We start from the raw sequence: 69,902 nt of genomic DNA on the forward strand, positions 1-69,902 counted from the left end.
TTTATAAAAGGCTGCACTCAAACATTCCGGCCCAGGCGACTTTCCTGGGTTCAGGTTATCAATGGCACGTTCAACCTCGTCCTCGGAAACCGGCTGCTGTAACTTTTCTTTTGTGGTGGCATCCAGTCGTGGCAAGGAGGAAAAAAACACCCGCTTAAACGTCTCCAACTTCATGTCCCGAAAAGCAAACAGCTCCTTATAATAGTCGAAGAACGCACGTGCAATGTTGTTCTTATCTGTCACGAGGCTTCCGTTCCATTTTACTTCGGTTATGTCATTTCGATGAGCCTGTGCTTTTTCAAGACCCAGAGCCCGCTTAGTCGGCGTCTCGCCGGCGACCCGTCTTTCGGCCCTGGCGCGAACGAGCGCTCCTCGTCTAATAATTCTATTTTCTTTTTTATCTTTCTGGTGTCCTCTTTCTAAACCCCCGGCTTCTTACACTCCTGTGCTATTAACTTCTTTAATGTTGACCTTAGGCTTGCTTCTTCTCGCTTTTCGTTATGGCGAGTACAGCTGGCTCTTTCTATCGCTTTCATTTTAATTTCTTGCTTGCACAGTTCCCATTGCTCCCCAATGCTGCTGTTAGGTCGTTTATTTATTTCATTTAGCTTCTGTACAATAATTTCGATTAAGCTATCGTCTTCCAAAAGTTTGGAATTTAGCTTCCAAAGGTCCCACACAAATCTTTTGCTTGGGCTTCTAGCTCCTATAGTGCATTTTACCAGACAATGATCGGAGAAGGACATTGGGATAACAGAATATTTTTTACACTTCGGTATCACATCCAACGATAAATAAATTCGGTCAAGTCGAGCATGACCAGAACTCTGAAAATGGGTGTATTGCACGCTGCATGCTCCCTCCAAGCACTCAGCAACATCCTCTAATGAAAACTCTGCAATCATCTGTGCCAAACAATCGGGGCTTGCATCTTTAAAGGGGCGGTTAGAGGTTTTGTCTCGGGCGCTTAAAACACAGTTGAAGTCATCCATGATTATCAGCTGCCTTGTTGAATCTAAATATCGTTCGATGTTTTTAAAGAAAATGAGCCTGTCTTCAGCTGCATTTGGTGCATAAACGCAGAGAATGCGCCATTCACTGTTATGCAAGACCATGTCACAAACAATCAACCTTTCGCACCTAGACGAAATCACGGCCTGCGCTATTAGTCCTGGCAACCGTTTGACAAGAAGAAGGCACCCAGCCGACGTGCCCACTGCGTGACTAACAGCCACTTCGTACCGCGACGTGAAACGCTGCGCCATGCTCCCTGTCTCCTCCTCTCCACTTTAGTTTCCTGAACTGCTAGCACGTCTATGTCTTGCTCTGTTAAAAGGCGAAGTACTTGGCTTTGCTTCCTTCTACCAGCCAACCCTCGGACGTTGAGCGATGCAACGTTCAGACACTGATCCATCGCCATAATCATGCATTAGAAGGAGGCCGGGAGCATGACGCTTACCTTTCAGGTTTAGCATGGCACTAGACGTTTCCAGAATGCCCACCTCCATCATCTTTTACGGGCTCGACTTGCTGCGCGGGTGGCTTTTCCTAGGCCCTCCTGCCCGCCGCGATGTTGGGCCGTGGCTTGAAAAAGGTCGCATTTTCAGGGTCGCTTTCATAAGAGGCTCTTCGTCGTTCTTAAGGGTCTGCTGTTCGCTCCCGTCTCCTGCCTTGGTATGCGGGCGTTTAGGTGCGCCGCCGGCGCTCATTGACCGAACGCCGTTTCCGCAGGCTCCAAAGAACCTGCGTCTTGAAAGGGTGCGTTCTCGTTCGCAGACGCCGCTGGCACCCCGGTTGCCGACTCTTGTTGTTTTCCTGTGCCATCACCCGCCTCTTTGCCGGTGATGGTCGGTGCTTCCACGTTGACGGATGCCGCAGAGGTTCCCACGACTTCGCTTCCCTTTGCTGCTTCCTCGGCATCGACAACATCCATTACATCTTCAGGCGTCTCCCCTCTGAGAGCGGGCACTGTTGCCGCAGCGTAGGTGCGGACACAGTCGACTTCCGTGTGTCCAAAGCGTCGGCAGCGAGAACAACGCGATACTTTGCACTCGCGTCGTACATGGCCACAACCATGGCAACGTAGGCACTGCATAGGCCTCCCGGGAACGACGACGAGGGCCAGATCACCTGCTACCCTTATTTGATAGGGCAGGTCGTCCGCCTTCATCCCGGCCTTCAACTTGAGAAGTACTGACCTCGTTGCCGAGCCTTTCTCGCTGACGCCCTGGACGCGGCACCGTTCTCGAGAGACCTCCGTCACATTCCCGAATGCGGCGAACGCCGTGCGAATGTCCTCATCTGCGACACCGTGTATCATCCAGTGTAGTTTGAGTCGGACTTGCTGGTCTTGAGGGTCGATAATAACACACCGTCGGCCCTTCACTTTCAGCTCTTTCAAAGCCACAATACGCTTCGTGGCTTCAGCAGTCTTAAAGGTGACAGCCCACACGTGATTAACCTGATACGCCCCCAAGGCTACAACCTCGGCGAGCGCATCCCGAAAGTCTTCTACGCGGTAGGGCCTAGCTCGAACGTCACCGTGCAAAAAAACCGTGTTTAAAGAAACACGTCCTGTGGGCAGCTGCGGCAAAACAATCAGATAATCACTATCTTCACTTACATTGGACCTGTTACCGCGGCCAGCCTGGGCCGCTAACGCTGCTCCGGTGAAGCCCATGATCCTGTGTCCGAACACGCCGGTGGCCGGAAGTAGAATGGCCCTAGACCAACGCGCCGGATGGAGGCGCTGTTGTTTTCCGTACTTAACCGCCCAATAGAGAAAGATTAACGATCTGAAGTGAATTCTGTGCACCGCGCAGCGTGCAGTTCTACGCGTTTATATTTTACGTAACTAATTCCCTATTGCAAAAACCAGCGTCTCCAGTGAGAAACCAGTAAGATTTTCGCGCTGGTTTTGCACTGGATCTGCTGGGCAAGCTGGAGGTCTGCGATATTCACTGGAGCAGTAACGGGAAGACACTGGCTGCACTGGTGCGATGGGAGAAAAACGCTGGGATTAGTCTTTTGACGCTGGGTGTGTCGCTGGCATCCGCGATGCACTGGGAGAAGCGCTGTATGTGCGCTGGGCCGCACTGGTCCCAGTGCCCCAGTATAGACGGTGCGGCGTGCGGCGTCAGCCGGAGTAGCATCCCTCAGGGGCCAACAGGGCAACAGTGTACTTTCAATCGACCATCGGGGGCATATGAAAAATATGGTTCAAGCAAGCGCTTTTTGCTGCGAAGTCGTTGCGCATTTGTAAGAAAACAAAGGCAGTATCTTTTTTCTAGAGTTTCCATGTTTCGATAGGTCGTTTCGAGCGTTTCGAGAGCGACAACGATCGCCGCGCCTCGATCTCATGACAGACTGACTACTAACGCACTACTAAAGCTGGAATTGAATAATGTGGGCTACCATGCATAACCAACTTCACAGCTGATCTTAAGGGCACTCTAACACAATGATTACTGCCAAAATGTTCAATGCGGGCTCAATCGCAGGCGAGCGTAGCCTGCACCACGGCCCAGTATAAACAGCAGAAAGAAAAACTAAAACGAGGAAGAGAGTAGTTTACCGAGCGATGGGTCCATGAGAGAAAAAGCAACAACATACAGCGCTTGTAATACATAATATTTGGCGTGTTTCTCAAGCTTTTGCGCTCCTTCTTACTCTGCGTATCAAGCAGCCGAGCCCTCGGTCATCGCAACGCTTCCCGCAATGTTTACATACAAATAAGGTTTAGTTACACGCAATTAGGGTCATCGCTGCGGCGCTTGCCGGTATTGAAGCTTGGTCGCACGTTTTTCATTGAAGGCTTCTACTAAAGCTCCGTGTTCAGCGAAAATTACGCCCATGGTAGCAGAGCACCACCCAAGAGCCGGCGTTGGTAAATTTGCCAGCGATGTCAAACTACACATGTTAAAAATGATTCCAGTGCACAAAATAGCGCGCATAGGCACCCAGAACATTAGTTGCAAGTCGTGAGAGCAGACAGCAAGCTAAAATGGTCAAGAAGTTGCAATTGTTAGAACGGTAGCAATGGCCTGTAGACTGCAAAACATGAAGTCCCAACCTTATAAATGCGGGTCATGACATAAAATGCAAAAATGTTTATAGAAAATCTAGTTCTCGGCGTGGCCGAGTGGTTAGCGTGCTGAGCTAGTAATTGGTATGTGCCGAGGGACTTAGTTCGAGGCACGCTTGGTGCACTAATTTTTTTTTATTTTTTTTTACTTTTTTTTAGGTTTTTTTTATGTACCTAACTTGTTTCGTTACTTTTTACTTTTTAATTTTTATCCCACGCCTTTTTTTTCCGGGCGAACAGTGCCGCCAGCGCGAAGCGTCCCAGTATGCCGCGTCCCAGTATGCCGCGTCCCAGTATGCCGCGTACCAGTGCGCCCAGTGTCCAGCGTCATACTGGGACCATAATCAGGTATGGCGCTGGGGCGCTGGCTCCCAGTGGCACTGGTTTTTGCAATAGGGATTGGTGAAATAATGCTGTTCACTAATGTGTAGGAGGAAAAAAAACGTTTTTTGAGACATACTATTAAACGTAGAAAATGTCCTAAGCCAGAGATACTGAGGCCATCTAGTGCGGCAGCTGGTTCAAGGTAGCCAAACCCGCAACGTTAGGCATAGCGTATGGAAGATATAAACCTTTACGGAAAAAAGAAAGCGGCATAAAGGAGGGCCCGTCCGAGATTTGAACCCGGGACCTCTCGCATTCAAAGCGAGAATCATACCCCTAGACCAACGGGCCGGACGGAGGTTTTTTTTTTTTTTCTTTCTTTTTTTTTTTTTTTTTTTTCTTTATTGCCTGGCTTTGACACAAATACACCTCATTGGAACTCAAAACATCATGAACAAAGGAATAATATATGTACACTAAGGTAGTTAGCGTTGCCTAACACCCACTGAGGGGCAGGCATTGTCATGTTAAAATTCCTTGAGCACCGTCAAAGGTTCCAGCTTTGACAGCCACTCAGGAGCACATGGTTGCAATTTAAGCACGTCGAGCCATCGCTGCACACTTTCACGGAAATACATGCGGGCTGGCCGTGCATCTGGATCGCAGTGATAACCAGCCATTCGTGCGCGCCATATACTGTGGAGGCACATTAACATAACCTGGTCTAACGGCATATCATCGTGGTTATCCAATGGCAAATACCTAATGCCATGGGAATCAAGTGGCAACTGTTTTTTTATTGTCCTTTGCAGAACATCCCACAAATATACCCCCTCCCAGCAATGCAAAAACACGTGATCTATTGTCTCTGGCTGTTTGCAGATGAGACATTGGGCCCCCCACGGTAGGAACATACCCTTTTCCTCCATAAATGATTTTACACTCAAAGTACCGGTATGTAGCATAAAGAAAAACGTTTTAGCTCCCGGAACAACTTGCATTTTCTTTACGCGTTTTAATACATTACTTCCTGTGCCTCCATAGTATAATGCTCGGTACAAGGGCACCGGGAAGACCACTTCACAAACATCCTTGTATAATGTTCTCCTGTTAACATTACTTAAATACTCTTTCGAAAACCGTGCGCTTAAGAATTTTGCGCTCAAAACAATTTCCCTAAAGAATCCAAAAAGAGAACCCGACATACTTTGAGTATAAACTACGAAATCAGGCAAAGCTCGACCAAGTCTTTGTTGACACACTGTGCGCAGGAATGGATCGCTGGCATCCCTAAAAAACATAAACCTGTTGACAATCTGTCGCACAAACAAATGACCCAGACCAAGCCCCCCATGCTTCACCTGCCGGAACAAATTTGTCCGACTGCACCTCTCCCAACTCGAGGCCCAAATAAACACCGCAAAAACTCGATGCAATTTTTGCACATTTACACGGGAGCAATGCAACACTTGCATAACATACCATAGCTTACTAATTAAAAACAGGTTGCAAACTGCGGCTCTTGCAAATATTGATAATTGAGCGCTTTTCCATTTCTCCGCTTTTTCACGGGTTTCTTTGACCTGCTCTAGCCAGTATGGCTCGCTTTCCTTGTAAAATTTCAAGGGCACACCCAAGTACTTTGCAGGCGTTGTAACCCACGATACATTAGCGAAAGTGTCGGGGGTCAGCTGCCATTCTCCGTGCCAAAATCCCAGGCACTTACCCCAGTTAACTTTACTCCCTGTGACTTTGCTAAAATGTTTTACCACATCCACTGTCCTCTTTATACTCTCTTTATTCACACAAAATACCGCAACGTCATCTGCGTAAGCCAGCAATTTGACTTCTGACTCCTGCAGTCGAAAACCATCAATGTCATTGTTTTGTAGGATGCTTAAACACAAACTTTCAATATAAATGCCGAACAAAAGAGGGCTGAGGGGGCAACCTTGGCGCACTGAACGTCGTACGTTGATGGGGGCCCCCAGTGACTTATTGACAATTAATCTCGTAGTGCAGTTACGGTACGCCAAGGCCACTCCCTCTCGAATAACAGAGCCGACATTAACATAGTCTAATATACTGAACAGAATAGTATGCGCCACACAATCAAAAGCTTTCTCCAAGTCCAACTGCAGTAACGCAACACATGCATGAGTTGCATCGCAGCATTCGAGCACACTTCTCGCTTTGTGAATGTTCTGAAAGATAGATCGCCCTTTGATACCGCACGTTTGGTGAGGGCCCACTAGTTCGCATATAACCGTTTGTAGTCTGCCAGCAAGCACCTTCATATAAATCTTGTAATCAACGTTTGTCAGAGCAATGGGCCTGTAAGACGACAACTGCCTAAGCTTATCTGGTTGGTCAGTTTTCGGAATAAGTACTGTGTGCGACGATCCGAAAGACGCAGGCAGTGCCTTCAGTTCATACGCTTCATTAAATAAGGCACACAACAATGGAGATAGCTGTTCCTTGAACGCTTTATAAAAAGCCGCACTCAGGCCATCAGGCCCGGGTGATTTCCCTGGGTTTAAATTTTCTATTGCCTGCTGCACTTCTTTTTCGCTTATTGGCCGCTCCAGTCTTTCTTTTTGTTCCTCGTCAATTTTTGGCATCACGTCAAGAAAGGATTCTTTAAAACGGCCCAAATAAACCTCTCGGGAAGAAAATAGATCTTCATAATACTCCCGGAAAGCTTTCGCGATTCCTTCGTTATCGGTTTCTGTGCGTCCTGCCCAATCTACCTCTGCCACGTGATTTCGCCTTGCATTTGCTTTTTCTATTCCCAACGATCTTTTTGTCGGCGTCACATCCATGGCCAATTTTTCCGCTCTTGCACGCACTAACGCTCCTTGGTATCTGTCTTCTTCTATCAAGTTAATCTGTTCTTTTATTTTTCGAATATCCTCTATCCATCTGCCGGGTGCCTTACATTCCTGTTCGTGTAATTTTGCAAGCAAAGCCTTAAGCTGGGTTTCTGTAATTTTCTTCTCGTACACCAGGCAACTTGATCTGTCAATGGCTTTAATTTTAATCTGTTCCTTGCACAACTCCCACTGTTTCCAGATTTCGAGCAAAGTCCCTGGCCTCACTTTAATCAATTCATTCAATACCACGCGTCTAAAGGCATCATCATTAAGCAATTTATTGTTAAATTTCCATAACTCCCAGCTAAATGCATTGCTTCGTTTTTTGGTGCCGAATAAGCATTGCACCAAACAGTGATCCGTGAATGTCATAGGCACAACTCGGTATTCATTGCATGAAGGAATCAAATCCAGCGACGCGTAAATTCTGTCCAGACGCGCGTGGCTAGAACCTTGGAAGTGCGTGTACTGAACGGCACGCGGTCCTTCCAAGCAATCAGCCACATCCTCCATATTCCATTCGCTTGTTAACTGGCATAACATTTCAGTGCTCTTGTCTCTGAATCCGCGTGTGCTGGTTTTGTCTCGAGCATTCAGTACACAGTTAAAATCGCCCAGCAATACTACCTGCCTTTCCGTACTTAACTGCTGCATAACATTCTCAAAAAACACTGTTCTTTCCTCCACACAGTTAGGAGCGTACACACAAATAATGCGCCACTCAACACCGCTGTATACACAATCAGCCACTACACACCGTCCAGAAGAGCATGAGGAGTAGCCCTTTACAACCAGACCAGGCAGCTTTTTGACAAACAATACACACCCGGCCGATGTCCCAACTGCGTGGCTAACAATGGCGTAAAATCTAGCCGTGAAACGTCGCACCATGCTCCCGGTCTCTTCCTCCCCGTCAACCTTAGTTTCTTGCACGGCAAGCACGTCAATATCGTGGTCAATTAAGAGCCGATGCATCTGGCTCTGCTTCTTTTTGCCTGCCAATCCCCTGACATTTAACGTGGCTACTCTTAAGGTGGTTTCGGGCGCCATTTTCATCAAGGGTGAAGAGACCGAAAGCATGGTGCTTACCTTTCCCGTCTAGCGCGTTGCTAGACGCCGTCGTTTGATCCATCCCCGTCCGGTGCGAGCGGCTGACCCGGCAGCGGGGGCACTTTATCTGCTACCCGTCTCTCTGATGAAATGTTTGGCCGCGGACGTAGCGTGGACCGCCGGGATTGCCCCGTTTTTGCTGGTGGCTCGTCGACGCTGGGGGCTGACGCCTGGATACCTTCGGGTTCGGACTGTGTGTGGGATCGCTTGGCTGGGGCTGGGACGCCTGGCTTACGAACACCGCTGGTGTCTGAGTGCTCCTCCCCATTATCCTGTTCCATGCCGTTTGAAGGCTCAAGTGACGGGCCTTCCTCATTGCTAGGGAGCTGAGGTGCAGAGTCCGCTCTCCCAACATCCCTCGCAGCATTGCCGCTTTCTGCCGAGTCCACCGACGAATCCGTCTCCCGTGTCTGCGTTCGCACCTCTCCGGCACCCTTCGCCGCCTCCTCCGCCTCGACCACGTCCATGGTGAGCTCCGCCGACCGTTCCGCAGTTCCATGTCCCGCTGCCGAAGCGTACGAAAGCACACAGGCTGCCTCGTCATGACCGTAGCGTCTACACTTTGGACAACGCGGCACCTTACATTCTCGTCGAACGTGACCGGTACCACGGCAGCGCAGGCACTGCATCGCTCGCCCAGGCACCACGACAAGGGCCAGCTCTCCGGCCACTCGCAGCTGGTGAGGTAAGTCATCGACCTTAATCCCGGGTTTCAATTTCAGGAGCACAGTCCTCGTGGTGGACCCCTTCTCCCTGACGCCTTGAACTCTCCACCTCTCCCGGGTCACCTCGGCCACCTTCCCAAAAGCCGCAAAAGCCGTCCGTATGTCGTCGTCTGCCACACCGTACAACATCCAGTGAAGTCGCAGCTTCACCTGTTGGTCCTCGGGATCGATAATGAGGCAACGGCGTCCCTTAACTTCGAGCTTCTTGAAAGCCGCCAGTTTCTTCGTTGCTTCTGTGCTGCTTAACGTGACCGCCCAAACATGGTTGATCTGATACGCCCCCAACGCCACAACGTCGGGGAGCGCACCAGCGTTGGCAAGGGCGTCGCGGAAATCCTCGACCCTGTATGGCCTGACTCGCACATCGCCGTGCAAAAACAGCGTGTTAAAAACAACGCGTCCGGTGGGCAAAGTTGGCAGAATAATCTGATATTCGCTATCATCCATGTCCTCAAGCCTGTTTCCGCGGCTGGAAATGGCCGCTATCGCCGCTCCGCTGGAGCACATGATTCTGCCACCGTTCACTACGGTATCCGGAAGTAGAATCCGGGCCGGACGGAGGTGCTGTTGTTTACCGCACTTAACCGCCCAATATAAAGAGATTAACGATGTTAAGGGAATACTGTGCACCGCGCAGCGTGCAGTTCTGCGCGTTTATATTTTAGGTAACTAATTGGTGACATAATGCTGTTGACTAATGTGTAGGAGGAAAAAAAATCGTTTTGAGACATACTATTAAACGTAGAAAATGTCCTAAGCCAGAGATACTGAGGCCATCTAGTGCGGCAGCTGGTTTGAGGGTAGCCAAACCCGCAACGTTAGGCATAGCGTATAGAAGATATAAACCTTTACGGAAAAAAGAAAGCGGCATGAAAGAGGGCCCGTCCGGGATTTGAACCCGGGACCTCTCGCACCCAAAGCGAGAATCATACCCCTAGATTTTTTTTTATTGCCTGCTTAGACATACATCGCTACACAACAAAAGCGAAAGAACACTTGAGAAGAATGTACATAGCGTCGGTATGGGCTAAAACTTCCAGCCAAACCTTGACTGATGTAAAGGGGCTAAAAACTCTTCATGTGCATAAGGGGCTCAATTCTCGATACCCATTCGGGCACCGGGCACACATTCTTGTGGGTTGCCACGAACGCCGCAACGGATTCGCAGAAGTGCCGGCCTTGCATCAATGTCGGCGTGTCGCGCTGCCATGCAGGCCTTCCATATACAGTGCAATCCCATCAGCATTACTGCGTCGAAAGGGACGCCTTCATCATTTTCCACAGCTAGGAAACGAATTCCTCGGGGGTCTAGTGGCAGGTCTTTTTGCAGTGTTCTTTGCAGTATGTCCCAAAAGAACACGCCACCCAAACACTCCAAGAAAACGTGCTCGACGGTTTCGGGCTTTCTGCATAAAAAACAATGCACACCCCAGGGAACGTACAGTCCCTTTTCCTCCATCCAGGTTGTTACCTCTAAGGTTCCGGTGTGGAGCCTAAAGAAAAAGGACTTTGCGCCTGGAGCCACATGCATTCTCTTTACGCGCTTTAAGGCGGGGGTCCCACTCCGGCAGCGCGAATGGGCCATTTTAGGCAATGTTTGCGTGAGCATTCTGCGCGTTGTTCTTTTTCGAACATCACAATGTAGGCATCATTCGAAAGCTTAATATACTCTCTGTCAAATGATGTGCGCTGCTTTAGTGTGTCAACGTTATCAACTGCATGAGAGGTGGTTTTGCAGATGACAAATTCGCTAGCGTCGTTGATATACCCTACTTCGGATTAGTTCGCTGAAGAAACTGCTGCACTTAGAACAGTTTCCTTTGGCCTACACATAGAATGGGTACTTATATTATGAAACCTGAAGCGTAATTAGTTTTAATTTAATCAGTCTTTGATCGGCAGCCTATTAAACATGGTAAAGTTTGGCTATTTTGGGCACGAATATCTGCGCTTTATCAACGTGCACAGCAGTAAAACTTTTACCACTTCGGGCGCACATTATAATAGTTGAGTGTACGAAGTTTCATCGAAATTTATTCGCTAGTTCGTTTTTAATTACCTTTCCAATTTGAAGATTTCCGTAATACTGCCTCACATCGCATAGCTTGACCAGAAAAACCGCTCATTCTACAGCCTAGGAATCATGCATGGCGAAACTAGAATAGTCGTTATTTGTGAACCCTGATCGCAAATTGCGCTTTATACAATTAGCACGATTACACTGAGCCTTCAAATATAATCAATTTTTCGTACACGACATTCAATGGAGAAGGCCGTCATACTCAACAACGTGAGCCTTGTTTGAGTTGGCTTTTTTTTAATATTGTATTACTGTAAAATAAAGTTAAAATAAGAAGCACGAACCATGGTGATAATTAGTATTTGCACCTGTATTCGGTCATTAAAGGTTTTTCACTGCTAGCGCCATCTAGGTAAAAGCAGCAAAAGTGTGAGTTCATTCAATTGCCAGGAGAGGCGCGCGTGACTACACTCCTTCAAAGTACTGAAGCTAGTCAAGAAACCTAGAAGTCAGCTTCTCTGCAGTGCAAAAACCCCTTCACCATGGCGGCCAAACCTGTTTTGGGGGCACAAAACAGGTGCAGTGCAGGAGACGTCTATTGTGGTAATAATGGCCACGTACATTTCCTGCACCCCTCTTCTTCTTGTCGCAATTATGGGATTAAGAACCCCTCCGTTTGTGAGTGCCATTCATAACACCTCCCCTGCCCCTACCTCCTCCAGGCTCTCAATAGTGAAGGAATTCTGCTCAACACGTTCGCGCATGACATCAGGCTGGACATAAAAGTATTCTGCGCTGCACCCAACTTCTGCCCTCAAAACAGATTTGGCTGCCATGGTGAAGGGGTTTTGCTCTGCTGACTTCTAGGTTTCAGCAACCCACCTATACTACTTTTGTGCTGTGAAGTGTTTTGCTTGTTGCTATTTGCATTGCTGTTTGTGAGGTGAGTGTCACACTTTTCAAAAATTCATTGCCTGTCGAAACAACTTCTTTCTGCAGCAGATCCGGTTTCAAACATCCCATAGAGGAAGAATTTCGACAACTCTCTCACCTGATGCAGAGGCTACAATTCATGATATAGAGGAAAGCAGGGAGTGTCAGTGGAGTGAAAGGAATGAATGGATACCTGGAGGCACCACTCGATTGAGAACGTGGTGCGAGACACCGCTGGTTCTTAGCACAAGGAGACGCATCTACTCAAAGTGGAAACACAAACAGTTCATTAGGGAAGGACCGCGGAGTGAAAGTCTTTTTTTAGGTGACAAGACATGACACGCACACTACGTGAGTGCGCATGTTTTGCGCGCATACACTGTGGTTTATGCGGGGGCTATTCGCTCGCACGAAGAACCTGCACATGGTCACCGCATCACCCTTCGCACCCCTGCATTGTGTGCGAACAGTGGACGCTCGCCTGCAGTGCTAAGCCGCTAACATTCACGCCCAATCGCTGAGGGGCTTTGCGCTATTTGGTGCTTTTCTGAATATGCTTCTGGCCCTGTACTTTTTCCCTCACGCATTCGTATTTCGCCAGGCGCTTAAGGCTCGGATAGCAAGTGACACGGCTAGCAAAATCCAAACAGAATGCGCAGAATCTTCCGGTAAGTTTTGCTTTTCGGCTGGCGACAAAAGTGCAAATTTATCAAAATTAAGACATGCCTTGACAGATTGCAGGTTGCTTGGACGAGGTTCTTCATCCGTGCGCGCAGTTGGTCCAGTGGTATTTCTCGCAAAATGTAGACATTATGTGTTTGACAGCGAGTGCTACGGATATCGCCACGTTATGCTGCATGGTGGGCTGGCAAAATGCTCGCACGTGACATCACGATACGCCAGCTGGCATACCACGCGTATGATCCACCGTTTAGATGCTATGTGCGTCATGCGACTCTCAAATATTGGTCGAAAAAGGAATAGGACAGTAGACCAAAAGAAATAGTTTCGGCCGGCGGTATCGAGTGGTTGCCTCCTTCACATCTCCGTTGGTGCGTGCTCTGTTCCCTAGAGCTTTCAGTGGCACACGTGTGCTTAGGTGCAGCTGTCCTCTCGGAAAGCACCGTTTTGAATGTAGCTTCGCAGCCGCTACAAGTAATACAACTGCAAAAGGACGACGTTGCATACGGAGTACAGATGAAAAAAAAAAGAAACGAAGGAATTCGACGCTGCTGAACCGAATGTCGAGCGTTAGCTGAAATGAGAATGTACACTGTTTTGGTTCAGTGCTTTTCATGCTTATAAACATTACAAATATGTGCTCATAGATAATCAAAAACCAGACGTCATCACCGATAATCACCGTAATGAAACGTAACAGCCGTTGTACGTCTGTCTAATTGTATTTGGTCACTTACGAAGCGTGTATGGACATCTTCGCAAAGGTGGGACAGTTCACCACACTACGCTGCGTGGAAAGAGAGAAGTTTCGACTGCAGACAGCGTAACATAAACAAAGTGACAGCGAGAGGGCAGCTGGGCGCATTTCACTGTGACAAGAGAAAAGTGCTTGCCTACATGTAAACCGAATTACCGGATTCCTTCGGCGCACACGCAGTGGCATTAGTGGGGCCAAGTAGGGCTAATGCGCGTGCACAGCCGGCACTCTCTACTTCTCTGTGCGTCTACGCTATGCTCAAAATAGTAAGCCTCGAAGCCGTGGATTCATGTTTCAAGGCCAGGGGTCTGTTTTAATATTATTATTATTTTTATTGTTATTATTATTATTATTATTATTATTATTATTATTATTATTATTATTATTATTATTATTATTATTATTATTATTATTATTATTATTATTATTATTATTATTATTATTATTATTATTATTATTATTATTATTATTATTATGCAATGCACCGTAAACGCTTTCGCGGACATTTAGTGCATGTGGTGGGTTGACGGAATGAAGCGCGTGTCTGTATCGGGCGGTGGTGCAGAACAGAGTACTGATATCCATCGCGGCACACGCACATCGCCACTGTTTTTAGACTGCCGCAATGAAAAAAATCGAACGTAGTTATTAGCACAATGACAGCCTCCCTTTACAAGCGCACATGGTCATCCCCGATTAGTCATCGCAGTGAAATTCCAAGCTTTTTGGGTGTTTCTTGCACCTCATTCCGGTTTTGTACCGGAAAAAAAAAAGTAAATAAACGTCGCGTTTGGTTTTGACATAGGACATCGTTTTCTTCACACCTTCGAACACGTCAGTTAGTTTTAGTAAAGTAAGTAGAGGAGGCTCAGAATTTTTGCCTCCGAATGGCTGAATATCGATTGACACCACCGAAATGAAATATGCGATGATGTGTGGAGCGGAAATCACATGACAGTTTGATTTGGCGCGCAGTTTTGACGTCGAGGTCACCAGCGGCATTTTTCTTTTTTTACTGAAAGCATTTCCGATAACAAACATGCAAAGCAGTAAAAGAAAATAAAACGAAAGACTAACGCTAGTTGTAATCCTTACTGCTTAGCATCAAGGAGCCACGTGGTCTTACTCAAAAAGATTCAGAAATATAAGCATAGTAGCACAGCTAGCAGTGCGAAAGCAATTCCAAGCAAACACGCAGAAGACACGCGGCAATATCTACCAAGGCAGCAGTTGTTGCTTCCCTCAGGAGATAGGAGCCTGAGTCTTGCACGAAGGTGCATTCACGAACTGGGCTGAACCTGTTCAATCCGTTTCGAAATGATTTTTGATAACAATACCAAGTCAATTCGATGTAGACAGCTGTATGTCGAGACCTTGCGGTGAAACCCACAGTTGACCGCGCCGAGTTATCGCTATAGCTTCGTTCCCACGTGTAGCGAACATCACCCATTTTTGCTGTGCACAGATAACAAATGGCGACCACGCCTTGCAGACAACTTTTTTTTTTTTTAGTGATAGGAAAACAAATTTCCACTCCTTTGCAATGATAAAATCGGAAATAAATGGGAGGGAATGGAAACATAATGTCCAAAAAACAAAATGACTTGAAACAGCATCGCCGCAGAAGAAACTGCATAAATATTCGCAGCATCTGCCATTTTCTTGGTTTAGAGAAATTGCTTCAAGGGTCTATCAACTTGCATCTTGAGCATTCGCGAGCATACTTCAGCCGACTGATTGGAAAGTCATTCTAAGGAGTTCTTGTGTGGACAAAAAAAGGAGGATAAGGGTTAGGTGCAACAAGGGGCCCTGAACCAGCTCTGCCATTGTTCAACTCTAATCCTGCTGAAACGCTGCATGGCATAGTGAAACAACAAAACATTGGGGTGAGGTCAACGAACTGCCACCATGATTTATCTCATGATAGAGGAAGAGAGAAGGACAGGGACTGGTCATTTTGGGCAAGGGCTAAAAATATACAGGCACGAGGGACAGGCAAAGCGCTTTGTCCCATGTCTCTCGACCATCCCTGCCTCTTTTTTGCGCTTTGTCAAAATGAGCAAACTCCACCAACTAGCCCAAGAAACAGCATTGCAGAGAGACAGTGTGCCTAAAGCTCATAGCCGCTTTTTGTAAGCCTACAAAAGCTAGTAAATTCAGACTAGATTGACCAAAATTGACCAAAATAATCTGGGCATGCACTGGGAAAATGTTTTGTATAACATGAAAATGAATACATTCCGATGCCTGTGCTGCTTAGCATTCGTCAAGTTTTTTCTCTCAGTGTGGCTATTGAAGAAAGTATAAAGGCATACCACTTCCCCAAGGTACATCCAAAATTGCGTCATGTTGGGGGTAGAAGTGGCATGGGGTGAAGGGAACTACTGGAATACATAAGCCCCGACTCCAAACACACATGCGTCATGCACTGCCGCGCTAACGTCGTCGCACGCGTCAGCCAAAGCCGGTCTGCGCATGCGTGCATCGCGAGCTCTGATGCTGTGATCTGTCCCTGCCAGATATCTGGCGCGTGCTACACGCGTCGAAAACTAGCGAGGGGTTGGGACCGCGCGGCTGTCCCCTACTCCGTTCTTCTCGTCCTGAAGTCCACTTAGCTCCCCCTGCTTCTTTTCTTCACAGAATACTTTTCTTCACGGTTTTCAAATTTTCTCAGTCCGCGCGAGAGGGTGAGCGAGCCAGCACCACGAACATGCAGGTGCATTCCCCTTTTGCGACGCCTGCCGTGACGGCGGCGTTGACGTCGCGGCGCATGGAAAGTGCTTTGGAGTACCCGCTTTATTTATGGCAGTTACGAGGGTTTACCTACAGAAGGAATGTGAGGATTGACAGCCATGTTTGTCAGTTCTTCGATTTTCCGTACTGTTTCCTCGGGCTGTTTTTCTTTTTTCCATCAATGATGAAACAAACCCTTCACACATTCGTGGGGACAATGTTTGCAAACGGTGTAGGTTCGCCAGTACTTGTCTAAATGGGGCGATCCCCCCCCCCCCCCCCCTTCTTCATTGGAACCGCAGACGAACCAAAAAGGGCATCTTATTGTACGATCCCCAGACATGTCAAAAGAATTCCGGGGCTGGCAAATTTCAAATTATGAAATCATTGTCAAGAAACACATGTGCTAGTTGCAAAGCGGCGCATATTTAGATAACTGCTCGTGATGTCGCTCTTTTCTGGTCGTCTTATTGCTCAGAATATGTTTATTTATTTATTTTATTTACATTACCCCTCAGGGAGGCATTACATATATTTTGAATATATTTCAGAAATATGTTGCACTCACGCTCTCGAGTGCTGCTAGTATGGCAGTCCGCTTTCTCAACGCACCTTATAGCTAAAAATGTCGCAACAAGAGCGCAGACTGACTTGAAACTAGAGCTCGCGGTAGTTATTGTAGCTAGAGTACCATTACCAATGTACGCTTACTACCAGCGCTGGTGCATTCGCCTTCAGCCCACCTGCTCATGTTGCTGTATATAGCACAAGGAGCTCAATCTAAAACATCAATCTATTCGTTGTGTCGTCTTCTGACCTTGTGCTCCCGTCCACGTTCCGCGCTGTCACCTCAAGATGCATAAGCAACACGCCCAAGCTGCTATTCTAAATAAAAACAAAAAATGGAGGAGGGGGAGGGGCGGTTAGCTTACCGTCAACACTATATAGCCTCGTGTGTTTCAATGGAAATGCCTCCACCCCCCCCCCACCCCCACCAGGGAAAAAAGAAAGCGGTCAGCGCGTTATGAAAAGGAAAGTACGCACACCCACATATATCAGCGCGCGCGTTTTTTTTTTCTACTTTTATTACAACAGAAAAATTACCGACGATTACGTTACTTCCTAATGCGAAATTTGAGCATATCTCATTGGCTGTTCCAGCTTTTCGATAGATTGAGGCAAAGACAACTTTTTTATTTTATTTTTCACACGTATTTCTTCAAGAAACACTTCACTAACAGTTCTTGACTGTCATGAAGGAAGCTTTGTGGATCAGGAGTTCGCGTAATGCAGCGTATGGACCTGTAGGAGCGTTGCGCAGCGAAGAGATAGCAGCGACTGACTGATGCCGCTGACGCCGCTAGCGAGTCAAGTCAACGTGGCTCTGCGTTTCGGCTTAGGATGTATGCACCGCGATCCACTTACACCGGAAAACACCGTCGCCGCCACAAAGGAAAAAGGTAGGTGGGGGGGGGGGGGGGGGGACACGCAGCGGCGAATGGTGGCAGGAGCGTGCGCTGCCCTGGCTGCGGAGCTGGTTACGAGGGACAACGCAGACGGCGACGCGAAACGCAGGAACGGGCGCCAAAGAGCTGGGCTCCAAAAAAAAAAAAGAAAGCTGTTCAGCACGCCAAATGGCCACATCAGGGCAGCGCGAGGAAGTACATGTCCGGACAAATTCTAGGGGCAGTAAGTAACCGAAGGGCGTCTTGCATTATTCTTTTGTTGCACATAAGACCACAGAAACGAATCCTTTCACTCCAAAGAATGCCTCAGTGGCAGCCAGTTATGCATTTTACCGTGGTTAGCACGAGTGATTGCCGTTCTATTCTTGTTATGAAAGCAGGTGATGCTGGTAGTGAATAAATAAATAAGTAAATAAATATATAGAAAGTACACTGGATTCGCAATGCAGCAAAGACGTACATCTAACCAATGAAGAGTACAGAGGAGATTCAAAGGGGAAGGGTCGAGAAGGAGCGGTCTAACGCGCTTGCGAAACTAACCCGCTTCTACTGGCGACGTTGCCTCAAAACTGTCTGCTACCCTCCCCTCTCCAATTCATTTCCCCCAAAATTTAGCCTGAATGCATTGCGGCAGCTGCGTGGTGCTTACCCTTTTGGTAGGTATTTCACACCTATTTCGCAATGCCGACTGTCCTCTCTAAGGTAAAATGAAATTGGCCATCCCCCTTTTCTCAGCTCATTAGGTTACCAACGTCAGTTTCTATGGTTAGAAAAGCCCGAACTAAAAAAAAAAAGAAAAAAGAAAATGATTACTGTTGATTGAAACCGACTTTATTGCAATTTTATTATGTGCAATAACGTTTGATAAAAGCAGCTCTGCACCAGAGAGCTCGCAAGAATATCCTACTATAAATGCCATAACTTCAAAAGCGATAACAGCTCAAAAGATGGGTATCAAAGGAAAGACAATACAGGTGTCGATTTCAGCCAGAGTTCATGACGAAACCACCAAAGATGTATACTTCGTCTCACAAAATGTTTTTAGTACTGTGAAAGGCCTGGGCGCCATGGACCAAGAGCACTTGGACACTTGCGCGCGAGCGAGGCAAACGCGTTTCCCTTTTTGTTTTTGTACTTTGTAACTAACGTACAAAGCTCCCCCTGTAATTTCTTGTTATAGCTCCCCTCTGCACTTCCCCTCGCTTTCCTCTCCCCATCATTTTGCTTTCCCGCCGGCTGCAGCTTGGGCGCTTCAGATTTTAGATAGCAGTTGAAGGGGCCGGCAGCACTCTTTTCCTTCCTTTTGTTTGAATAACCACTATCCACACCACCTATAATAGGCAATTGTGCTCCCACTGTCGCCCTTGCCGATTCGAGGAGTGCGTCGGAGCACAATTACCTATTACAGTGCGCATTTGAATGGGCCAGGGAGCCCCTGCCTTTAGCAGTGGTGCAAATCTTTTATGAGTCAAAGTATAGTATACAAAGGCCACATAAATATCTTCCATCATATCGCACCTTTCCATTTTTGGTATACACTTGAGCTATCCTGAACATATATCGACTATGTATCATCAACTCGCTCAAGCTTCCACTCTGTCCAGAACAGTGAACAACAAAACGAGGTGGTACTTTTCATTTACGTTACGCACATTCGGTCATGGCCGAATCGAGCGGCGGCGGTCGGCGTCGCCGCTCAAGTTCAGTCGTGGTAAGGCAAGCTAGCACCCCGCAGTCCTGCTATCCGCAGTAGTCAAGCTAAGAACAGGTGAACGCTTCCCCCTGCGCACGGCTGGGAGAAGAATGGGGCTTTGAAAACCCACCCTCCAACAAAAGAAAGCTTCTCTACAAAGCAATGGTTGGGCCCCTCGGCCAACTGGGGGCAAGGCCGATAGGCACTTTCTCAGTCCTGAATCAGTGGCGTAGCCTGGTGGCAGAATTTGAACTAATTCCAAGATGGCCACCGTGGGACCCCCGCCTTAAAACGTCGCTACCGGGATTGGCACTGTACATGGTGCGATACAGTGGTACAGGAAAAACTACGTCTGCAAGGTTCCTTGTACAACTTTTTGCGCTTTACTACAGCTAAATAATCGCGTGAGAATCGCGCACTTAAGAAATTACAGGCCGCTACGACCTCCTTGAGAAAACCAACAACACGTGCTGTTACGTATTCGGTAGAAACAACAAAATCGGGTAGGAGTTTGCTTAATCTGATCTTTAACACAGTGCGTAAAAAAGGGTCCTTCACGTCTCGAAGGAAGCAGAAACGATTAACTACCTGCCGCAGGTATAAATGCGACAAGCCAAGGCCTCCATTACCAACACTACGGAAGAGGTTTGTACGGCTTGTCCTCTCCCACACCGACCCCCACACAAAGACAGCGAATATGCGGTGAAACTTTTGCACATTAGCGCGCGAGCAGTGCAGAACACTTAGCACATACCACAATTTACTAACAAAAAAAAAACATTACACACAGTGCTGCGTGCGAACATGGACAAGTCCCAACCTTTCACCCTCTCCGTCCTATCACGCATTTCCCCAACTTGATTCCTCCAGTAGGGCTCACTGTCGCGGTAAAACTCTAACGGAGCCCCAAGGTACTTCGCGGGTGTACTAAGCCATTGCATGTTGGCGAAAGTACCAGGGGTCTCTGGCCAAGTACCATGCCAAAATCCAAGGCACTTAGCCCAATTGACAGCACTTCCGCTGGCAGCACAGAAACGCTTCACAATATCCACAGTTTTCAAAATGCTCTCATAGTCAACGCAGAAAACCGCAACGTTGTCGGCATATGCAAGGAGTTTGACCTCGGCTTGCTGTAGTTTGAAGCCTTTGATATAGCAAGTCCTGATCATACTGAGGCAAAGGGGTTCTATGTACATATCAAAGAGTACAGGCGAGAGGGGGCAACCCTGGCGCACAGATTGTTGCACCTCGATGCGCGCTCCCACCGACTTGTTGATTATTAGCCGCGTCGTGCAACCACTGTACGCCATTTTGACACCCTCTGTGATGACTGTTCCGACGTTTACATGTTGCAAAATGGTAAACAGAATTTCATGTGGCACTCGGTCGAACGCTTTCTCCAAATCGAGCTGGAGCATTGCGACGCGCATGTGTAGAGCATCGCAGCAATCCAGCACGCATCTCGCCGTGTAGATGTTTGTGAATATTGATCGGTCTCTGATACCGCACGTCTGATGTGGTCCAACTATATCCTTCATAACCGTTTGAAGTCTTTTAGCGAGTACTTTCATGTATATCTTATAATCAACATTGGTTAAGCTAATAGGACGATAGGCAGTTACTTGCCTTAATGCGGCTCGATCATCTGTTTTGGGGATCAGAACTGTATGAGTGGACAGGAATGAAGGCGGTAGACGCTTTCGTTCCTAAGCATAATCTAAAACTCGAACCAATATAGGCGCTAGTTCCTGCTTAAAAGCTTTGTAAAAATAGGCGCTTAATCCATCTGGCCCCGGGGATTTCCCTCGTGTTAAGTCGTCAATTGCCAACTCTATTTCATCGGCTGTAATCGGGCGCTCTAACCTCTCTTTTGAGTTGTCATCAATTCTGGGCATCAAATTCAGGAATTCTGCCTTGAAGCTGTTTGAGTCGACCCCTCTACGACCAACGGGCCGGACGGAGGCGCTGTTGTTTTCCCCACTTAACCGCCCAATAGAAAGAGATTAACGATCTTAAGTGAATGCTGTGCACCGCGCAGCGTGCAGTTCTACGCGTTTATATTTTAGGTAACTAATTGGTGACATAATGCTGTTTCTAATGTGTTGGAGGAAAAAAAATTGTTTTTGAGACATACTATTAAACGTAGAAAATGTCCTAAGCCAGAGATACTGAGGCCATCTAGTGCGGCAGCTGGTTCGAGGGTAGCCAAACCCGCAAGTTAGGCATAGCGTATGGAAGATATAAACCTTTACGGAAAAAAGAAAGCGGCATAAAAGAGGGCCCGTCCGGGATTTGAACCCGGGACCTCTCGCACCCAAAGCGAGAATCATACCCCTAGACCAACGGGCCGGACGGAGGCGCTGTTGGTTTCCGCACTTAACCGCCCAATAGAGAGAGATTAACGACCTTAAGTGAATACTGTGCACCGCGCAGCGTGCAGTTCTACGCGTTTCTATTTTTGGTAACTAATTGGTGACATAATGCTGTTGACTAATGTGTAGGAGGAAAAAAATCTTTTTTGAGACATACTATTAAACGTAGAAAATGTCCTAAGCCAGAGATACTGAGGCCATCTAGTGCGGCAGCTGGTTCGAGGGTAGCCAAACCCGCAACGTTAGGCATAGCGTATGGAAGATATAAACCTTTACGGAAAAAAGAAAGCGGCATAAAAGAGGGCCCGTTCGGGATTTGAACCCGGGACCTCTCGCACCCAAAGCGAGAATCATACCCCTAGACTTTTTTTTTCTTTATTGCCGGGCTCCGACAACTAACTCAGTACATCACGATACACTATATACAAACACAAGCAAGACGTGGAACAAAAAGGAAACGCTGTCAGTTTTTTACTGACATTGTCACTTAAAATTCCTTTAGCCCTGCCAAGGCTTCCATCCTTGGCAGCCACTGCGGCACACACTCAAGTGTCTTCTGCACCTCAACGAAGCGGGAAATGCTCTCCCGAAAATACAACCGTGCAGGCCTCGCATCAGGATCACAATAGAAGCCGGCCATGCGGGAGCGCCATACAGAGTGGAGGCCAGCCAACATTACGAGATCGAAAGGAAAACCATCTTCGTTATCTATCGCCAAATATCTGATCCCATGTGGATCTAGAGGGAAATCCTTTTTCACTGTTCTCTGCAGAACATCCCAGAAATACAATCATACCCCTAGACCAACGGGCCGGACGGAGGCGCTGTTGGTTTCTGCACTTAACCGCCCAATAGAGAGAGATTAACGATCTTAAGTGAATACTGTGCACCGCGCAGCGTGCAGTTCTACGCGTTTATATTTTAGGTAAATAATTGGTGTCATAATGCTGTTGACTAATGTGTAGGAGGAAAAAAAATCGTTTTTGGGACATACTATTAAACAGAGAAAATGTCCTAAGCCAGAGATACTGAGGCCATCAGTGCGGCAGCTGGTTCGAGGGTAGCCAAACCCGCAACGTTAGGCATAGCGTATGGAAGATACAAACCTTTACGGAAAAAAGAAAGCGGCATAAAAGAGGGCCCGTCCGGAATTTGAACCCGGGACCTCTCGCACCCAAAGCGAGAATCATACCCCTAGACCAACGGGCCGGACGGAGGCGCTGTTGGTTTCTGCACTTAACCGCCCAATAGAGAGAGATTAACGATCTTAAGTGAATACTGTGCACCGCGCAGCGTGCAGTTCTACGCGTTTATATTTTAGGTAAATAATTGGTGTCATAATGCTGTTGACTAATGTGTAGGAGGAAAAAAAATCGTTTTTGGGACATACTATTAAACGGAGAAAATGTCCTAAGCCAGAGATACTGAGGCCATCTAGTTCGGCAGCTGGTTCGAGGGTAGCCAAACCCGCAACGTTAGGCATAGCGTATGGAAGATATAAACCTTTACGGAAAAAAGAAAGCGGCATAAAAGAGGGCCCGTCCGGGATTTGAACCCGGGACCTCTCGCACCCAAAGCGAGAATCATACCCCTAGACCAACGGGCCGGACGCAGGCGCTGTTGGTTTCCGCACTTAACCGCCCAATAGACAGAGATTAACGATCCTAAGTGAATATTGTGCACCGCGCAGCGTGCAGTTCTACGCGTTTCTATTTTTGGTAACTAATTGGTGACATAATGCTGTTGACTAATGTGTAGGAGGAAAAAAGTCGTTTTTGAGACATACTATTACACGTAGAAAATGTCCTAAGCCAGAGATAATGAGGCCATCTAGTGCGGCAGCTGGTTCGAGGGTAGCCAAACCCGCAAGTTAGGCATAGCGTATGGAAGATATAAACCTTTAAGGAAAAAAGAAAGCGGCATAAAAGAGGGCTCGTCCGGGATTTGAACCCGGGACCTCTCGCACCCAAAGCGAGAATCATACCCCTAGACCAACGGGCCGGACGGAGGTGCTGTTGGTTTCAGCACTTAACCGCCCAACAGAGAGAGATTAACGATCTTAAGTGAATACTGTGCACCGCGCAGCGTGCAGTTCTACGCGTTTATATTTTAGGTAAATAATTGGTGTCATAATGCTGTTGACTAATGTGTAGGAGGAAAAAAAATCGTTTTTGGGACATACTATTAAACGGAGAAAATGTCCTAAGCCAGAGATACTGAGGCCATCTAGTGCGGCAGCTGGTTCGAGGGTAGCCAAACCCGCAACGTTAGGCATAGCGTATGGAAGATATAAACCTTTACGGAAAAAAGAAAGCGGCATAAAAGAGGGCCCGTCCGGGATTTGAACCCGGGACCTCTCGCACCCAAAGCGAGAATCATACCCCTAGACCAACGGGCCGGACGGAGGCGCTGTTGGTTTCTGCACTTAACCGCCCAATAGAGAGAGATTAACGATCTTAAGTGAATACTGTGCACCGCGCAGCGTGCAGTTTTACGCGTTTCTATTTTTGGTAAATAATTGGTGTCATAATGCTGTTGACTAATGTGTAGGAGGAAAAAAAATCGTTTTTGGGACATACTATTAAACGGAGAAAATGTCCTAAGCCAGAGATACTGAGGCCATCTAGTGCGGCAGCTGGTTCGAGGGTAGCCAAACCCGCAACGTTAGGCAGAGCGTATGGAAGATATAAACCTTTACAGAAAAAAGAAAGCGGCATAAAAGATTGCCCGTCTGGGATTTGAACCCGGGACCTCTCGCACCCAAAGCGAGAATCATACCCCTAGACCAACGGGCCGGACGGAGGCGCTGTTGGTTTCTGCACTTAACCGCCCAATAGAGAGAGATTAACGATCTTAAGTGAATACTGTGCACCGCGCAGCGTGCAGTTTTACGCGTTTCTATTTTTGGTAAATAATTGGTGTCATAATGCTGTTGACTAATGTGTAGGAGGAAAAAAAATCGTTTTTGGGACATACTATTAAACGGAGCAAATGTCCTAAGCCAGAGATACTGAGGCCATCTAGTGCGGCAGCTGGTTCGAGGGTAGCCAAACCCGCAACGTTAGGCATAGCGTATGGAAGATATAAACCTTTACAGAAAAAAGAAAGCGGCATAAAAGAGGGCCCGTCCGGGATTTGAACCCGGGACCTCTCGCACCCAAAGCGAGAATCACACCCCTAGACCAACGGGCCGCGGACGCAGGCGCTGTTGGTTTCCGCACTTAACCGCCCAATAGAGAGAGATTAACGATCTTAAGGGAATACTGTGCACCGCGCAGCGTGCAGTTCTACGCATTTCTATTTTTGGTAAATAATTGGTGTCATAATGCTGTTGACTAATGTGTAGGAGGAAAAAAAATCGTTTTTGGGACATACTATTAAACGGAGAAAATGTCCTAAGCCAAAGATACTGAGGCCATCTAGTGCGGCAGCTGGTTCGAGGGTAGCCAAACCCGCAAGTTAGGCATAGCGTATGGAAGATATAAACCTTTACGGAAAAAAGAAAGCGGCATAAAAGAGGGCCCGTTCGGGATTTGAACCCGGGACCTCTCGCACCCAAAGCGAAAATCATACCCCTAGACTTTTTTTTTCTTTATTGCCGGGCTCCGACAACTAACTCAGTACATCACGATACACTATATACAAACACAAGCAAGACGTGGAACAAAAAGGAAACGCTGTCAGTTTTTTACTGACATTGTCACTTAAAATTCCTTTAGCCCTGCCAAGGCTTCCATCCTTGGCAGCCACTGCGGCACACATTCAAGTGTCTTCTGCACCTCAACGAAGCGGGAAATGCTCTCCCGAAAATACAACCGTGCAGGCCTCGCATCAGGATCACAATAGAAGCCGGCCATGCGGGAGCGCCATACAGAGTGGAGGCCAGCCAACATTACGAGATCGAAAGGAAAACCATCTTCGTTATCTATCGCCAAATATCTGATCCCATGTGGATCTAGAGGGAAATCCTTTTTCACTGTTCTCTGCAGAACATCCCAGAAATACAATCATACCCCTAGACCAACGGGCCGGACGGAGGCGCTGTTGGTTTCTGCACTTAACCGCCCAATAGAGAGAGATTAACGATCTTAAGTGAATACTGTGCACCGCGCAGCGTGCAGTTCTACGCGTTTATATTTTAGGTAAATAATTGGTGTCATAATGCTGTTGACTAATGTGTAGGAGGAAAAAAAATCGTTTTTGGGACATACTATTAAACGGAGAAAATGTCCTAAGCCAGAGATACTGAGGCCATCAGTGCGGCAGCTGGTTCGAGGGTAGCCAAACCCGCAACGTTAGGCATAGCGTATGGAAGATACAAACCTTTACGGAAAAAAGAAAGCGGCATAAAAGAGGGCCCGTCCGGGATTTGAACCCGGGACCTCTCGCACCCAAAGCGAGAATCATACCCCTAGACCAACGGGCCGGACGGAGGCGCTGTTGGTTTCTGCACTTAACCGCCCAATAGAGAGAGATTAACGATCTTAAGTGAATACTGTGCACCGCGCAGCGTGCAGTTCTACGCGTTTATATTTTAGGTAAATAATTGGTGTCATAATGCTGTTGACTAATGTGTAGGAGGAAAAAAAATCGTTTTTGGGACATACTATTAAACGGAGAAAATGTCCTAAGCCAGAGATACTGAGGCCATCTAGTTCGGCAGCTGGTTCGAGGGTAGCCAAACCCGCAACGTTAGGCATAGCGTATGGAAGATATAAACCTTTACGGAAAAAAGAAAGCGGCATAAAAGAGGGCCCGTCCGGGATTTGAACCCGGGACCTCTCGCACCCAAAGCGAGAATCATACCCCTAGACCAACGGGCCGGACGCAGGCGCTGTTGGTTTCCGCACTTAACCGCCCAATAGACAGAGATTAACGATCCTAAGTGAATATTGTGCACCGCGCAGCGTGCAGTTCTACGCGTTTCTATTTTTGGTAACTAATTGGTGACATAATGCTGTTGACTAATGTCTAGGAGGAAAAAAGTCGTTTTTGAGACATACTATTACACGTAGAAAATGTCCTAAGCCAGAGATAATGAGGCCATCTAGTGCGGCAGCTGGTTCGAGGGTAGCCAAACCCGCAAGTTAGGCATAGCGTATGGAAGATATAAACCTTTAAGGAAAAAAGAAAGCGGCATAAAAGAGGGCCCGTCCGGGATTTGAACCCGGGACCTCTCGCACCCAAAGCGAGAATCATACCCCTAGACCAACGGGCCGGACGGAGGTGCTGTTGGTTTCTGCACTTAACCGCCCAATAGAGAGAGATTAACGATCTTAAGTGAATACTGTGCACCGCGCAGCGTGCAGTTCTACGCGTTTATATTTTAGGTAAATAATTGGTGTCATAATGCTGTTGACTAATGTGTAGGAGGAAAAAAAATCGTTTTTGGGACATACTATTAAACGGAGAAAATGTCCTAAGCCAGAGATACTGAGGCCATCTAGTGCGGCAGCTGGTTCGAGGGTAGCCAAACCCGCAACGTTAGGCATAGCGTATGGAAGATATAAACCTTTACGGAAAAAAGAAAGCGGCATAAAAGAGGGCCCGTCCGGGATTTGAACCCGGGACCTCTCGCACCCAAAGCGAGAATCATACCCCTAGACCAACGGGCCGGACGGAGGCGCTGTTGGTTTCTGCACTTAACCGCCCAATAGAGAGAGATTAACGATCTTAAGTGAATACTGTGCACCGCGCAGCGTGCAGTTTTACGCGTTTCTATTTTTGGTAAATAATTGGTGTCATAATGCTGTTGACTAATGTGTAGGAGGAAAAAAAATCGTTTTTGGGACATACTATTAAACGGAGCAAATGTCCTAAGCCAGAGATACTGAGGCCATCTAGTGCGGCAGCTGGTTCGAGGGTAGCCAAACCCGCAACGTTAGGCAGAGCGTATGGAAGATATAAACCTTTACAGAAAAAAGAAAGCGGCATAAAAGAGGGCCCGTCCGGGATTTGAACCCGGGACCTCTCGCACCCAAAGCGAGAATCATACCCCTAGACCAACGGGCCGGACGCAGGCGCTGTTGGTTTCCGCACTTAACCGCCCAATAGAGAGAGATTAACGATCTTAAGGGAATACTGTGCACCGCGCAGCGTGCAGTTCTACGCGTTTCTATTTTTGGTAAATAATTGGTGTCATAATGCTGTTGACTAATGTGTAGGAGGAAAAAAAATCGTTTTTGGGACATACTATTAAACGGAGAAAATGTCCTAAGCCAGAGATACTGAGGCCATCTAGTGCGGCAGCTGGTTCGAGGGTAGCCAAACCCGCAACGTTAGGCAGAGCGTATGGAAGATATAAACCTTTACAGAAAAAAGAAAGCGGCATAAAAGAGGGCCCGTCCGGGATTTGAACCCGGGACCTCTCGCACCCAAAGCGAGAATCATACCCCTAGACCAACGGGCCGGACGCAGGCGCTGTTGGTTTCCGCACTTAACCGCCCAATAGAGAGAGATTAACGATCTTAAGGGAATACTGTGCACCGCGCAGCGTGCAGTTTTACGCGTTTCTATTTTTGGTAAATAATTGGTGTCATAATGCTGTTGACTAATGTGTAGGAGGAAAAAAAATCGTTTTTGGGACATACTATTAAACGGAGAAAATGTCCTAAGCCAGAGATACTGAGGCCATCTAGTGCGGCAGCTGGTTCGAGGGTAGCCAAACCCGCAACGTTAGGCAGAGCGTATGGAAGATATAAACCTTTACAGAAAAAAGAAAGCGGCATAAATGAGGGCCCGTCCGGGATTTGAACCCGGGACCTCTCGCACCCAAAGCGAGAATCATACCCCTAGACCAACGGGCCGGACGCAGGCGCTGTTGGTTTCCGCACTTAACCGCCCAATAGAGAGAGATTAACGATCTTAAGGGAATACTGTGCACCGCGCAGCGTGCAGTTCTACGCGTTTCTATTTTTGGTAAATAATTGGTGTCATAATGCTGTTGACTAATGTGTAGGAGGAAAAAAAATCGTTTTTGGGACATACTATTAAACGGAGAAAATGTCCTAAGCCAGAGATACTGAGGCCATCTAGTGCGGCAGCTGGTTCGAGGGTAGCCAAACCCGCAAGTTAGGCATAGCGTATGGAAGATATAAACCTTTACGGAAAAAAGAAAGCGGCATAAAAGAGGGCCCGTTCGGGATTTGAACCCGGGACCTCTCGCACCCAAAGCGAAAATCATACCCCTAGACTTTTTTTTTCTTTATTGCCGGGCTCCGACAACTAACTCAGTACATCACGATACACTATATACAAACACAAGCAAGACGTGGAACAAAAAGGAAACGCTGTCAGTTTTTTACTGACATTGTCACTTAAAATTCCTTTAGCCCTGCCAAGGCTTCCATCCTTGGCAGCCACTGCGGCACACATTCAAGTGTCTTCTGCACCTCAACGAAGCGGGAAATGCTCTCCCGAAAATACAACCGTGCAGGCCTCGCATCAGGATCACAATAGAAGCCGGCCATGCGGGAGCGCCATACAGAGTGGAGGCCAGCCAACATTACGAGATCGAAAGGAAAACCATCTTCGTTATCTATCGCCAAATATCTGATCCCATGTGGATCTAGAGGGAAATCCTTTTTCACTGTTCTCTGCAGAACATCCCAGAAATACAATCATACCCCTAGACCAACGGGCCGGACGGAGGCGCTGTTGGTTTCTGCACTTAACCGCCCAATAGAGAGAGATTAACGATCTTAAGTGAATACTGTGCACCGCGCAGCGTGCAGTTCTACGCGTTTATATTTTAGGTAAATAATTGGTGTCATAATGCTGTTGACTAATGTGTAGGAGGAAAAAAAAATCGTTTTTGGGACATACTATTAAACGGAGAAAATGTCCTAAGCCAGAGATACTGAGGCCAGCTAGTGCGGCAGCTGGTTCGAGGGTAGCCAAACCCGCAACGTTAGGCATAGCGTATGGAAGATATAAACCTTTACGGAAAAAAGAAAGCGGCATAAAAGAGGGCCCGTCCGGGATTTGAACCCGGGACCTCTCGCACCCAAAGCGAGAATCATACCCCTAGACCAACGGGCCGGACGGAGGCGCTGTTGGTTTCTGCACTTAACCGCCCAATAGAGAGAGATTAACGATCTTAAGTGAATACTGTGCACCGCGCAGCGTGCAGTTCTACGCGTTTATATTTTAGGTAAATAATTGGTGTCATAATGCTGTTGACTAATGTGTAGGAGGAAAAAAAATCGTTTTTGGGACATACTATTAAACGGAGAAAATGTCCTAAGCCAGAGATACTGAGGCCATCTAGTGCGGCAGCTGGTTCGAGGGTAGCCAAACCCGCAACGTTAGGCATAGCGTATGGAAGATATAAACCTTTACGGAAAAAAGAAAGCGGCATAAAAGAGGGCCCGTCCGGGATTTGAACCCGGGACCTCTCGCACCCAAAGCGAGAATCATACCCCTAGACCAACGGGCCGGACGGAGGCGCTGTTGGTTTCTGCACTTAACCGCCCAATAGAGAGAGATTAACGATCTTAAGTGAATACTGTGCACCGCGCAGCGTGCAGTTCTACGCGTTTCTATTTTTGGTAAATAATTGGTGTCATAATGCTGTTGACTAATGTGTAGGAGGAAAAAAAATCGTTTTTGGGACATACTATTAAATGGAGAAAATGTCCTAAGCCAGAGATACTGAGGCCATCTAGTGCGGCAGCTGGTTCGAGGGTAGCCAAACCCGCAACGTTAGGCATAGCGTATGGAAGATATAAACCTTTACGGAAAAAAGAAAGCGTCATAAAAGAGGGCCCGTCCGGGATTTGAACCCGGGACCTCTCGCACCCAAAGCGAGAATCATACCCCTAGACCAACGGGCTTTTTTTTTTTTCTTTATTGCCGGGCTCCGAGAACCAATTCAGTACATCACGATACACTATATACAAACACAGGCAAGACGTGGAACAAAAAAGGAAACGCTGTCAGTTTTGTACTGACATTGTCACTTAAAATTCCCTTAGGCCTGCCAAGGCTTCCAGCCTTGGCAGCCACTGCGGCACACATTCAAGTGTCTTCTGCACCTCCACGAAGCGGGAAATGCTCTCCCGAAAATACAACCGTGCAGGCCTCGCATCAGGATCACAATAGAAGCCGGCCATGCGGGAGCGCCATACAGAGTGGAGGCCAGCCAACATTACGAGATCGAAAGGAAAACCATCTTCGTTATCTGTCGCCAAATATCTGATCCCGTGTGGATCTAGAGGGAAATCCTTTTTCACTGTTCTCTGCAGAACATCCCAGAAATACACTCCTTCCCAGCAGTGAAGAAAAACATGATCTATAGTTTCGGGTATCTTGCAGATTAGACAGTTAGTTCCCCATGGCAAGAAAAAACCTCGTTGTTCAAGGAATGTTTTGACTGGAAGTGTTTCAGTATGAAGTTTAAAAAAAAAGGACTTCATGCCTGGTGTCACCTGCATTTTCTTCACCCGTTTTAACACATTCTGGCCCGGCTCTCCACTGTGCATGGCTCTGTACATCGGTACAGGAAGTATGCTGTCGCACACATCTTTGTACAGTGTTTTCCTTTTCACCGCAGACAAATAATCGTTGGAAAATCGTACTGTCAAGAAACATACGCTCATCACCACCTCCTTGAAAAAGCCCTTAATTGGTCTGGCATTTCATTCGTGCCGATCACAAAGTTTGGCAACGCCCGTCTTAATCTCATTTGGCACACCGTTCGTAAGAAAGAGTCTTTTGTGTCCCGAAAAAACAGAAACCTGTTAATAAGCTGTCGCACAAAGAGGTGCGCCAGACCAAGACCGCCGTCCTCCACCTTTCTGAACAAATTTGTTCGGCTGCACCTTTCCCACTGCGATGCCCAAATAAAGGTGGCAAACACTCTGTGCAGCTTTTGCACATTTAGCCGCGAGCAATGCAAAACCTGCATTAGATACCATAATTTGCTTATAAAAAAAAGATTACACACAGTTGCCTTGGCAAAAAACGAGAGAGGAACCCCCTTCCATCTGTCTGCTTTCTCACGTATTTCATGCGCCTGGCTTCTCCAGAGGCCATCATTGCTTTCGTAGAATTGCAGAGGGACACCCAGGTACTTCACTGGGGTCTTCACCCACGTTACGCCTGCAAACGTGTCTGGGGTTGACGCCCATTCTCCATGCCAAAATCCCAGGCATTTTTCCCAATTGATCAAACTCCCTGTGATGTCCCGAAAACATTTTACCTCTTCGACCACTGCTATAATACTTTCTCTATCAATACAACACACTGCGACGTCGTCGGCATATGCTAAGAGCTTCACTTCGGCAGCTTGGAGTCGAAAACCGTGAACAGAATCATTTTTAATAATAGTCAAGCATAGTGATTCGATGTACAGACAAAATAAAAGTGGGCTGATGGGGCAGCCTTGGCGTACCGCACGCTGCATGGCAATGGGGGCCCCCAGTGACTTGTTTACAATAAGCCGCGTTGAGCAACTCCTGTACGCCATGACCACACCCTCTCTGATAACCGAACCGACATTAATATGGTCAAGAATGGCGAACAGGATAACATGTGATACACAGTCAAAGGCCTTCTCTAGGTCGAGCTGCAAAACCGCGACGCCAGATTGCATGACATCACAGCACTCAAGCACGCACCGCATCTTGTGTATGTTGCTTACTATAGACCTTCCCTTGATTCCACATGTCTGGTGGCACCCTACTATGTCCTTAATCACTGTCTGGAGCCTAGCTGCTAAGACTTTCATGAATATTTTATAGTCAACATTGGTTAAAGAGATGGGCCTGTAACTCGTTACAAGGCGAAGTCTTTCTGTATCGTCAGTTTTTGGTATGAGAACAGTATGTGATGTACTATATGACGGTGGTAATTCTTTCAGTTGGTATGCCTCATTGAATACAGCTGTAAGCACTGCAGACAACTTATCTTTGAAAAACTTGTAGAACGCGGCACTCAAGCCATCGGGCCCAGGCGACTTTCCGTCGTTCAAGTTTTCAATTGCTCGGCACACTTCTCTTTCGGTTATTGGCCGCTCCAAAACTTCTTTTACCTCGTCGGCCAGTCGCGGCATCTGACCCAGAAACATCTTTTTGAAACCGTCCAAGTCAGCTTCATGAAACGCGAATAACGCCTGATAATGCTCAAAGAACTCTCGCCCAATGCCGTCGTTATCTGACACCACAACGCCGTTCCGCTCTATCTCGCATACGTGGTTTCGTTGGCCGTTCGTTTTTTCCAAACCTAAAGCCCGCTTCGTAGGTACTTCGCCCGCTTTTAGTGCATTTGTTCTAGCTCGCACCAGCGCGCCCCGATAACGCTCCTCTTCGATCAGCTGTAATTGCTGTTTAATAATCCTCACGTCATCTTTGAAAACGCCTGGCTTTTTGCATTCCTCTGTTATTAACATCTTTAGTGTTTTCTGCAGTTCGTTTTCTTTAATTTTTTCGTGAAATCGAATCGAACTGGCCCTATCAATCGCTGTGATTTTGATTTGCTCTTTGCATAGTTCCCACTGTTGTCCCACCTTACAGTAATCGTTCATATTTATTCTGTTGGTTTCTTCTGTCACTTTTGCTACAAAATATTCGTCGTTGAGAAGCTTAACGTTCATTTTCCACATATCCCAAGCAAACTTCCTAACTTTTTTCTTTGTTCCTATTACGCACTTAACCAGACAGTGGTCAGTAAAACACAGCGGTAGCACGGTGTAAGTGCGGCATTTTGAGATCAAGTCGAGTGCTACATAAACCCGGTCTAGGCGTGCGTGGCTTGTCCCCTGGAAATGAGTGTACTTCACTGCCTGTCCACTCTCTAGGACTTCGGCCACGTCGATTAACTCGGCTGCGGTAACAATATCGGCTAATAAATCTGTGCTCTTATCTCGGAAAGCCGTGCCGCTGGTTTTGTCTGTAGAATTCAGTACACAGTTATAGTCCCCCAAAATAATGAGGCATTTTTCAGGGTCCACATATTGCTGAACCATAGCGAAGAAATTATATCTCTCATCCACTGCATTTGGTGCGTATATGCAAATAACCCGATATTCTCTTTGGCAATAACTAAAATCACAAATAACGAGTCTTCCAGAGGACCCTGATGTGATGCTCTGCACAGTAAGACCCGGTAACTTTTTGACAAAGAGTACGCATCCTGCCGACAACCCAACAGCATGGCTAACCACAGCGTAGTACCTTGAGGTAAAACGCAGCACCATGCTCCCAGTCTCCTCTTCTCCCTCGACTTTTGTCTCCTGAACAGCTAGTACGTCAATGTCATTATCTGTTATCAGCCGATACAATTGACTTTGTTTTCTTTTGCTCGCTAGTCCTCTGACATTCAACGTGGCTACACTTAGAGACGGTTCAGGTGCCATTGTTGCTCTAATCATGAGGTAGGCCCAGGAGCATGGTGCTTACCTTTAACGTCTAGCAAGCCGCTAGACGCCTCCGGAGCCGCCCGGCTGGCCGGTCTCGCTTTTCGGCGGGGGTGGCTTGTCGACAGGTTTTCGTTCCGCTGCGATGTTAGGTCGCGGCTTGAAGGACGACAGCCGACCCTGCACCGCTTTCACAGGCGGCTCGTCCACACTGCTTGTATACGGCATGTCGTCGAGATCGCCGGCTGCGTCGTGGGGGCGTTTAGTTGCAGTTCCGGCACCCACTGAACTTACATTGCCATTGCCTGGGGGCTCCTGACCCTTCACTGCTGCTGGCTGCTGCGCTTGACTGGATCCATCTTCGTTGATGTCCGACGCTGCCGATGATGGGTTTTCCACCATTTCACTTGCCCTGTCCGTGCTTTTATCCTGGGCTCCTTCGCTAAGGAGAGGCATTTCTGCTCCCGAAGCAGTCGCTATCTCACCAGTCCCCTCCGCAGCGTCCTCCGCCTCAACCTCGTCCATGAGGTGCTCGGTGTCATCACTCGCCGCCGTTCTCGTTGCCGCGGCGTAGGTACGGACGCACTGCGAGTCCTCATGCCCAAATCGCCTGCAGATCAAGCAACGCGGCACCTTGCACTCTCTTCTCACGTGGCCCGAGCCATGGCATCGCAGGCACTGCATCGGGCGACCAGGTGCGACAACTAGTGCCAGTTCACCACCGACCCGTAACTGGTGCGGCAGGTCTTCTATTTTCATGCCGTTCTTCAGCTTTAAAAGCACTGACCTTGTTGTGGAGCCCTTGTCACTCACACCCTGCACTCGCCAGCGCTCTCGTCTGACATCCATTACAGTCCCAAAGGCCGCGAGTGCGGACCGGACGTCCTCGTCCGCCACTCCATGCAATAGCCAGTGAAGCTTCAGCTTCACCTGCTGTTCCTGCGGGTCGATGATAACACAGCGTCGCCTCTTCACCATTAGCTCCTTCACACCAAGCAGCCGTTTTGTAGCCTCGGAACCTTTAAGGGTGACTGCCCAAACGTGGTTAACCTGGTAGGCTCCCAGGGCCACCACATCCGGCAGTAAGCCTGTAGGCAAGAGCGCATCTCGTAAATCTTCAACCCTGTAGGGCCTTGCTCGCACGTCGCCGTGCAAAAACACGGTGTTCTGAACGATGCGTCCGGTTGGCAGCTGAGGCAGAATAAGCTGATAATCGCTGTCTTCGCTATCTGAGATCCTGTTTCCGCGGCCGGTAAAAGCCGCAATCGCCGCTCCGTCGGAGCACATGATTCCGCGTCCGTACACGGTGGTGGCCGGAAGTTACCAATTAGTTACCAAAAATAGAAACGCGTAGAACTGCACGCTGCGCGGTGCACAGTATTCCCTTAAGATCGTTAATCTCTCTCTATTGGGCGGTTAAGTGCGGAAACCAACAGCGCCTGCGTCCGGCCCGTTGGTCTAGGTCTACTTCCGGCCTAGACCAACGGGCCGGACGCAGGCGCTGTTGGTTTCCGAACTTAACCGCCCAATAGAGAGAGATTAACGATCTTAAGGGAATACTGTGCACCGCGCAGCGTGCAGTTCTACGCGTTTCTATTTTTGGTAACTAATTGGTGACATAATGCTGTTGACTAATGTGTAGGAGGAAAAAAATCGTTTTTGAGACATACTATTAAACGTAGAAAATGTCCTAAGCCAGAGATACTAGGCCATCTAGTGCGGCAGCTGGTTCGAGGGTAGCCAAACCTTTTTTTTTTTTTTTTTTTTTTTTCTTTATTGCCTGGCTTTGACACAAATACACCTCATTGGAACTCAAAACATCATGAACAAAGGAATAATATATGTACACTAAGGTAGTTAGCGTTGCCTAACACCCACTGAGGGGCAGGCATTGTCATGTTAAAATTCCTTGAGCACCGTCAAAGGTTCCAGCTTTGACAGCCACTCAGGAGCACATGGTTGCAATTTAAGCACGTCGAGCCATCGCTGCACACTTTCACGGAAATACATGCGGGCTGGCCGTGCATCTGGATCGCAGTGATAACCAGCCATTCGTGCGCGCCATATACTGTGGAGGCACATTAACATAACCTGGTCTAACGGCATATCATCGTGGTTATCCAATGGCAAATACCTAATGCCATGGGAATCAAGTGGCAACTGTTTTTTTATTGTCCTTTGCAGAACATCCCACAAATATACCCCCTCCCAGCAATGCAAAAACACGTGATCTATTGTCTCTGGCTGTTTGCAGATGAGACATTGGGCCCCCCACGGTAGGAACATACCCTTTTCCTCCATAAATGATTTTACACTCAAAGTACCGGTATGTAGCATAAAGAAAAACGTTTTAGCTCCCGGAGCAACTTGCATTTTCTTTACGCGTTTTAATACATTACTTCCTGTGCCTCCATAGTATAATGCTCGGTACAAGGGCACCGGGAAGACCACTTCACAAACATCCTTGTATAATGTTCTCCTGTTAACATTACTTAAATACTCTTTCGAAAACCGTGCGCTTAAGAATTTTGCGCTCAAAACAATTTCCCTAAAGAATCCAAAAAGAGAACCCGACATACTTTGAGTATAAACTACGAAATCAGGCAAAGCTCGACCAAGTCTTTGTTGACACACTGTGCGCAGGAATGGATCGCTGGCATCCCTAAAAAACATAAACCTGTTGACAATCTGTCGCACAAACAAATGACCCAGACCAAGCCCCCCATGCTTCACCTGCCGGAACAAATTTGTCCGACTGCACCTCTCCCAACTCGAGGCCCAAACAAACACCGCAAAAACTCGATGCAATTTTTGCACATTTACACGGGAGCAATGCAACACTTGCATAACATACCATAGCTTACTAATTAAAAACAGGTTGCAAACTGCGGCTCTTGCAAATATTGATAATTGAGCGCTTTTCCATTTCTCCGCTTTTTCACGGGTTTCTTTGACCTGCTCTAGCCAGTATGGCTCGCTTTCCTTGTAAAATTTCAAGGGCACACCCAAGTACTTTGCAGGCGTTGTAACCCACGATACATTAGCGAAAGTGTCGGGGGTCAGCTGCCATTCTCCGTGCCAAAATCCCAGGCACTTACCCCAGTTAACTTTACTCCCTGTGACTTTGCTAAAATGTTTTACCACATCCACTGTCCTCTTTATACTCTCTTTATTCACACAAAATACCGCAACGTCATCTGCGTAAGCCAGCAATTTGACTTCTGACTCCTGCAGTCGAAAACCATCAATGTCATTGTTTTGTAGGATGCTTAAACACAAACTTTCAATATAAATGCCGAACAAAAGAGGGCTGAGGGGGCAACCTTGGCGCACTGAACGTCGTACGTTGATGGCGGCCCCCAGTGACTTATTGACAATTAATCTCGTAGTGCAGTTACGGTACGCCAAGGCCACTCCCTCTCGAATAACAGAGCCGACATTAACATAGTCTAATATACTGAACAGAATAGTATGCGCCACACAATCAAAAGCTTTCTCCAAGTCCAACTGCAGTAACGCAACACATGCATGAGTTGCATCGCAGCATTCGAGCACACTTCTCGCTTTGTGAATGTTCTGAAAGATAGATCGCCCTTTGATACCGCACGTTTGGTGAGGGCCCACTAGTTCGCATATAACCGTTTGTAGTCTGCCAGCAAGCACCTTCATATAAATCTTGTTATCAACGTTTGTCAGAGCAATGGGCCTGTAAGACGACAACTGCCTAAGCTTATCTGGTTGGTCAGTTTTCGGAATAAGTACTGTGTGCGACGATCCGAAAGACGCAGGCAGTGCCTTCAGTTCATACGCTTCATTAAATAAGGCACACAACAAAGGAGATAGCTGTTCCTTGAACGCTTTATAAAAAGCCGCACTCAGGCCATCAGGCCCGGGTGATTTCCCTGGGTTTAAATTTTCTATTGCCTGCTGCACTTCTTTTTCGCTTATTGGCCGCTCCAGTCTTTCTTTTTGTTCCTCGTCAATTTTTGGCATCACGTCAAGAAAGGATTCTTTAAAACGGTCCAAATAAACCTCTCGGGAAGAAAATAGATCTTCATAATACTCCCGGAAAGCTTTCGCGATTCCTTCGTTATCGGTTTCTGTGCGTCCTGCCCAATCTACCTCTGCCACGTGATTTCGCCTTACATTTGCTTTTTCTATTCCCAACGATCTTTTTGTCGGCGTCTCATCCATGGCCAATTTTTCCGCTCTTGCACGCACTAACGCCCCTTGGTATCTGTCTTCTTCTATCAAGTTAATCTGTTCTTTTATTTTTCGAATATCCTCTATCCATCTGCCGGGTGCCTTACATTCCTGTTCGTGTAGTTTTGCAAGCAAAGCCTTAAGCTGGGTTTCTGTAATTTTCTTCTCGTACACCAGGCAACTTGATCTGTCAATGGCTTTAATTTTAATCTGTTCCTTGCACAACTCCCACTGTTTCCAGATTTCGAGCAAAGTCCCTGGCCTCACTTTAATCAATTCATTCAATACCACGCGTCTAAAGGCATCATCATTAAACAATTTATTGTTAAATTTCCATAACTCCCAGCTAAATGCATTGCTTCGTTTTTTGGTGCCGAATAAGCATTGCACCAAACAGTGATCCGTGAATGTCATAGGCACAACTCGGTATTCATTGCATGAAGGAATCAAATCCAGCGACGCGTAAATTCTGTCCAGACGCGCGTGGCTAGAACCTTGGAAGTGCGTGTACTGAACGGCACGCGGTCCTTCCAAGCAATCAGCCACATCCTCCATATTCCATTCGCTTGTTAACTGGCATAACATTTCAGTGCTCTTGTCTGTGAATCCGCGTGTGCTGGTTTTGTCTCGAGCATTCAGTACACAGTTAAAATCGCCCAGCAATACTACCTGCCTTTCCGTACTTAACTGCTGCATAACATTCTCGAAAAACACTGTTCTTTCCTCCACACAGTTAGGAGCGTACACACAAATAATTAGCCACTCAACACCGCTGTATACACAATCAGCCACTACACACCGTCCAGAAGAGCATGAGGAGTAGCCCTTTACAACCAGACCAGGCAGCTTTTTGACAAACAATACACACCCGGCCGATGTCCCAACTGCGTGGCTAACAATGGCGTAAAATCTAGCCGTGAAACGTCGCACCATGCTCCCGGTCTCTTCCTCCCCGTCAACCTTAGTTTCTTGCACGGCAAACACGTCAATATCGTGGTCAATTAAGAGCCGATGCATCTGGCTCTGCTTCTTTTTGCCTGCCAATCCCCTGACATTTAACGTGGCTACTCTTAAGGTGGTTTCGGGCGCCATTTTCATCAAGGGTGAAGAGACCGAAAGCATGGTGCTTACCTTTCCCGTCTAGCGCGTTGCTAGACGCCGTCGTTTGATCCATCCCCGTCCGGTGCGAGCGGCTGACCCGGCAGCGGGGGCACTTTATCCGCTACCCGTCTCTCTGATGAAATGTTTGGCCGCGGACGTAGCGTGGACCGCCGGGATTGCCCCGTTTTTGCTGGTGGCTCGTCGACGCTGGGGGCTGACGCCTGGATACCTTCGGGTTCGGACTGTGTGTGGGATCGCTTGGCTGGGGCTGGGACGCCTGGCTTACGAACACCGCTGGTGTCTGAGTGCTCCTCCCCATTATCCTGTTCCATGCCGTTTGAAGGCTCAAGTGACGGGCCTTCCTCATTGCTAGGGAGCTGAGGTGCAGAGTCCGCTCTCCCAACATCCCTCGCAGCATTGCCGCTTTCTGCCGAGTCCAACGACGAATCCGTCTCCCGTGTCTGTGTTCGCACCTCTCCGGCACCCTTCGCCGCCTCCTCCGCCTCGACCACGTCCATGGTGAGCTCCGCCGATCGTTCCGCAGTTCCATGCCCCGCTGCCGAAGCGTACGAAAGCACACAGGCTGCCTCGTCATGACCGTAGCGTCTACACTTTGGACAACGCGGCACCTTACATTCTCGTCGAACGTGACCGGTACCACGGCAGCGCAGGCACTGCATCGCTCGCCCAGGCACCACGACAAGGGCCAGCTCTCCGGCCACTCGCAGCTGGTGAGGTAAGTCATCGACCTTAATCCCGGGTTTCAATTTCAGGAGCACAGTCCTCGTGGTGGACCCCTTCTCCCTGACGCCTTGAACTCTCCACCTCTCCCGGGTCACCTCGGTCACCTTCCCAAAAGCCGCAAAAGCCGTCCGTATGTCGTCGTCTGCCACACCGTACAACATCCAGTGAAGTCGCAGCTTCACCTGTTGGTCCTCGGGATCGATAATGAGGCAACGGCGTCCCTTAACTTCGAGCTCCTTGAAAGCCGCCAGTTTCTTCGTTGCTTCTGTGCTGCTTAACGTGACCGCCCAAACATGGTTGATCTGATACGCCCCCAACGCCACAACGTCGGGGAGCGCACCAGCGTTGGCAAGGGCGTCGCGGAAATCCTCGACCCTGTATGGCCTGACTCGCACATCGCCGTGCAAAAAAAGCGTGTTAAAAACAACGCGTCCGGTGGGCAAAGTTGGCAGAATAATCTGATATTCGCTATCATCCATGTCCTCAAGCCTGTTTCCGCGGCTGGAAATGGCCGCTATCGCCGCTCCGCTGGAGCACATGATTCTGCCACCGTTCACTACGGTATCCGGAAGTAGAATGAGGGTAGCCAAACCCGCAAGTTAGGCATAGCGTATGGAAGATATAAACCTTTACGGAAAAAAGAAAGCGGCATAAAAGAGGGCCCGTCCGGGATTTGAACCCGGGACCTCTCGCACCCAAAGCGAGAATCATACCCCTAGACCAACGGGCCGGACGGAGGCGCTGTTGGTTTCTGCACTTAACCGCCCAATAGAGAGAGATTAACGATCTTAAGTGAATACTGTGCACCGCGCAGCGTGCAGTTCTACGCGTTTATATTTTAGGTAAATAATTGGTGTCATAATGCTGTTGACTAATGTGTAGGAGGAAAAAAAATCGTTTTTGGGACATACTATTAAACGGAGAAAATGTCCTAAGCCAGAGATACTGAGGCCATCTAGTGCGGCAGCTGGTTCGAGGGTAGCCAAACCCGCAACGTTAGGCATAGCGTATGGAAGATATAAACCTTTACGGAAAAAAGAAAGCGGCATAAAAGAGGGCCCGTCCGGGATTTGAACCCGGGACCTCTCGCACCCAAAGCGAGAATCATACCCCTAGACCAACGAGCCGGACGGAGGCGCTGTTGGTTTCTGCACTTAACCGCCCAATAGAGAGAGATTAACGATCTTAAGTGAATACTGTGCACCGCGCAGCGTGCAGTTCTACGCGTTTCTATTTTTGGTAACTAATTGGTGACATAATGCTGTTGACTAATGTGTAGGAGGAAAAAAATCGTTTTTGAGACATACTATTAAACGTAGAAAATGTCCTAAGCCAGAGATACTGAGGCCATCTAGTGCGGCAGCTGGTTCGAGGGTAGCCAAACCCGCAACGTTAGGCATAGCGTATGGAAGATATAAACCTTTACGGAAAAAAGAAAGCGGCATAAAAGAGGGCCCGTTCGGGATTTGAACCCGGGACCTCTCGCACCCAAAGCGAGAATCATACCCCTAGACTTTTTTTTTCTTTATTGCCGGGCTCCGACAACTAACTCAGTACATCACGATACACTATATACAAACACAAGCAAGACGTGGAACAAAAAGCAAACGCTGTCAGTTTTTTACTGACATTGTCACTTAAAATTCCTTCAGCCCTGCCAAGGCTTCCATCCTTGGCAGCCACTGCGGCACACACTCAAGTGTCTTCTGCACCTCAACGAAGCGGGAAATGCTCTCCTGAAAATACAACCGTGCAGGCCTCGTATCAGGATCACAATAGAAGCCGGCCATGCGGGAGCGCCATACAGAGTGGAGGCCAGCCAACATTACGAGATCGAAAGGAAAACCATCTTCGTTATCTATCGCCAAATATCTGATCCCATGTGGATCTAGAGGGAAATCCTTTTTCACTGTTCTCTGCAGAACATCCCAGAAATACAATCATACCCCTAGACCAACGGGCCGGACGGAGGCGCTGTTGGTTTCTGCACTTAACCGCTTAATAGAGAGAGATTAACGATCTTAAGTGAATACTGTGCACCGCGCAGCGTGCAGTTCTACGCGTTTATATTTTAGGTAAATAATCGGTGTCATAATGTGGTTGACTAATGTGTAGGAAGAAAAAAAATCGTTTTTGGGACATACTATTAAACGGAGAAAATGTCCTAAGCCAGAGATACTGAGGCCATCTAGTGCGGCAGCTGGTTCGAGGGTAGCCAAACCCGCAACGTTAGGCATAGCGTATGGAAGATATAAACCTTTACGGAAAAAAGAAAGCGGCATAAAAGAGGGCCCGTCCGGGATTTGAACCCGGGACCTCTCGCACCCAAAGCGAGAATCATAGCCCTAGACCAACGGGCCGGACGGAGGCGCTGTTGGTTTCTGCACTTAACCGCCCAATAGAGAGAGATTAACGATCTTAAGTGAATACTGTGCACCGCGCAGCGTGCAGTTCTACGCGTTTATATTTTAGGTAAATAATTGGTGTCATAATGCTGTTGACCAATGTGTAGGAGGAAAAAAAATCGTTTTTGGGACATACTATTAAACGGAGAAAATGTCCTAATCCAGAGATACTGAGGCCATCTAGTGCGGCAGCTGGTTCGAGGGTAGCCAAACCCGTAACGTTAGGCATAGCGTATGGAAGATATAATTATACCTTTACGGAAAAAAGAAAGCGGCATAAAAGAGGGCCCGTCCGGGATTTGAACCCGGGACCTCTCGCACCCAAAGCGAGAATCATACCCCTAGACCAACGGGCTTTTTTTTTCTTTATTGCCGGCTTCGACACACAATACACAACATACAAAAGTGATAAAACGTGTCAGCAAACCTTTAGCGGACACGACGCGTTAAAATTTATTCATCTCTACCAAGCTGTTAAGCTGGTCTATCCATTCTGGTGGTTCGGGGAGTGTTCGATACACTTCCCCCAAACGTACAACACTTTCTATAAAATGTTCCCGCACAGGGCGCACATGAACATCTGCATTGTTGAACTGCATTCGCGTTTTCCACAAGCTGTGGAGGCCGAGGAGCATAATCGTATCCAGTGGACTATTGTAAGCGTGTAAAACCGGAAGGAATCTTATGCCGTACATATCTGGGGGTAATTCTTTTTTCACAGTCCTTTGAAGCACATCCCAGAAAAAGATGGGATCCCAATAATTCAGGAATACGTGTTCTATGGTGTCAGCTTTCTTACATAGGTAACAGTTAGTTGTCCAGGGTACAAAAAGACCTTTTTCATGAAGCCATATTTTTACTGATAACGTGTTAGCATGAATTTTAAAGAAAAAGGATATGACCGAGGGTAACACCGGCATTCTCTTCGCTCTGTGCAAAACCTCTCCTCCTGGGCCTCCACACAATGGCAAACGGTAAAGTGGAACCGGAATCATTGCATCCAATAAATCTGAGTACAATTTTTTCCACGTGACATCACTCAAGTATTGCATCGAAAATCGCGCATGCAGCATCCCGTATGCAAGTACCACTTCGCGTAGGTACCCTCTCACAGCCCCACCCATAGCGTGACAAGAGCATACCACATATCCTGGAAGGAGTCTGCACAGTCGGAGTTGCACAACTGTGCGCAGGAACATGTCATTTTGATTTCGCAGAAACATAAATCGTGAGACGACTTGCCTCAAAAACAAATGTGCAAGGCCTAGCCCACCTTTTTTTGCAGACAGGAACAAGTTTGTCCGACTGGTTCTTTCCCACGTCGATGCCCAAATAAAAACGGCGAAAACACGGTGCAATTTTTGAATGCTGATCCGAGAGGCACTGAGCACATTCATGACATACCATATTTTTGCAGCGAGAAATAAATTCCACACGGTAGCCCGCGAAAATACAGATAATTGTCTTCCTTGCCACGCATCAGCTTTTTCTTTTGCATTTAAAGTTTCATCTCTCCAATACGAATCAGGGTCCCGGTATGCTTGGAGAGGTACAGCTAGATACATTGTAGGAATCGTTGACCACTGCAGTCGATGAGTAGTACTCTGGCGTGTCTTCCCAACTGCCGTGCCAGAAGCCATAGGTCTTTTCCCAGTTTATTAACGCCCCCGTAGACTGACAATATTTGTGGACTACATTTGTGGCTTCACAGATGCTATCTTTATCTGAACAGAAGACCGCAATATCATCGGCATAGGCCAATATTTTAACATGCGCTGACTGTAGCCTGAAGCCCGTTACGCTCTCCTTATTTCGGATAGCCAAGCAAAGAGGCTCAAGGTAGAGTGCAAACAACAGGGGCGACATGGGACAGCCCTGCCTAACTGACGACCGCACTTGCAGGCTTTCGGTCAGTTCTCCGTTCACTATAATTCGCGTTGTGCAGTTGGCATACGCCATTCTGACGCCGTCTGTTATTAAATCCCCAACATTGGAGTGATCCAATATGGCAAACAGCACATCATGCGACACCCGGTCAAATGCTTTTGCGAGATCCAGTTGGATCATTGCCACACGGTCACCAAGTGCGTCACAACATCCTAGTACGCTTCGCCTCCGTGAATGTTCGTGGCGATGCTCCGTCCTTTATGCCACAAGTCTGATGCGTGCCAACCAGCTTTGTTATCACACATTGCAGTCGTATTGCCAACACTTTCATAAATATTTTATAATCAACGTTGGTGAGGCTTATCAGGCGATAAGACCCCACCAACAAACGCTTTTCCGGCTCCTCAGTTTTCGGAATCAGTGTGATATGAGAAGTTCTGAAGGACAGTGGAACACGGTTTTGCTCATAAGCTTCATTGATAACCTTCAGGAGGAGGTGAGCTATCATTGGCTTAAACATTTTATAAAAGGACGCCCCTAATCCGCCAGGGCCCGGTGCTTTACCAGCTGGCAGAGCGTCTATTGCGTCCTCTATTTCTTCGACGCAAATTCGCATTTCTAGTCGCTCCTTTTCTTCATCATCAAGCTTGGGCATTAGAGGCAAAAATTCTGCTTCAAAATCCCCTACCATCTTTCGCGGGTGACCAAGTAGGTCTTTGAAATGACCGGCAATTACATGTTTGATAACACTGCCGTCCGACGAAACATCATTCCCACTTCGTATTTTCCGTACTTCCTTACGGCTCGCGTATCGCTTTTCGTCCGATAAAGCACGCTTTGTAGGTGCTTCAGCGGCCCACAGCTTCTCAGACCGTGCGCAAATAACCGCCGCTCTGTACTTATCTGTATCTAATCTTTCCAACTGTATCTTGATGCTCCTTAGTTCTTTGAAAAATGTACCTGGTTGAGCGCATTCTATACCAGTAAGGAATTCTAGTTGCTCACACAGGTGTTTTTTGTTTTGTTTCTGTTCATATCGCAGTTTACTACTTTTTTCAATTGCCTTCAGTTTTACTGCCTGTTTAAATTCTTCCCAGCCCACGGCAACACTTATCGGCTGCTCTAGGAGCATCTTTTTTAGCTCCTCCTCAACGTCCTTAACATAACCCTCGCCCTCCAACAATTTCGTGTTGAGTTTCCATAGGTCCCAATTAAAGCTGTTTTTGCTTTGATTTCTGCCGAAGTTTGCAATCACTAGACAGCGATCACTAAAGCACACTGGTCTAACCTCATACGATGTAAGTACACAGCGGCACTAATTCAAGCGATACATACAACCGATCCAGTCGTGCGTGGCTACTGCCATGAAAATGAGTGAATTGCAGTTGAGTAGCATTTGCAAACACACTTCCAACATCTTCCAAGTTGTGACCGTGAATAACTGAATTCAGGATCTCCGCACTCTTATCCTTCACTGTCAAGCATTTTACACGGTCTTCAGCGCGACAAACACAGTTGAAATCCCCCAACATAACTATGACCTTTTCACAATCTAGGTACGTCTGGAAACGTTCAAAAAACATTATTCTCTCGGAAGCTATATTAGGTGCATACACACACAACTCTCAAGTTTACATCGTAATGTGAAAAATCAACAATCAGGAGCCGGCCACTTTGACACGAAAACAGCGACTGCACATTTATACCAACATTGTTACGTATGAAAAGGGCACAGCCGCCAGAGGAACTAACTGAATGACTCACACAAACGTCGAAATGTAGTCGGAAAGCGGACACCATTCGATCTGTCGCTTCTTGGCTATCAATTTTGGTTTCTTGAACAGCTACTACGTGCAGATCGTTCTTAATGAAAAGGCGGTTAAGCTGGCACTGTCGCCTTCTTGCTCAGAGACCCCGTACGTTTATTGTAGCTACACGTAGCGCTTCAGGGAGGTTGATTGCCATGTCGAAGAAAGGAAAGGACCCTATCTCATGGTGTCTACTTAAACGACAAACCCCGGAACCCCATGCCACCTCTGTATGGCATGAACTACACAAAACTACGGAGGCGGTTTACCCGCCTGCTGTGATTCTACAGGAATGTTCGGACGCGGCTTCAAGGTCGAACGCCTCATACCTGATGTTTTAGTCAGCGGCTCGTCTCCGCCACTGGCACCAAGTTGGGGCACATTCGGAGCGAGTTGCTCGTGCGGCCGTTTTCCGACCGTTTGGCTGACCGCTGTACCGAGAACGTCCATGGGCTGGGTGTCGCTAACCAGAGTCAGATAATGTCACAGCCGCACCATTCGGCACGACGGCGACGGCCGATGCAGACTCTGGGGAAGACTTCTCGGGCGTTGCGCCAGCGACAGGTTGACACTCCAGTTGATCCGTCTGTGGGGCGCACACCGTGGTCTCTTGCAGCGACGGTACATTAGCCGCTCTCGATGCCTCCTCCGGGTCGGCTTCATCCATGAGCAGTTCGGCAGCGTCTACGCTGCTCACGGGCCCGGCGACGCTGGCGAACGTCCGAGAACACTGGGTCTCGTCATGTCCGAAGCGACGGCAGGAACTGCACCGTGGAATGCGGCAGTCGCGCCGAATGTGGCCCGTGCCTCGACACCGCAGACAGAGGGGAGCCCTGCCCGCAACGACCACAAGGGCTAGCTCTCCAGCGACGTTCACATGGTGGGGCAGGTCATCCAGCTTCACGCCGGCATTCAACTTCAACATCACCAGCCTCGTGGTCGAACTCTTATCTGCCACACCCTGTGCGCACCACCGCTCCTTAGATATGTCGGTCACTTTGCCGAACGGCGCGAAAGCGAGCCGCACGTCCTCGTCCGGTACGCTGGGCAGCAGCCAATGTAGCTTCATTCGGATGTCTCGGTTCGCCGGGTCAATCACGAGGCATCTAGCAGATTTCACTTTCAGCTCACCCATTTGCACAATCTTCTTTACGCCCACGTCGTCCTTAAAGGTTACGGCCCAAACGTGGCTCATGCGGTACGCCCCGAGGGCGATAACTTCCGGCAGGAGCGATAGGGGAGCGAGCGCATCCCAGAAATCTTCCACCCGGTATGGGTGGACCCTGATGTCTCCGTGCAAGAAAACAGTGTTTAGAACGAATCGTCCTGTAGGCAAACTAGGCAATACGACCTGGTATTCTTCACCCGATGCAAAAATCCTGTCACCGCGGCTCGACATGGCCGCTGTAGCCACTCCAACGGAGCTCGTCATAACACGTCCGTCACGCTCGGTGGACGGAAGTGGAAAAACTCCGTCCGGCCCTAGACCAATGGGCCGGACGGATGCGCTGTTGGTTTCAGCACTTAACCGCCCAATAGAGAGAGATTAACGATCTTAAGTGAATACTGTGCACCGCGCAGCGTGCAGTTCTACGCGTTTATATTTTAGGTAACTAATTGGTGACCTAATGCTGTTCACTAAAGTGTAGGAGAAAAAAAATCGTTTTTGAGACATACTATTAAACGTTGAAAATGTCCTAAGCCAGAGATACTGAGGCCATCTAGTGCGGCAGCTGGTTCGAGGGTAGCCAAAGCCGCAACGATAGGCATAGCGTATGGAAGATATAAACCTTTACGGAAAAAAGAAAGCGGCATAAAAGAGGGCCCGTCCGGGATTTGAACCCGGGGCGGCATAAAAGAGGGATTTGAACCCGGGACCTCTCGCACCCAAAGCGAGAATCATACCCCTAGACCAACGGGCCGAACGGAGGCGCTGTTGTTTTTTGCACTTAATCGCCCAATAGAGAGAGAATAACGATCTTAAGTGAATACTGCGCAGCGTGCAGTTTTACGCGTTTATATTTTAGGTAACTAATTGGTTACATAATGCTGTTGACTAATGTGTAGGAGGAAAAAAAATCGTTTTTGAGACATACTATTAAACGTAGAAAATGTCCTAAGCCATAAAGCCCCTCAATCTAAGCCAGAGATACTGAGGCCATCTAGTGCGGCAGCTGGTTCGAGGGTAGCCAAACCAGTAACGTTAGGCATAGCGTATGGAAGATATAAACCTTTACGGAAAAAAGACAGCGGCATAAAAGAGGGCCCGACCGGGATTTGAACCAGGGACCTCTCACACCCAAAGAGAGAATCATACCCGTAGACCAATGGGCCGGTCGGAGGCGCTGTTGTTTTCCGCACTTAACAGCCCAATAGACAGAGATTAACGATATGAAGTGCATTCTGTGCACCGTGCAGCGTACTGTTCTACGCGTTTATATTCTGGGTAACTAATTGGTGAAATAATGCTGTTGGCGGGCGAAATATTTGAGTCGTTTTTGATAAACAAAGCGCACAATTGTGACAGTGATACGTCTATCGCCTTATACAAAAGCGAGTCTGCCTTGTTGAATTCTGTTTTGTAGGGTATGACGGTGGTTCGCGTTTATCAGGCATGTTGTGGTTTTTTCCGCTGCGCATGCGCTTATATGTTTTGTATTCAGAGGTTAAACTTCTCAATAAACTAGTTGTTAGTTTGCGCTCGTCCTGTCGTTGCCTCTGTTTTTTGTGTTGTCGTTTTTGCGCATAGCCTTAATGGCATTACAGGAGTTGTTCCACCCTACGACGCGCCAGCGATCGTAGCCAGGGAGGCGCGCCGCCGCGGCGACGAAAGAGCCGTCGGCCAGACGCGCTCTCCCGAAACCCGAAACCCAATGCCGCAGCCGGGCATTCGCGTCAAGTGGTTCCCGCGAGCGTGTCCTAAGTGAAGACGTTTGTTGCGGGATAGAAAACCGACCAGAGGGGGGAGGCCAAGGAGATAAATAACGAACAGCATAGTTTGCGTGAGAAGGAGGAAATTCTTAGGAGCGGGCAAGTGGGGGGAGATAAAGGCCTTGTCTATTAGTTATGTAGGCTTTTCAGAAAAGCAAAGTTGCCCAATGTTTCATTAATTCCATGGGTTAGAGTCTGAAATTTGTGTATGAAATACGATTCTCTTTGTTCTCTTTGTCGATTTGTTTGGAAGCCTGATTGAAGGAGAATGACCCGAATGTTTTCGAAAGTGTGGTTTGGAAGGCATAGGTGCTTAGAAAAAGGGAGATTTGGCAGTGTGTGGACGTGGGCCTTGTGGTTGTTGAAACGAAACCTGAAGGGTGTTTTGGATTGCCGACGCATTCCATACCACACACACCGCAGCTTAGCATGTATACCACATTAGCACTGTCGCAGTTCAAGGATTCTTTGATCTTAAAGGTGAAATCAGAGAAGTTGCCCTTTACAATATTTGTCGCCTGCACATGATTGCAAACTTTACAGCGTGGTTTTCCGCATGGTTTACATCCGGGGTTAGGGTTAGTATTGGCGGTCGTTTTAGATTTAACTAACATGTCCTTTAGGTTTCTAGAGCGCCGATACACTGCCCTCGGTGGCTGTTTGAAAATGGAAGACAAGTGACTGCTTTGCTGTATTATATTGAAATGTTTCGAGAGGATATTATTAACCCGTGGCGTGTTCGAGGAATGTGTAAGAACGAGGTTTGTTGGCCTGTCGTTCTGCTGTGATTTTTCAAAATTGATTGTTTCATTTCTGTTAAGCCTCGAGCTTTCCCAATAGCATCATCAACAATGATGGGGGGGTATTCCTTTTGCTTAAGATTTGTTTTTAGTTGCTCCGCATGGCGGTCAAAGTCCTCTAGCTCAGAGCAAATCCGTCGGAATCTATGGGCCTGTGAGTAGAGTATGCTGGTTTTACAGGGGTGTGGGTGGCTGCTTTTGAAATGTAGGTACTGCTGGCGGTCGGTAGGTTTGCGGTATAGGGTAGTCTTAAGAACGTCGCCTTTTCTCTGTATTGTAACGTCCAAGAAGTTAATTAAGGATTTAGAAAAGCTGTGAGTGAACGATATGGATGGGTGAAATGAATTGTAATTTTGTATAATAATTAACAGGCTGGCTTCGTCGTAGGGCCACATGAGGAAAATATCGTCAAGAAAACGTTTATAGAGGAGGGGTTTCAGAGACTGAGTGTTCAGGAATTGCTTCTCGAGGGCCGCCATGAATATATTGGCATAGGCCGGTGCCACCTTAGTTCCCATCGCCGTACCGTTAACCTGAAGGTAGTGTCTTCCCTCAAATTCGAAGTTATTGTGATTAAGCACCAGGCTAAGAATAGTGGAGAGGGTTTCCTCATCCAGGTTCACCGAGGGGTCCGTCTTAAGGTATGCATCCACTGCCGCGCGTATGCCGTCTGAATGGGGGATATTCGTGTACAGGGATGTTACGTCCATTGTGACTAAAAAGCTTTCCGTCGGACATAATCATCAAACCTGCGGACAAAGGCAGCGCTATTGTTGTCATGGACAAGGCAGAATATTTAACAGAAGGTTTCCGACAATTGGAAGATAAACGTTTCTACACTAAATTGGATAGCGATCCCACAAGAGATTTTGAAACCAAAATCAACAATCAATAGAGGCTTTGCAAAAGTTAGCGCCATCTAGTGAAAGAGACAGAAACTGTGCGCGGCGGCCATATTTTGCTCAGTCCGCCCGCCATGGAGAAAGACCCGCCCGCGCCTTCCATCGAGTGCGTTGTCAACGTGCGCCTTCGTGGAACCCGTGCTTGCACCGCAAGGTGCATTGGAATGATCGCAAGCGATTGTTTCATTTTTTAACATCACAGCAGTCGCTGCTACCACCAAGCTCTATTCGGAATGACGCCAGCATGTTGCTGCGTGCCCTTCTGCAGCAAGCGCACCGTCGTAGATGCGCACGGTTTTGCAAGTGTCCCTTGCATCATGTAAAGTATTACTGCACGTCCCTGTGACTGGGAGCTAGCTCACAGAACGTGCTATCACCTAAAACAGCAAGGTTGTTTTGCGTGCTATGGAGCCTTGTTAACTCGAAGGATAAGCTGATGCTTCGGTGGAGAACACGGGAGAAGGAGCAATACAAGTATACCAACGATATATAGTTCAAATACGTTCTTTGAAACCTTTTGTACGTATGTTGCATTTACCATTGTGTATTTGATTTAAGACAAGGGCATGATTACTGAAACTAATTTCACAGTCGTACGAAATTGTAGTGCTTGGTGCAGAGATCAATACGGTTGTCTAGTGCGCCCGAGGTGCGTGTTTCATGCTGCAAAAACGGCTGCCAAACCCGCGGCGTCTAGTAAAGCAGGAAAAGATGACATCCCACTAGTGTGTTGTAATATGCTCATGTCCAGCCCGTTTCGAAAGATGTTATCACGTGATAATGCATGCGTATTCCTGTCTGCGTCCAGAGCGCGCAGCTCAGATTTGCATTCTGTGCCTTCATACCTGCTAGTGCGGCCGATAAAATAACGAAGTTTGATTTTCACTTTTGTGCGTTTTATCGAGTCGCCCGATGGTTCGCTAATTGACAGCCACCTGAAATTCAGCTGATTTTTTAAATATGCCGATTTCTTATTTATTCCCTCTGTCAGATAGCAGACATTTGAAGCCTTAAACTCATATGAAAGTGCTGTCATGGGAAGCTTCGAGGAACTCGGAGGAAGAGGAACTCGGCTGAAACGAAAAGAAATTTGAAAAGTCAACTCATATTACTGCGATGTGTCAGTGCTTGGTGCAACTGGATGTGTTCATAAAGTTAGATTTATATTATATAATACAGTTATAAAACATTAGAGAGACACTTAAGCTCCGTCGTTAAAAGTATGATGCGATAGCGTCTCTCTCTCTCACACACACACGTTTTCTTTCTTCCCTTTTTGAATTTTTAGCGCTTATTTATTTTATATTTTGAATATTTGTTTCTTTATTTTATTTATTGTTATATTTTTATACACCAATACTCAGGGTCAGTAACAATCACCTTACCATTCTCAACAATTTGACACCTTTAAACACATTCAGTTATTTCAGTTATTCAATTACACATTCTAAATTTTCTTCATTAGCATCACCAAGTACTGGTTTTTTCTTCTGACCATTTTGTCACCTTTAAACCCTTAATTTCCAATTTTGTTCATTTTTGTTGTTTTATTTCATCAATTGGTCAATTAATTACAAACATTTTATTATCTCATCATTGCCTATTGCACACCAATCAATCTTCGCTCACTGGAAGCAGAAATTACCATGATACAATTTTTTTTTTTACGCAGCCCCGCGATTATTTCCGCGACCCGTGCCAATAACTGCGTCCAGGGCGCAGGCAGGAAAGTGCTAAGCGCCATTCCGACTTATGCCAAATTACGCACGATTCTTTCATCTCAAAACAAATTGCACCCCCGCTCATTTCACCAACAAGTATCCCACTGGTAGCAGTGGGATGAGCGACGGTGATGTGCAAACCAAGCAAACTCGCTATCGTCTCTCATAGTCGTTAAAGTAAATAGCAAAGGCACACAGACAAAAAAAAAAATCTGCACATTACAAAACTCTACATACTGTACCTGGATACGGATGACGCTGCGCGGATCGACGAGGGGCCCATGCATGACTCGTAGAGCAGTTTGTAACCGCTGCGCCTCGGCTGTCAAAATACACTTCTTGGCTTCGCTAACAGACACCGCCAGGGACAGAAGAGAGGTCCAAGCCCAGCACACTAGATTACAACATGAAAAGCGCGGACAGAACGGCGGGCGCTGACGGACGAACACGAAGCGAACCAAAGCGAACGGATGGAGCGAACAAAATATGGCTGCCAGCGCGGGATCAGTGCGCCACTCATGGTTGCCAGACTTACTTTTGTAAACCCTCTATTAGAGTCTCTGTTTCAAAAGCAAAAGTTATCCCAGGATATGTTTAAAGCAATGAAGCCCATCAAACCGGTTCCCGGGCGATTCTACCTCCTCCCAAAAATTCACAAACACAACCGTCCCGGCAGCCCAATTGTGTCAAGTAACAGTACACTCATCGAAAATATTTCCGCAGTCCTTGACTTCCTATTTAAGGACATTATACCAACTATCCCTGTCTACATTAAGGACACAAATTATTTCCTGAGGGCCGTGTCCAACCTTGAAATTCCGACGGAAAGCTTTTTAGTCACAATGGACGTAACATCCCTGTACACGAATATCCCCCATTCAGACGGCATACGCGCGGCAGTGGATGCATACCTTAAGACGGACCCCTCGGTGAACCTGGATGAGGAAACTCTCTTCACTATTCTTAGACTGGTGCTTAATCACAATAACTTCGAATTTGAGGGAAGACACTACCTTCAGGTTAACGGTACGGCGATGGGAACTAAGGTGGCACCGGCCTATGCCAATATATTCATGGCGGCCCTCGAGAAGCAATTCCTGGACACTCAGTCTCTGAAACCCCTCCTCTATAAACGTTTTCTTGACGATATTTTCCTCATTTGGCCCCACGACGAAGCCAGCCTGTTAATATTTATACAAAATTGCAATTCATTTCACCCATCCATATCGTTCACTCACAGCTTTTCTAAATCCTTAATTAACTTCTTGGACGTTACAATACAGAGAAAAGGCGACGTTCTTAAGACTACCCTATACCGGAAACCTACCGACCGCCAGCAGTACCTACCTTTCAAAAGCAGCCACCCACACCACTGTAAAACCAGCATACCCTACTCACAGGCCCATAGATTCCGACGGATTTGCTCTGAGCTAGAGGACTTTGACCGCCATGCGGAGCAACTAAAAACAAATCTTCCGCAAAAGGAATACCCCCCCCCCCCCTTTCATTGTTGATGATGCCATTGGGAAAGCTCGAGGCTTAGACAAAAATGAAATAATCAATTTTGAAAAATCACAGCAGAACGACAGGCCAACAAACCTCGTTCTTACACATTCCTCGAACATGCCACGGGTTAATAATATCCTCTCGAAACATTTCAATATAATGCAGAAAAGCAGTCACTTGTCTTCCATTTTCAAACAGCCACCGAGGGCAGTGTATCGGCGCTCTAGAAACATAAAGGACATGATAGTTAAATCTAAAACGACCGCCAATACTAACCCTAACCCCGGATATAAACCGTGCGGAAAACCACGCTGTAAAGTTTGCAATCATGTGCAGGCGACAAATATTGTAAAGGGCAACTTCTCTGATTTCTCCTTTAAGATCAAAGAATCCTTGAACTGCGACAGTGCCAATGTGGTACACATGCTAAGCTGTGGTGTGTGTGGCATGGAATACGTCGGCCAGACCAAAACACCATTCAGGTTTCGTTTCAATAACCACAAGGCCCACGTCCACACACTGCCAAATCTCCCTTTTTCTAAGCACCTATGCCTTCCAAACCACACTTTCGAAAACATTCGGGTCATTCTCCTTCAATCAGGCTTCCAAACAAATCGACAAAGAGAACAAAGAGAATCGTATTTCATACACAAATTTCAGACTCTAACCCATGGAATTAATGAAACATTGGGCAACTTTGCTTTTCTGAAAAGCCTACATAACTAATAGACAAGGCCTTTATCTCCCCCCATTTGCCCGCTCCTAAGAATTTCCTCCTTCTCACGCAAACTATACTGTTCGTTATTTATCTCCTTGGCCTCCCCCCTCTGGTCGGTTTTCTATCCCGCAACAAACGTCTTCACTTAGGACACGCTCGCGGGAACCACTTGACGCGAATGCCCGGCTGCGGCATTGGGTTTCGGGTTTCGGGAGAGCGCGTCTGGCCGACGGCTCTTTCGTCGCCGCGGCGGCGCACCGCCCTGGCTCCGATCGCTGGCTGGCGCGTCGCGGGGTGGAACAACTCCGTCTAGAACACATAACTCTTATCCCAACGATTTCTTGAACACCTGCACCGCTGGGGAGCAGGCCGTCCTGGTGTGCATGCTCGCGTTGTCAGTTTTTCACTTTTTTTATTATTTTTATGTTATTCTGAACCTTTGCTCAATTTCTGGCTTCCTTCGAGGGAGACTTGTCTTGCTTTTAGTGTCGTCTTCGTGGAAGCACGGCGCGTGTGTAACATTCGTCGGCTCTCCACTTTCTCTTTTTGCCCCTTTCTCTCCCCCCTTTTTTTGTTTGTTTGTTTCCTTCTCTTTCCGTCTTTGCTGTATTACCAGCCAATAATCAACTGGAGCTTTTCGCCCTGTCTATCTATTCAGTAATGTTTGCTTCTCCAAAGACGGAGAGCGAGAATTCCTTCTCCCTCTCCTAACAGTGGTGTAATGTGCGGACTTATTCTCCATTCTCAATTCTACCTTGAAGAAGGACGGTCCACCGTCCGATACTGTTGGAATAAAATAGATAATCGGGAAAGTTGTGTGACATCCTGTTTGAATTTAACTCCGGCCCATTAGTAACAAGCAATCCATGTATATATATATATATATATATATATATATATATATATATATATATATATATATATATATATATATATATATATATATATATATATATATATATATATATATGACGCACCATCGCACATCGACGGCAGAAGAAGATGAACGGTCGGGTGATCGGTAGAGAAAAAAGAACGACAGTCAGAAGGGCGTTTGTAGTCGCGGTCCTGCTTCCATCGATTCCTCTGTAAAGAAGCCCCCCTGTGCGTACTAAGCACTTAACAGTTGAGGTGGAGGTGCGGGGTATCGACCACGGAGCGTTATATCTATCGAAGAAGACGTAGACTCGCTGGATTGTCACCAATGCCATTGGACGTTCAGGACTGAAGAGTAAATACTGAGCAATTGGGACCATCGACGGTGAACAATTGGTCACACTGCCGAGAGCCCCGGACAATTTTTTGGAAAACCTCAGGAAGACGCTGAAGAGTGGCTGAAGCACTACGAAAAGGTGAGCAAATATAATCGCTGGAACGCGGCTACTAAACTGGTTAATGTGGTGTTCTTGCTTGCTGCCACTTCCTTCGACTGGTTCGACAATCATGAGGATTCACTAACTACACTTCAACTTTTACAAGCGAGATAAATAAAAATTTGGGGACGAACCTACAAAGAAGAAGCGTGCGGAAGAGACATTGCTTCATCGGGCGAAAGTATCCGGAGAAACATGCATTGCATACATCTAGGCTATTTTAAAGCTATGCAAGCTAGTGAATCCCAGTATGCATGAAGAAGACAAAGCCGGTCACCTCCTAAATGGAATAGCGGAAGATGTTTATAATTTCCTAGTGAGCAAAGAAAGTCGAACACTACCGCCGACGTTATAAAATATCGCAGAACACTTGAAGCTCTCAGGCTGCATCGAATCACAACTAAATTCGGAAGAGTGGCCAATTTGACCTCTGTAGCCAGTGTTGAAGCCTGTCTTCCCCTTCCAATGGCTGATATGATACGAGAAATTGTGCTTGAGGACTTGTCCAAGTCCAGGGACACCATCTGCCGTGAAGAATATCTGCGACACAGTAGTACACTGCAGGCAGATGTCGCCGCGCTTTCTACTCCGTGGCTCCAACCTAGAGGCGCTTTGGATATGGACGATCGTAGCAGTTCTGCCCAACCCCAGGCAGCACATTTCATCGGCCCAATAATGGGGATTGATTGGGGATTACTGGCCCACAAGTGGCCCAATGGTGCCATTGAGCTACCAATAATGTGCAGCCACGCTATACCATAATCATTATTGGCCCAGTGAACTTCACCCATATCCGTTATTGGCATTCAACCGGCTAAGAGCGGTCAATAATGCCCATTCATATTGAACAGTTTGCCATTATTGTATACACAATGAGGCAGCCTGGTCATTATTGGCCAACCAGCTGCAATTGTTTGCCAATATCTTCCACACCATGGTATAACCTGGTAAATATTGTCCGGTCAATAACAACGGCTTCTCAATATTGAATATATCTAGGCATACAGTGGTCAATAATGTCCAACCAACTTTGGCGGCTTCCTAACATTGTAATATCTTGGTTTCTAGTGGTCGATATTGTTAATGAGCCTTGATGGCTGACCAGCATTGCACATATCATGGCATAGCTTGGCTAATATTGTCCGGCCGTTATGGTTGCCTCGTCAACATTGAATATATCTTGGCATACATTGGTCAATATTGCCCCACCAGCTTTGGTGGCATCCTAACATTGTATATATTTTGTATTATAGCGGTCAATATTGCCTAATGAGGTCTGATGGCTGGCCAGCATTGCACATATAGTGGCATAAATAGGTTAATATTGTCCGGCCATTATGGTTGTCTTGTCAGCAATAAATAAATCATGGCATATATTGGTCAATAGTGACCCGCCTGTCATGGCGGCCTGCCAACAAAGTATACATATGCATTATATTGTTCAATATTGTTCGATGGACTGTGATGGCTAGCCAGCATTGCACCCTAATGGCATAGGTTGGGCAATAATGTTCTGCCAATATGGATGGCTTGTCAACATTGCATATATCTTGACATAGATTGGTCAATATTGTCCCATCAGCTTTGATGGCATCCCAACATTGTATATATCATGGTTTCTAGTGGTCGATGTTGTCTAACGAGCTTTGATGGCTGGCCACCTTTGCACATTTCAGGCTGCGGCGGCGCTAAAAAAACAGTAGAAGCAGCTCTGACCGACAGAGACATTTCTAATACTTGCATCTCAATATGACAGAGTGTTGGGGCTAATTTCGTCGCAACTAAATTTTTCGCTGTCCCGGACGTCAGTTTACGTTCAACTGTAGAAGATATTCATATGCCATACGTAATTTGGGCCACCATATATATAATGTTTATTGGGATTAATGTATAGATTGTCCTAAAATTGTTTGACTGAGTTGACCAGACAAAATGAACAGAAGTGCCCATCACGGAAAATGTAGAATATAGTTTTCTGAGTACATTTTTCGTGATTCGCTAATTGTTGTGGATGATCTGCGATTATACTTGACAATTTTGGTAGAGAACTCTTTTATTTTCGACTTAAGGCACGGTTAATTGTTATGTAAAATTCTGCATATAATATCTTCGAGACAATTCCTGCAGACTAGAGGCCCGGATGTCGATCACGCGTGGACGTAGCTAACACAGATAGCGTTCCAAACTTTAGCCAAGTGTTGAAAAAATTCTGACAGCACGTGGAATCTACACTGCAGAAATTAGCGAAGGCGAGATTAATGCTACTGCATACGGTGCATTACGTATCATTATCGTTATCAACTAAACGCAGCGTCATTACCATTGATTCTGTCATCATTGTCATTTTCACTAATTGCAGCGTCATTCTCGCCGCTATCCTCACGGTAGACAATGAGAATTACGTATGGTGCTAGTTTCGCGATCCAGGGTTTAGCGCAGTTGGTTAAAGCGTTAACTAGGCTAGGAATTCGATTCCCGGTGGTTGGTTGGTTCACAGGAAGGGAAAGGCGCAGTAACTGTCACACTTGCTCTGTGGACACCCGAACCGCGCCGTAAGGGAAGGGAGGAAGGTGGGAGTGAAAGTGGAAAGAGAGAAAGGGGAGCCGTAGTGGAGGGCTACGGAGTAATTTCGACCACCTGGGGATCTTTAACGTGCGCTGACATCGCACAGCACACGACGCCTCTTCGTTTCGCCTCCATCGAAACGCAGCCGCCGTGGTCGGGTTCGAACCCGGGAACTCCGGCACAGTAGTCGGGCGTCTTACCACTGCACCACCCCGGCGGGGCTTCCCGGTGGAGACGATTTGTTTTTCTGATCTCGTCAAATCAGGATGATTGAAAGTGATTGACACATCAATGCACAGATCCGATGCACAGATATATCCATGCACAGATCTCGAACACATCTCGCGCACAACTCTCGCGCACGGGATTTCGTTCCATGGGCCTATTTATACGCATACGAGTACAAGCATATGCGCGCGCTCGAGCACACATCTGATCTGACAAGCAAATGTTTAATAGATGCGTGTCCGCGAAAAAAATCCTGCGCAGTCAAGAAACGCAAGGTACTCAAATGCAAAGAACGCAACAGAACGTGTGTGTCGCTTGAACAAACACCAGGGGTTACGTTTGGATAGTAAACGCAGAAACGATCGAATATATCCGGTGAATCCAGATCCTATAAACGTTTGTCCATGATTGGAAACACGCACGCGTAGCATCATTATTTCCGCCTTTTTTACGTGATGGAAAGAAACCCAACATGTTCAAGTTAAGCAGAGGTGGGAGAGATCGATCGCGCTAGCCAATCAAACACGTACTGCATGATTCGCCATTACCCTAGCTGTTTCCGGCATTCAGCATAAGCACCGACTATACCACGCCTCAGTACTAGCTGTTCTTATAGACAGATATGTTGGGCTGCTTTCAGGGCCTTCGAGTTCTAATATCTACTAAACACAAATTTGTACTGTACTCTTTTGCACTCTGCTGCGGGCTTCAGCAACAAAGACTGAACGACTTTGGCCATCGGTGCAGCAGCGCATAAAATATTTCGGCTCAAAGAAAAAATACAAGCAACATATATTCTACGTTATGTCTAGCTAATTCACTTGACAAGAAAACATATCTGAACTGTCCTGGAATGGTTCGTATTCTAATGCGACGTAAATCGCACACTGCCAAAAAGTACTGTACATGTAAAAGATAATAAAAAAATCAACAGCACTGCATGGGGCAAGGCAAAGGAAAAAAAATAAAAATTTGAAACAATTACCTACAGTGTAATGAATGCGCGCACATGTGTCGCCAGCATATATGGTAACAAATTTGAAATTGCATAATAACGATGTTCTTTACGGAAGTTATTTTTGTTCGAAAGCTGTAATATATGGCTCATAATGATGCATTTGACCACAGCGTTTGACAGCGCTCTCCTAAACATTGTTCAGAAACTATTCTTCAAACATTCATTGCCTTATTATCCAACCATATAATCACTGCACCGAAGGCGTTTCCCTTCAGAGAACTAAATAATTCTATCCCATCATGTCAACCAGGCAGCTAATTGCAATTCATATATATTAAAAGTAATGCGAGTGCGTTACTTTAGCAGTTTTGAGGCATTTTTAGAGAACACCACTCTCGAAGAATTTAACACATGATTGAGAATTAGGGTTCCTTTGTGAAATATTCTGCCGCTTTCACAAGTGCTGCTTCCGCGGGCTGAAAGATGATTATACCGCGCTTCTTTCTGAGGACAACCTTGTCCCAAGTTCGTAGATATGGTTTCAATGTTGACCCTTGCTTTCTTTCTATTTTTTCTTTACTGCAAATTTAGTTCTTCAGATCTTAGCTCGTCGAGTATTTTGTATTTCTTGATATGCCCACGGTTAGTTCTACGCGGATTTTTTCTTGCTCTAAATGTCCACCTGATTTGAAAAAAAAATGAATAACATGGGAATTTTTAACCTTGAAGTGCTCGTAGTTATGGTCGTTTTCGCTTTTCTTTTCCTTAATAGGAATACAGCAAGTATACGGGCTGTTGAATCGCTCAGTTGCGCGTGATGACGTTTCAAGAGCACTCCGTCATGAACAGCGACCTGTGTGCCATCTTTAATAAAAAAAGATATGTCCATTTGTTCGAACCGAGGACGATTCCATGAAAACTGAAGATTGTTTTACGTATGTGATTATTATTTGAAACTATGAGGTAAAACGTATTTTGCATTAACAAAAAAATATAGCGAAATTATCATTCCACTGAAAATGTTACCGAGCCAACAGTCGAGGCGACCAAAGAGTTCAGAACGCACTCCTCGTTGTTTTAGCGAAGCCAAGGGTAAAACTGCGCATTCCTCCTCACACGCTTGGCGCAAAGAACATATGGTTTTCATTCCCTCGCCTTTTGTCGCCTCTCCGCCCGAGGGCCTTGACTAAAGCAATTCTCAAACCGTTTTCAACTTCCCGTCTTGTAGCCTTTTCTCCCCGTAAAGCAGTCATCGCGGAGGGGCAGCGACCTTCACTGCCCTCTCTTTCCTCCCGGCTAGGCAGGCGTTGCTCACAATGCCCCCCACTCTACTCCTCCTCACTCTTCCCTTCCTTCCCGCCAACTTTCCTAGCCGGCAGCCTTCTGGGCTCACGTGGTCCTGCGGGACCTGTTTCATTTCTCTCACCCCCTTTCGAGCTTTATGCCTACTCTTTCGACAGATCTCAAGCAAAAAAAAAAGAGGGAGAGTAAACACAACCATCTTCTGCCCTCTTCCAACCGTGCCTCAAAACTCGACACAAGCCGCTGATTCAGAGGCGTCTGGTCGGCCACACAATCCCCACCCGCTCGAGCTCCCGCAGCTTTGGACAGCAGAACCGAAAAACCAAGCCTTGTGAAAGTTCCGATTCGTCTTAATGGCCATGCCTGAAAGAGGATATTTCGATTCGTCTTAATAGGGGAGAAAACCTGGGCCAGGGGGCGCTGCGCCGCTCTGTGCGTCAGCGCCCTCCATGGAGACCCCGTCAAAATCTACGCGCAGCCCGGCCGCGTCGTCTGCTAGCCGCCGCATAGAAAAGCATGAAAAAAATGACGGCGCACTTTTTTCGCGAAGCTTGTGTGGAAACGGTAACGGGATGGTTGTGGGCCTTTCTTTTTTTTTTTTTTTGGGGGGGGGGGGTTGGGGATATCTCGTACTGTTCGTGTGTCGTAATTCTCTAACTGGCGGTGCCGAAGCAGCCATCGTGGAACCGGGTCAGCCTCAAGAAACAGATATTCGTCATTAATGCGATCACTTTACGTCAATCATCCTATCCTCATATGCGATCCTGCTTCGGGAGCTCAAAACTGCGCGTTCGCTATAGGAGATAACTGAACTAGGAATTGCGCAGCGTAACAGTGGAATTAAGAAGACAAAGGTTTCCGTGGAGAGATGTCCCCGTCTGCATGGAAAGTCGTCAGACATTTCCTCGCTGTTCGTCTCGTGGAGAGGAAACTGCCTCAAAAATGGCATGCCTCGGCTTCTGGGGAATGACCCAAGTCGTTAGGAACCCCTCATCGTTAAAGGTAGATAGGTCATTGATTTCGAACGGCAGCGCCGCAGCAGCGAACTTCCCCCGGCCGGTGTCGGCAGGAACCAAAGGGTAAGGCGGCATGCTTTGTGCCTTTGTAGGGAACGTATCCTAAACGCGCCGAAAACAGGCCCCACGGCGCCGGCAGCACTGCCTATAACGTTTGTCCCCAAAGAGCTGAATAGGCCCCTTTCAAGTGACCAGTCACAAAGGGAAAGGAAGGAGCACTCGTCTCTGTGTACAAGCCTACCGGTTATTCTCAACCAGAAAGCTGGACCCTTCATTCTGTGAACATGGACAGAGGCATCAAGAGGTGCCGCCTCAAGTCCTTCAAGATACCTGTCGTTTGCCTCCCGCCTTCAAGTAGCGAATTCGCGTTCATTTTTTTTTTTTTTGTCTGAGCCTGCCAACAAGCGCTCTTTGAAAACAATGTCCGGCTATCAATTAATCATAATTTCTTGCTTTCGAAAGCACCGATAAAAAACATGCCTCCAGCCAGCCTCTATGTCAGCCGGGGCACAGAAAAAAGCAAAATTAAGAAATGCCACTGGCAAAGAGCGCCGGCTTTGCGCGCGAAGACGCGCCCCCAACCCCCCTCGTCCTCACTCTCCTTCTCCCGCTCCGCGTGCACGCGCGGCTGAACGTAGCACGCGTTCCCGAGCGAGCAGGCTGCGCAGACTCCGCAGACAGCCGCGCGCAGCGCGGGCGCGAATGCGCGTAGGTTTTGTAGTTCCTCTCCGCTCCGCTGGAAACCGAGCGCTGGCGTCGCGGAGCAAACTCCGGCTTTGGTTCCCTATGGCCATGCCTGAAAGAGGATATTTGTGAGTACCACCAGCATTTTAAGTTGTTTGTTCACAACTCAGCTCTCTGAGATTATTTCTTGCTTTGTCTCCTTGTAAGATCGCTACTTTTTCTTACCAGGTGTATAAAGCATCAGATCCCTGGGATGTACTTTGCGTGGCAGCATTCATTTTGGATTGTTGCAACTGAGGTCTGCAAATCTGCGCTAGCCGTATGGTAAGATACTTTTTTTTTGCATTATTTGGTGCAGTATGTTGTCAGCCTTGATCATCATGTCAATAACCGATATGCTTGCGAGAACGGAAAGTCATTTATTTCGACCGCACCACGCCAGTCAGTTATGAACTGTATTTTCAGCGCACTATTTTGTATGCATAAACTCTGGTCATAATGACAAACTTTACGGCGCAGAGGTGGCCAATTTGTATTGCAAAAGAAAAACGTGGTCCTGTAAAACATGACGCGTGTTTTGTGTGATTTTCAGGTTACAACTTCATCGCTCGTGTGTTGTGTGTCTGAAGTGGTCAGTTTCTTTTACAAACTGTATACAAAACTCAGAGTTAAGTCTAGCTTTCTGGGACATGATTTTTAGTTGCGAGCGAATATTTAATATTGTAATTTGCCGTTATGAATGCGCTATTGGAATGGTCTAAACGACGCGTAGCTTATTCACGTGTTTGATCTTTCTCTTGCGCTAATTCCGAGTAGTAGAAGTGTCATAAAATAGCCGCTTAAAATAGGTTATTTACAGTTGCTACCATAGTTCTTATACTTTACCACACGTACAAAGTTGTTCCGACAACAAACGTGATGCTAAGTTACGGATTTCTTTATTTTTTTCAGTTCGAGCGTATCATACAAACCCCAAAGCATCTGTGTCGTACGTTGTTTTGGCTGCAGCTTTGACAACTTTTAAAACGATCTGTTTGCAGTAATCATGCGGTGCACACTAAATTTAGTAGCCGCGGTCGGAGTGCGACTGCCATTTTTTGTGTCTGTTTTTTCCTTTGTAGTTACTTTTTAGTTCTTGCGGCAATCTATTCAAAGGAAAGCTATTGATTTGAAGCTTCCAGTTATGACGACGTCTTTCTTCTACAGGTGTTCGATCACAAAGGTACTGCAAGTATAAGGGGGCAAGCACTGACTACCGTTTAACGAATAGATAACGGCAAATGTCATTTTGTTTTATGTTTCCAGCGTCAACAACGCATCCACGTGGGAAGCCGTGCACTGCCAGATGTGCAAACCAATGTAACCAAGTTAATATGGCCGGCCTCAGTGAGCATGCAGCTTATTTCAACCTGAGTAAATCAGACAAGAAAGTTGCCTGAGGGCCAACAGGTAGGGCTTTATTTTGCATTTTTACTCCACGGTCTAGCTGCACTTCCACTTTCCAAAAGTTTTCTGTCTTAATGGGATTTATGAATGTTGCTTTTATTTCCAGGTGCCATCTGCGAAAGGAAATACATTGTTATGCACGCTGCTCAAGTCCATATCTTTCAAGGCTGCATGGAGCTGCTGCCCCTACAACCGACCACAAAAGAAGCTGCGATGAACGCAGCGCCTTCCTCCAACCTGGGACCTGAGAACACCTTGCCAAGGGACGCAAAGACAGGAGGAGCACTGAAGTCTAAGAGTTCTGCCTAAATGTTTCCATGCCCTGTAACACGTGCACACCTAATAAATCACCATGCAGTGAACCTTTCAGCTGTATTATTTTCTGTGCATGGATATTCTCAGCATGCTTTATTTAAATGAAAAGCTGCATGAAAAATATCTTCACTGCATACGTAGGGGATGGCTTTGCAGGTGCCTATTGGTCATAGCACGAAAAAGCAACTAGCCGGATTGCCAATTGCTCTGGCTGGATGCCAATAATGCAAAACCACTGGGCAAGATTGGATTGGAAATATTGGGTAGCCGATAAATCTGGCTGGATGCCAGTTGTGAATATCCAGTGAATAAGCATGGATACAAGATATTGGATGGCCAGTGAGCTTGGCGGGATGGCCGTGATATAACAACCAGTGAGTGAGCTTGGGTGGAAGATATTGAGTAGCCATTGAGTGCCGTTGAATGCCAGTAAACAAGGTAGTATGCCAATACTGGTTTTGATAGGAGAGCCGATCAAATTGGTTGGCATATATCTTGACTCTTTGTGCGCCCCAATCAGACGCCAATATTGACCAATATTGGGACCAATATATCCCAATATTGGACCATTGGCGGTGCATTGACGGCGTGCTGCTTGGGACGTTATGCCCGCCAGATGACGGGAAGGAGGCTCGCCTACCCTAAAGACGGGGTTCGCCAGCCGCGAGAGCCTGGCTACAATCAATGTCGCAACTTTGTTAGTCAGGACTCTTATGCTGAACGCTGGCGCCTCAACCTGTGTGTTACAGGTGTGGCATCGCATTGCACAACGTTAGATATTGCAGCCGCCGTTTCCTTGCTCAAGAGTACCGACCCCCGGCGAACATTCATGGACGACGGGACACCGAACAGCAGCAATTACAGACTATGTCCGCTTGGGAGACTTACCATTCGACACATTTGCGGAGTTCATCAGCTGCATCTGATCTGTGCGACGCCGCCACCCCAACACCAACGGCGGTCACCTTCGCCGCGACGTCCTTCTTCCCCTCCGCATCCGAGAAACTAGAAGGCGCGGCCGATGGAAGTGAGGCCACCAGTGAGTCGATGACGTTCATACCTCTACCCGTATTATATAAAGAACCAATTTGATCGGTTTATTGATGGTTTATTGATGACGCAGTGCCTGGTGTCATCGACGGTACCGGAACCATGGAAGAATGCAAACATTATCCTCATTCACAAGAAAGGGGACTCTAAGGACCTTAAAAATTACAGACCAATCAGCTTACTGTCTGTTACGTATAAGGTATTTACTAAGGTAATCGCTAATAGAATCAGGACAACCTTAGACTGCAATCAAGCAAAGGATCAAGCAGGGTTTCGGAAACGGTACTCTACTATCGATCATATCCATGCCATCAATCAGGTGATAGAAAAATTCTCCGAATATAACCAGCCCTTATACATAGCATTGATTGATTACGAAAAAGCATTTGACTCAGTTGAAACCTCGGCGGTGATGCAGGCATTGCCAAATCAGGGGGTAGACGAGCCATACGTGAAAGTGCTGGAAGATATATATAGCGGCTGCACAGCAACCATAGTTCTGCATAAAGAAAGTAACAAAATTCCCATAAAGAGAGGTGTTAGGCAAGGAGACACAATCTCCCCAGTACTATTCACAGCTTGTTTAGAGGAAGTATTCAGAGACTTGGAATGGGAGCAGTTAGGGATAAGGGTAGATGGAGAATACCTCAGTAATCTGCGATTTGCTGATGACATTGCCTTGCTAAGCAACTCGGGGGATGAACTGCAAATAATGATTGATGACCTAGACAGGAAAAGTAGAAAGGTAGGCTTGAAAATCAATATGCAGAAGACTAAGGTAATGTTCAACAGCCTCGGGAAGGAACAGCAGTTTACATTAGGTAGCGAAATACTGGAAGTAGTAGGCGAATATGTCTACTTAGGACAGGTAGTAACCGCAGACCCGGACCACGAAAAAGAAATAACAAGAAGAATACGATTGGGATGGAGCGCATTTGGCAAGCACTCGCAGATTATGACTAGCAGCTTACCGGTATCGCTCAAGAGGAAAGTATACAACAGTTGCATCTTACCTGTACTCACCTATGGGGCTGAAACGTGGAGGCTAACCAAGGGAGTTCTACTTAAGTTGAGGACAAGCCAGAGGGCTATGGAACGAAAAATGGTAGGGGTAACATTAAGAGATAGAAAGCGTGCAGAGTGGGTCAGAGAAATAACTCAAGTTACCGACATTCTAGTAGAGATTAAGAAGAAATGGACATGGGCAGGACATGTAGTGCGAAGAGAGGATAACCGATGGTCGCTGAGGGTAACAAACTGGATTCCAAGGGAAGGAAAGCGTAGCAGGGGGCGGCAGAAAGTTAGGTGGGCGGATGAGATTAAGAAGTTCGCAGGGGTCAAGTGGATGCAGCTAGCACAGAACCGGGTTAAGTGGAGAAATATGGGAGAGGCCTTCGCCCTGCAGTGGGTATAATCAGGCTGATGATGATGATGATGATTGATGGTGTGAGAACAATGTCTCTTGTGGACACTGGAGCTACAGTATCAGTTACGAGTTTGAGTTTTAAGAACCGTTTAGGTAGGAAAGTAAGGTTTAGTGGTGACCGTGCATTATTTCGTGGTGTCGGCAGTGAACCTTTCTTTTCATTTGGCGTGTGCGCTTCAGATGTTGCTATTGGTGGCCTAAAGTTTAGAACAGAATTCGAAGTGCTGCCTCGGTCAACACATGGTGCGATTCTTAGAATTGATTTTCTGCAAGAGTGTGGTGCAACTTTAGACTGTCGTACGGGAAAGATTATTTTGAATTTTCATCTACTTTCGGCTCTTGTGGATGATTCGACACCTTATTTTGGAGGATTTGCGGCGAAAGAAGACACAATTTTGCCAGCTGTATCAACAGCACTCGTGAGAGTTTTCTCTATTCGCAATCAACGCGAATCGTTTGAAGCTGCAGGAAGTAGAACCACCGCTAACTCTCTCTTAGAAGAGAATCCTCGTGCTTCTTTGCGTCGTTCCCGTGACTAGAGGCCGCACTGAGCTGTGGACAGTAAACTGCTCTGAAGAGCCAGCTATGCTGCCTCGAGGCCTGAAGCTCGCCCGTTTCGAGGAAGGCATCTCAGGTTCCGTTGCGGCGTTAAACAGCACTATCACAGAGCAGCACGTGCACCCAGTTATGAAGACCCAAGTTCAGGCAACGATTAATAAGTCTCTTTCAACATCCAAGCGTCACATTCCAGTGGAGCTACTTTAGAAGCACGTGATAGTGCTCGACTTTGCCAAGGGCGACTCAACTCCGCTGCCTACCAGTCGTATTCATCACACGATCAACACCGGGCCCGCACATCCGATACGTCAGCAGCCCTATCGAGTCTCAGCAGCTGAGCGTAAGGTAATAGATGATCAAATTCAAGAGATGCTAAAGCGCGGAATTATTCAAGAATTTTCTAGTCCTTGGGCAGCTCTAGTTATTCTTGTTAGAAACAACGATGACACATGGAGGTTTTGTGTTGACTACCGTCACTTAAATACAGTAACGAAGAAAGATGTCTACCCATTTTCACGTATAGATGACGCAATAGACTGTTGCACTCAGCTTCATACTTTTCTTCTCTGGATTTGAGATCAGGCTACTGGCAAATCCCCATCCACACTGCAGATAAAGAGAAAACGGCATTGTAACACCAGATGGTCTCTATGAATTAGTTGTTATGCCTTTCGAATCCGCCTTTTGCGGGAGAATGTGGCGCCATCATGCGGGAAGCGATGGGAAGCACATTGGCCGGCAGTGTAGCAGACGACACGAAAGCGCACTATGCGAAACAGACACACCAACGCAGGTAGAAAGCGAAAGCTCCCCCTTTGTTTTGCCCTCGAGGCGGAAATTAGTAACAGTTATTGCAGTTTCATGCTCACGCAGTGTTGGGGAATGTTTCAGCGTTTTCACAATCCACTCATAGCGCATGCATATACCTTCTTCGTATTGTAAAAACGAGTAGCGCGGGCAATGGCGCGGGCTATGTTCAACGTGACAGAATGAGACTCTTTCAGCGTGCAGATTCATGACCGACTTAAATTTTTTATAAAAACACAATCGAAATAATAGCGCAGAGGCAGAGTGAGAGGAATTTAAAAGGGCAAAGTACTTAGGGGTTTGTTGATGCTGCAGAGCTCGGTGGAATCGTCTCCTGTCACGTCCGAGTGGCGCATATGCGCGGGGTGTCGAGTTACTGCGCACAATGCGGTCACCGCAGTACCGGCATGGTGCAATGGGCATCGCTTCCTCCTCGCGTCATCTACTTGTGTGCAGCTTGTATTTCATCTACGAAGCTCCCATACCCCCTGAACAGGGCATTGTCCCGGCCAGAATGCACACCTGCAGAAAACTCGCGTCATTTTTCTGGCAATGGATAATTCAGAGCTGTAGCCGGTTTCTGCCCCCAGAACGGATATGGTCGCAGTGGTGAAAAGGTTCACAATACACAGAAAATGGTCATTCTGTTGTGAAAAGCTCCACAACTTTTCTGCCTCCGCAGAGATTTCTGCGGAATCAACGACTCCATGGTGACACATGCGCATCTCCTACATATCGGATGCGCATCTCGGTGAGGAACCAACGCTGTTCTACGTCCAGAGCGATCCACTCCGCAAGTGAACGAGCATAATCCTCCAGAAGATTCATTTGTGCCTAGCGGTTCCCGTGCCGTTGCAGACGTTTAGACGAGGACGACGACTTTCAAGGTCCCTAACAAAGTGCAGCTGATTGCGTACAGCGAAGGAACAAAATCCCAATGCTTTGGCGAGAACGAAGGCGAGCTTGTAAGGAAAATAAGAGTAGCACTGTGCGTCGTGTAAGAGTGTCAAGTGCGTCATATGCTCCGAGCGGCAAAAACACAGATACTAAAGGTATGCATGCACTAAAGTAAATATGCATGATGAAGAGTACCTTCCGGAGTTCGCACCCAGCCTGTAACGCACCAGTGATAGCTGCAATGAGGATTTGTTCCGTGCGTGTTTGCTTCATGTGCGACGGGGCCTGATGGCGATGTATTTTGTCGTTTGTTTGTTTTATGTGCGAAAGGGCCAGATAGCGCCGATATCACAGGCGGCTGTGTGCGCTAGACGGTAATATTTAGCATGTTTTATCGTGAGTGACGCCTGACTAACAAAAAAAAA

At 47.2% G+C, this 69,902-nt stretch overlaps 1 protein-coding gene, 22 non-coding genes and 1 pseudogene across 23 annotated transcripts; all 24 read right to left on the reverse strand.

The window, feature by feature from the left end:
• Positions 1-4,687: 4,687 nt before the first annotated feature.
• TRNAS-UGA (transfer RNA serine (anticodon UGA)) lies at positions 4,688-4,759 on the reverse strand. The gene has a single exon. It is a non-coding gene; the product is annotated as a tRNA-Ser (tRNA).
• Positions 4,760-21,676: 16,917 nt separating this feature from the next.
• On the reverse strand, positions 21,677-21,748 carry TRNAP-UGG (transfer RNA proline (anticodon UGG)). The gene has a single exon. It is a non-coding gene; the product is annotated as a tRNA-Pro (tRNA).
• A 1,160-nt stretch (positions 21,749-22,908) lies between these two features.
• TRNAP-UGG (transfer RNA proline (anticodon UGG)) lies at positions 22,909-22,980 on the reverse strand. The gene has a single exon. It is a non-coding gene; the product is annotated as a tRNA-Pro (tRNA).
• A 325-nt stretch (positions 22,981-23,305) lies between these two features.
• Positions 23,306-23,377, reverse strand: TRNAP-UGG (transfer RNA proline (anticodon UGG)). The gene has a single exon. It is a non-coding gene; the product is annotated as a tRNA-Pro (tRNA).
• Positions 23,378-23,700: 323 nt separating this feature from the next.
• On the reverse strand, positions 23,701-23,772 carry TRNAP-UGG (transfer RNA proline (anticodon UGG)). The gene has a single exon. It is a non-coding gene; the product is annotated as a tRNA-Pro (tRNA).
• A 325-nt stretch (positions 23,773-24,097) lies between these two features.
• Positions 24,098-24,169, reverse strand: TRNAP-UGG (transfer RNA proline (anticodon UGG)). Its single transcript has one exon. It is a non-coding gene; the product is annotated as a tRNA-Pro (tRNA).
• Positions 24,170-24,494: 325 nt separating this feature from the next.
• Positions 24,495-24,566, reverse strand: TRNAP-UGG (transfer RNA proline (anticodon UGG)). The gene has a single exon. It is a non-coding gene; the product is annotated as a tRNA-Pro (tRNA).
• A 325-nt stretch (positions 24,567-24,891) lies between these two features.
• TRNAP-UGG (transfer RNA proline (anticodon UGG)) lies at positions 24,892-24,963 on the reverse strand. The gene has a single exon. It is a non-coding gene; the product is annotated as a tRNA-Pro (tRNA).
• Positions 24,964-26,125: 1,162 nt separating this feature from the next.
• TRNAP-UGG (transfer RNA proline (anticodon UGG)) lies at positions 26,126-26,197 on the reverse strand. The gene has a single exon. It is a non-coding gene; the product is annotated as a tRNA-Pro (tRNA).
• Positions 26,198-26,522: 325 nt separating this feature from the next.
• Positions 26,523-26,594, reverse strand: TRNAP-UGG (transfer RNA proline (anticodon UGG)). Its single transcript has one exon. It is a non-coding gene; the product is annotated as a tRNA-Pro (tRNA).
• Positions 26,595-26,917: 323 nt separating this feature from the next.
• Positions 26,918-26,989, reverse strand: TRNAP-UGG (transfer RNA proline (anticodon UGG)). Its single transcript has one exon. It is a non-coding gene; the product is annotated as a tRNA-Pro (tRNA).
• A 325-nt stretch (positions 26,990-27,314) lies between these two features.
• On the reverse strand, positions 27,315-27,386 carry TRNAP-UGG (transfer RNA proline (anticodon UGG)). Its single transcript has one exon. It is a non-coding gene; the product is annotated as a tRNA-Pro (tRNA).
• Positions 27,387-27,711: 325 nt separating this feature from the next.
• TRNAP-UGG (transfer RNA proline (anticodon UGG)) lies at positions 27,712-27,783 on the reverse strand. Its single transcript has one exon. It is a non-coding gene; the product is annotated as a tRNA-Pro (tRNA).
• A 325-nt stretch (positions 27,784-28,108) lies between these two features.
• TRNAP-UGG (transfer RNA proline (anticodon UGG)) lies at positions 28,109-28,180 on the reverse strand. The gene has a single exon. It is a non-coding gene; the product is annotated as a tRNA-Pro (tRNA).
• A 325-nt stretch (positions 28,181-28,505) lies between these two features.
• TRNAP-UGG (transfer RNA proline (anticodon UGG)) lies at positions 28,506-28,577 on the reverse strand. Its single transcript has one exon. It is a non-coding gene; the product is annotated as a tRNA-Pro (tRNA).
• A 1,162-nt stretch (positions 28,578-29,739) lies between these two features.
• Positions 29,740-29,811, reverse strand: TRNAP-UGG (transfer RNA proline (anticodon UGG)). Its single transcript has one exon. It is a non-coding gene; the product is annotated as a tRNA-Pro (tRNA).
• Positions 29,812-30,136: 325 nt separating this feature from the next.
• TRNAP-UGG (transfer RNA proline (anticodon UGG)) lies at positions 30,137-30,208 on the reverse strand. Its single transcript has one exon. It is a non-coding gene; the product is annotated as a tRNA-Pro (tRNA).
• A 325-nt stretch (positions 30,209-30,533) lies between these two features.
• On the reverse strand, positions 30,534-30,605 carry TRNAP-UGG (transfer RNA proline (anticodon UGG)). The gene has a single exon. It is a non-coding gene; the product is annotated as a tRNA-Pro (tRNA).
• Positions 30,606-34,189: 3,584 nt separating this feature from the next.
• Positions 34,190-35,430, reverse strand: LOC146172249 (uncharacterized). The gene has a single exon (XM_084585754.1). It carries the CDS (start codon positions 35,411-35,413, stop codon positions 34,190-34,192), a length of 1,224 nt encoding a protein of 407 aa, XP_084441880.1. The 5' UTR covers positions 35,414-35,430.
• Positions 35,431-40,832: 5,402 nt separating this feature from the next.
• TRNAP-UGG (transfer RNA proline (anticodon UGG)) lies at positions 40,833-40,904 on the reverse strand. The gene has a single exon. It is a non-coding gene; the product is annotated as a tRNA-Pro (tRNA).
• A 325-nt stretch (positions 40,905-41,229) lies between these two features.
• TRNAP-UGG (transfer RNA proline (anticodon UGG)) lies at positions 41,230-41,301 on the reverse strand. Its single transcript has one exon. It is a non-coding gene; the product is annotated as a tRNA-Pro (tRNA).
• Positions 41,302-42,462: 1,161 nt separating this feature from the next.
• TRNAP-UGG (transfer RNA proline (anticodon UGG)) lies at positions 42,463-42,534 on the reverse strand. The gene has a single exon. It is a non-coding gene; the product is annotated as a tRNA-Pro (tRNA).
• A 329-nt stretch (positions 42,535-42,863) lies between these two features.
• On the reverse strand, positions 42,864-42,935 carry TRNAP-UGG (transfer RNA proline (anticodon UGG)). Its single transcript has one exon. It is a non-coding gene; the product is annotated as a tRNA-Pro (tRNA).
• Positions 42,936-46,404: 3,469 nt separating this feature from the next.
• LOC146172254 (uncharacterized) lies at positions 46,405-47,706 on the reverse strand (annotated as a pseudogene).
• Positions 47,707-69,902: the final 22,196 nt, after the last annotated feature.

Source organism: Amblyomma maculatum, unplaced genomic scaffold (assembly GCF_055883805.1).
Source record: "Amblyomma maculatum isolate TAMU_Amacu unplaced genomic scaffold, ASM5588380v1 scaffold_13, whole genome shotgun sequence".
NCBI lineage: Eukaryota > Metazoa > Arthropoda > Arachnida > Ixodida > Ixodidae > Amblyomma > Amblyomma maculatum.

Coding starts and splice junctions, on each gene's coding strand:
- LOC146172249 (XM_084585754.1), bottom strand. CDS start 35,413: ATGTGCTCCGACGGAGCGGCGATTGCGGCTTTTACCGGCCGCGGAAAC.